Below are 71,375 nucleotides of genomic sequence, written 5' to 3' on the forward strand. Positions count from 1 at the left end.
GATGGCCCGACTGGGTGTCTACAGAGCTGAATCAGAGGAGGGACCTGATGTCTTGCGATGGCTGGACAGGCAGCTAATCAGACTTGTGAGTTGATTAGTTGTAAGCCTTGACTTTTGAGAATATAAACTTTTATGTTTTCTGACCCTAGGTTATTTGAAATAACTTTTGAACAATCCATTTTGTAGCCATGAGCCAACTCTGAAACGTTCAGCTGGGTTGAACACAACTGTAAACTGTAATGTCAAGTTACAAGAACAAGCCTAAACAAACCTTGGACTTTTGTGTCCCCCTCTTCTAGTATGGGCACAAGGGGAAGATCAGAAGCTTTCACTTTTAAAATGGCCAGAGTTTCCTGTAATGTCCAAATCGGGAAACTTGGGTTAGTTTAGACTACAGTTAATAAATAGACCAGGATCTTAAAACATGGTTTGTTCCTGGCTTGCTTGAACTCAACATAATTTAAACTAACTAATTCTGAAGCAATGCGGAATTCTGTTTAATTTTGAAGTGGAAGCGAATACTTCTTATCTCCTTGTAGTGACACTCGGGGAGTGGGGGAGTCTGTAAACACAGAGCTTGTTCATGTAACACTACTGTAGTATTTTGCCCCCAAAAGCCAATCTAGGTAAGACAATTTAATACTTTGTCAAAGATCTTACTTTCATGATGTACTCATCCCAAGTTGGAATTTTCAAGTGCTTGTGGGAGATAAGCGCACCACACCAGGTTGTCATTACAAAAACTAGACATTTCAAATTTCAAAATGAGAAGTGTCTTGTAAAATATAATAACTAATACCAGAATGAGAGAAGCCACTATATTTATGTCCCTGCGTTTAGGATATTCTTTTAACTGTAAATGTTATTCTTTCTACAATTTACGTATCCTGTGTAATATAGCTCAATTCAGACATAGCACCAAACTTTGATGGTCAGGCTTACAGACTCACATTTTGGGCCTGTTCAGACAACAAGCTAAGCCATGGTTAGGCTGCTAAACCTTTTGCAGCAAATGGTTAGTGAGAGTGTTTAAACCATGGTTCTTAACCACCATCTGAACAGGGTCATTCACTCTTTCCCCTACCATTGCCCGTCTTCCTGGATTTTGCTAATCATAATTGGCTGTTGCTTATTTATTATATTATGTTTATATCCCACTTTCCCAAGAGAACATGCCCAAGATTGCTGACAGTAAAATTAATCCAGAATACACAATCAGTAAACTAATGAAACAGTAAAACAGTGACCAATTAAAACTAGCATGAAACGAGAGATACAGTACCAAATAAAATGAATCAATTGGATAGGACAAAGGCCTGTCAAAAGAAAAAGAAGTTTCACTTGTTAATGGAAGGTCATTAAATTGGTTAGCTCCTGGTCGCCAAATCATAATTTGAAGTCAGTTTGCAGTCCGTAGTTTTGAGGTTACTGCTGACCAGAACTTCCCAGTTCAGAAAATAACTGGGAAGGGGACCTCTTTGTGAAAGTGATTGCAAACCATGGTTTAATGTTTCAGACAATTCAATGGCTCACTTTGGATGATCATATCTAGGTTTATCAATCTGAAATATGAGCATGCATTTTGTCTGCACGTGCACATTTTTGGGTGGGTGGTGGGTGGGACATCTTTGACCATAGTTTCCTGTTGTTTCCAAATTAGAAAACTATGGTTTAATATCCTGGCTTGTTCCAAATCTGGTAATCATAGTTTCAGATAAAACAGGAAACTTTCCTGGCTTAATTGTGGATCATGTGAAGGGAGAAGCGAAGGTGCTGAATACATAGGCAAAATGCCTGTTTGTATTTTGGCTTGTTTTGTATTTTGGCCATTAACTTAAAGCTGTCAGATGTATACATTGAACCTATAACCCTGTTTGCATGACACATTGCAATTCCTGTATTGTTTAACCCAGGGGTTGCCAGGGGCAAGTGAAATGACAAGCACACTACCACCTATATGCTTGTCATTTTAGCTTTTAGTTAACCTGTACCTGGGTTGTTTTGTGATTTATGTACCCAGAAACTCTGGGTTGTTTATGGTTTAAACAACCCAGAATTAACTCAACATCATAACATGTGCAATTGTTGGGTTAATTCTGGATTCTATAACCCATAAACATCACAAAACAACCTAAGAACAGGGTGTTCCTGGGTTGCTAATTGAAAGCGGAAATGACAAATGCTTGGGAGGCGGTGCACTTGTCACTTTGCTCATTCCTAGCAGTTTCTGGGTTAAACAACCCAAAGGTTTGCAGCATGATGTGTGAACTGGATTTATGTGTTCAGTTGTCATAGAATGCCTGACAGTTTTGCAGCCTTGTACAAATAAACATGAGGCATAATGTAATGCAATTTATATGATAAACACTTGATCTTGGAAGTGATTTCCTCCATAGTAATTTTGAAACTAAACTTTTTTTTATTAAATGTGCACATTTATGTTTCATGTTTCTGGCGTGGGCTGGTCCATGAAGTCACGAAGAGTCAGAAGCGACTGAACAAATAAACAACAAACATGTTTCATATATATTTGATTTCCCCCCGTTCATCTATTTATCTTCATTCCTTGTTAAAAAGTATTATTTGTAATGTTATTTAAAGTATTTAAGGGATTATTGAGATTTATATATTACCCCAACAGTGCCAGAAGTTTGGACAATACAGCAAGGATGACCCAAATTCTTTTAGATTGTCAGATTCATTCTCTCTGTATCCCCAGGTAAGATTATTTTCTCAAAATTTTTAAAATGTAGAACAATTGATAGGAGATAATCAAAGAAGTGGAGCTGCATTGCTAACAGACAAACATGAAATTTTTGTTTCATGCCTATCAGTCTTTTGAATCAAATTAGTGAAATGCGACACAAGTGAAGAGAGAGGCAATGATTTTGATTGGAATTATAATGACCTTTCTGCTGTTTTGTGACCCATGTAGTTCATGTTCCATTTGCGACGATCTCCATTCCTTCAAGTGTTCAATAACAGTCCAGATGAATCTTCCTATTACCGCCATCACTTTGCCAGACAGGACCTGACCCAGTCCCTCATCATGATCCAGCCTATACTCTATTCGTATTCATTCTATGGTCCACCTGAGGTGATGCCCGTTCTTTCAGAGCTAAATCTTAGTAAATGTTTCAGTAGTTCATTCTGTAATCTTTTTGGTAAATTGGTAGGCTGGGGGTAAATACCCCAGAATTGGAATAACAGAAATCTTCTATTAGATCTTTACTGACTACCCCAGTTGCATTTAATGAGTCACCCCAAATTCTACATTTAAGTGAAATCTTCCCAAACAATACTTAGAAGAAAATCTCCCAGAGTCAGTTGGTGAAGGAGAAAACCCCTTGACAGGAAATTTCATAGAATATTTTGAAGGAGGAAAGAAAGTATATGGTGTGTGTGTGTGTGTGTGTGTCACTCCTCTCAAATTCTGAGGGTCACGATTTTTGCTATCTACTGTTAATAAATGTGCCAATTATATCTTTCTTGCTTAAGTGGAAGGCACCAACACATTATTAAGAAGCAGCTATTAATTCATGATAGCAGTAGAGATTGTATTTTTAAAAACACATCTTAGACCATGATTTCCCCTTATATAGAGCATTGCTTGGGAATGGAAAGTTTATTTTTCATATGCGTACCAGCCTTATATTTAGTTTTGTAGTTGTTTAAAAAAATGAGATTTGATGAAAGTTGCTGGGTAAGGCAAAACTCGTGATTAACTTTCCCCACTTTTTGCTTCTTCTAGCCTGTACTTTTGGATAGCAGCAGCATTCTTGCTGACAGGATACTGCTGATGGATACCTTTTTCCAGATTGTTATCTATCTTGGTGAGGTAATGTGCAAATAACCTTGTCTCCAGGCTGAGTTCTGCCTGAGTTGTATGAATGACCAGGAGTTCCTTGAGAAGTCTTATCTATTTCATGATTCTTTACTTAAGCCTTATTCTTACTTCCAGAACCTATGACCCGCTTCACATGTAATGGTGGCAAATCGTGGGTTAATTATTTAACCCATGATTTGCCAGATGGTGTGCTTGGCGTGTGCCATTGCCACTTTGCATAATCAACCGGATCAGAGTTTGTTTTGTGACGTGCAAACCTGGACACTGTGCATTATTCATGGCTTAAACAACTCAGTTAATCTATGATTATCCTCCTCTTCTCACAGAAGAGCTTCTGCCCATCCACTGCCGCCACCATAACAAACAAACATAAAGGTGTGACTGAGGGGAAATTCTCCCACCTCTGCAGCTCATTGGAGCAACCTGGTGAATGTGACAAAGCATGTCAAGTTTTACCATGTTTTTGAAGACTGTCTGCGAGGGGATCGAGGTGGTGGTGGAACGGACCGTTATCCAATAATGACAGTAGAGAGTTGGCAGGGACAGGGCTGGAAAGGGCTGGCTTCCCTTCCCAAAGGCCTTGCTTCCCCTTTGTGCTCAATCGCCTCTAAAGAATGCTTGATTTAAAATAAAAGCATCTGTTACTTAATAAAGAGGTAACATTTAAATGCTATTTAACATTTTGAAATTTGTGCTTTGAGACAAGTTTTTTTGTTTAATTTTAAAATAGTTAGATGGCATTACTCACTTGGCTCCATTGATTTTTCTCAGATTGTGGACTGAATCATTGATAAGGATTTTGCACTTCACTACAAATTAGAAAATAAATTAGGCAGTAAAAACAACACATTTGTCTGCCATTGCCTAATAATAAAAGTGGCCTAGTCTAGTAATAGAAGGAAGGTGAGAGTTATACAATGTGAAGTCCTAATGTGAACACCTTGATTATTTTTCCTCTTTCTCATTTCTTTTCCAAAAAGACCATTGCCCAGTGGCGTAAAGCTGGCTATCAAGATATGCCTGAATATGAAAACTTCAAGCATTTACTGCAGGCTCCCTTGGATGATGCTCAAGAAATCCTTCAGACAAGATTTCCAATGCCACGTTACATTAACACAGAGCATGGGAGCAGTCAGGTAAGGCACAGTTTTACAAAGGAAGGTGTGTGGTATAATAGAATCATAGAATCATAGAATCATAGAATAGCAGAGTTGGAAGGGGCCTACAAGGCCATCGAGTCCAACCCCCTGCTCAATGCAGGAATCCACCCTAAAGCATCCCTGACAGATGGTTGTCCAGCTGCCTCTTGAATGCCTCTAGTGTGGGAGAGCCCACAACCTCCCTAGGTAGCTGATTCCATTGTCGCACTGCTCTAACAGTCAGGAAGTTTTTCCTGATGTCCAGCCGGAATCTGGCTTCCTTTAACTTGAGCCCGTTATTCCGTGTCCTGCACTCTGGGAGGATCGAGAAGAGATCCTGGCCCTCCTCTGTGTGACAACCTTTTAAGTATTTGAAGAGGGCTATCATGTCTCCCCTCAATCTTCTCTTCTCCAGGCTAAACATGCCCAGTTCTTTCAGTCTCTCTTCATAGGGCTTTGTTTCTAGACCTCTGATCATCCTGGTTGCCCTCTTCTGAACACGCTCCAGCTTGTCTGCATCCTTCTTGAATTGTGGAGCCCAGAACTGGACACAATACTCTAGATGAGGCCTAACCAGGGCCGAATAGAGAGGAACCAGTACCTCACGTGATTTGGAAGCTATACTTCTATTAATGCAGCCCAAAAGAGCATTTGCCTTTCTTGCAGCCATATCGCACTGTTGGCTCATATTCAGCTTGTGATCTACAACAATTCCAAGATCTTTCTCATTTGTAGTATTGCTGAGCCAAGTGTCCCCCATCTTGTAACTGTGCAATTGGTTTCTATTCCCTAAATGTAGAACTTGGCATTTATCCCTATTAAATTTCATTCTGTTGTTTTCAGCCCAGCACTCCAGCCTATCAAGATCACTTTGAAGTTTGTTTCTGTCTTCCAGGGTATTAGCTATCCCACCCAATTTGGTGTCATCTGCAAATTTGATCAGCGTTCCCTGCACCTCCTCGTCCAAATCATTAATAAAAATGTTGAAGAGCACTGGTCCCAGGACTGAGCCCTGCGGCACCCCACTCGTTGCCTCTCCCCAGTTTGAGAAGGTTCCATTGATAAGTACTCTTTGAGTCCGATTCTGTAGCCAACTGTGGATCCACCTAATAGTTGTTCCATCTAGCCCACTTTTAGCTAGTTTGTTAATCAGAATGTCATGTGGTACTTTGTCAAAAGCTTTGCTGAAGTCAAGATATATGACGTCCACAGCATTCCCACAGTCCACAAGGGAGGTTATCCTATCAAAAAATGAGATCAAATTAGTCTGACAGGATTTGTTCCTGACAAATCCATGTTGGCTTCTAGTAATCACTGCATTGGTTTCAAGGTGTTTACAGATTGACTTCTTTATAATCTGCTCCAGAATTTTCCCAGGGATGGATGTCAGACTGACTGGTCTGTAGTTCCCAGGTTCCTCCTTTTTGCCCTTTTTGAAGATAGGGACAACGTTAGCCCTCCTGCAGTCATCCGGCACCTCACCCGTCTTCCATGATTTTGCAAAGATAATAGACAAAGGTTCTGAGAGTTCTTCCGCTAGCTCCTTCATTACTCTTGGATGCAGTTCATCAGGCCCTGGAGATTTGAACTCATTCAAGGAAATTAGGTGTATTGTGCATTTCTTACTTACATTGAAGAATATTCCACTGGCCATTGCTTAGAATGCCATCTCGATGCCATTCATATCTCATCATTCCTCCAGTGACTTTTCAACAGTGAATTTGCATAACTTTGTGAGTGAAGATCAATCTGAGAGGTGTAAACTTTGAGCTAACTGGGGAAGCCCAGGAGTGCATTCTACCAGCTAAGATCAGAAAGACAGGTCCTTCTCATTTGCCCACCTGTAAGAGCAATTAGGTGAGTGGTCACATGTGAGAGTGCCTTCTCTGCAGTGCCCCCACACCTTTGGAACAAGCTCCCATTGGAGGTCCGCCATGCTCCGTCATTGCAGGCTTTCAAGAAGGCCTTGAAAACATATTATTTTACTATGGCCTTTGCATGATATGTGTACTGTTATTGCTGCTATTGTCATTATTGCTGCTAGTTTTTATTGGTGGATTTTATTGTTTTTAATTGCTATTTCATTGTGTTTATATTTTTAATGCTTTTAATATTTCAATTGTTTTTAGGTATTTTATTGTAAGCCGTGTGAGGGCTTCTCCCCTGAAAAGCAGCCAAGAAATGTTTTAAATAAATAATAATTTAATACCAGACTTTTATAATTGAGGCTTACGGCAGGAATTCTCTTAGGTTGTTATTCTGTCAGCTTTTAAAAATTTCATTGAGATGTGTTTTGTTTTAAGATTTCAATCCTGCCAAACATGGCTCTACAGAGCCCTTTGGGTGGCAAACAATATAATATTAAAAATACAACCAGTGATATCAATATAAAATTTCATATGACAGCAACAGCCAATCAAATAACAAACCAACTGATCAGCAGAACAACATAAAAATTCTGTCTGGCTGATACAAAACTACAAGCCAACTCATCTATAAGATGTTACCTCCCCCTCTCAAGTCCTCTGGAAATAGTAATGTTGTCTAAAAATAAACAGGGGCTGGGGTGGTGTGCTGCTTTGGGAAGAGAGTTCTACAATAAAAGTGGGACCACGGAAATTGTCTTGTTCCTTGTCATCAGTCTAGCTTCAACAATGATGGGACTCTAATCAGAGCCCCCTCAGATGATCTTGATGTCTGAGGGGTCTCATACAGGACAGGAGGAAGTGTTCCCTAAGAAAAGGTGGACCGTGGTCATTTAGGGTTTAAAAAGCTAATACCAGTATTTTCAATTGTGCTTGGAAACAAATTTGGACCCAGTGCAGGTCTGTCAGGACAGGTGTTACATACTGCCATTTTCTTGCATCCTCAGTAATCGGACTGTTTTGAACTAATTGGAAATTCCTAAAGAAGTTGAGGGCCTTAGTCAAGCCTGGAGTTTACCAAGGCATGCGCTGCTTCAACTCTGATTTCACCAGTACGAGATGTCTCCCCCCCCCTTCTTCGATAGACATCTTCCCCGTGACTTAAGTGAAATATGCTAGTAACCATTTGAAATATTAAATGCTAAGTGTTGATTCTGGGAGAGACAGAGACCATCCTATTCTTTCAGAATGTATTTTCTTTCCAAGATGATTTCCCTTCTACTGCAAGTATTCCGTTAATTTGCCCTTAACGGTGTTTGGGGAGGTATACTGATCACTTGGCAGTTTCATGGTGGGTATTTAGGGTGTAGTAATAAGCTTGACATTTCCTTTTGTATTACATCTAAGCTGTGTTCTCATTTTGGCTTTTACAGGCACGGTTTCTCTTGTCTAAAGTGAATCCTTCTCAGACTCATAATAATCTGTATGCATGGGGACAAGTAAGTAATATAGTACATACCTCTGACGTTTGTGTTCCTTCCCTGTACATGCACTCATATCAAAGATTACATCAAACTGCTTAGGGACCAGGGATGTAAGTATGTCAATTGCTTTGGGGCACTCAGGAGTCTTGGGGCCTTCCTAGACGAGGGTTTAGCCCGGGCTCCCTGCTGTGCGTACAGATGACGCACAGGGGATCACAGGGTCAGGCCGGGCTAAAGCCTCCCTTGACCCGGGATAACCGGATCCGCTTGTGGCCCAGCTTTTCCGCAGCCCCAGGCTGATCCCGGTGCTGCGGAAGGTCTAGTTAGTTCCGTGGCTTTTCCCAGCTGCTCGCTTACTCGCGAGTAGCCAGGAGAAGCCACGCACTGGGCACAGCGCGGACGGGGGGGATCACGGGCTGAGGGGGCATCAGACATGGTGAGTGGGCGAGCAAGCCGGGGGGTGGACATGGTGAGCGGGGTGTGGTGGTCATGGCGAGCGGGGTGTGTGTGGACATGTGGCGAGCGGGGGGGGGGGTGGACATGGCGAGCGGGGGGGGTGGACATGGCGAGCAGGGGGTGGACAGGCGAGCGGGTGGACGGGCGGACAAGGGGGCTAGCGGGGGGCATCATACATTGTGTGGGGGGAAGTCGGGGGGAGCGGGGAACCCTTTTTTTTTTTAAAAAAAAAAAAAGACTGACCTTATCGTTGGTGCACTCCTGCGCACATGGCCCCTTTAATTTTTTTTAAAAAATGGAGGATGCGACGGGGCTTTCCCTTTCCCGTCGCCTCTTACGTGTAGAAAAGGGCGACGGCCTGCACTAGCTGCAGTGCGGCCTCGCTCCTTCTCCTCTCCGCATTAACTGGTAGGTCTAGCAAGGCTCTTGGTTTTCATCATCTGAGAAATTCCTCCAAGCTTCCAATGGCTGCAAGATAGCCAGTTTGTTGTAAGGAGTGTGAATCAAAACTGCACATCCTAGAACTAGGACATTCTGCAGGGTTGTAGAAAAAAATCTTAATTCAATTTGACATTTAAATTTGTTACAACATAAGGCCTGGAAATGGTTGGGTAAGAAATAAAAATTATAATGTAGGTCAAGAGCAGAATTAGTGTTGTTAGCTTCATCTGTCACATTTTCCTACCAGATATGTCAGCTCAGGTTATAGTGTTTAAACTGCAACTTCTTATTCCAGGAATCTGGTGCCCCAATCCTAACAGATGACGTTAGTCTGCAGGTATTCATGGACCATCTGAAGAAGTTGGCTGTGTCAAGTGCATCATAATTTTGTTCTTATAAGGAAGTCTAAAAAAAAATCAAAGAAATAACCAAATCATGCTGCTGATTAATCACAATTTGCCAAGAAACCAATAACATTCCTTCCCCTCTTTTAAATCAGATTTTTAATGATTCCATGTAACAAACATGTAAGGGGAGTTTTTTGTATTTTAGATTTAAGTTATTGATATTCATTTTGTCTACATTCTACCAGTTCTTTTTTCATTCATGTAACTATTCCAAGACAATGACTGATAACACCTATACTATTCTGTGTAATTCATTTTTCTGCACTTGTAATTAAAATAAAAACTGAGGGTGTTAATACTTAGTGCACTATCCAGTTTGCCTGTGTGTATGTAATAAAAAGAGTATGTGCAAGGGTGTGTGTGTGAGAGAGAGAAAGAATGAAATCTACATTGATGTTACCAAAATTAATTGTCTTGATTAGGTAGATGCAGTGAAACTATTAGCATGAGTATGTTAAAACATAACTGAATAGAAGATATAAATAGTTTTAGGGAAGAAATCCCACCTTCAGATAGTTAGACGTTCTGCTTTTATGAAGTGTTTAATGTAGTTGTAAACTTCAAATCTGTGTGCACAGAGTCTGGATACTTGAAAACATCAGGTGAAAACTCTGATTTCTTGCTTTTCCTTTGAAAATGTCTCTTGTCCGTAACACTAAATATAACAAGGTGCAAAGAATAGGAGGCTATAAGGGGAGAGGGGCTATCTGGATTCTAACTTCATTGATATAAATGAGCTGCTTTATATTGGGTAAGATCACAGTACTGTCTGACCAAAGCTCTCAAGGTTTCAGGCAGATGTCTGAAAAATGCTAGGTATTGAACATAGGATGCCTGCATGTGTGCTACCCATGAGCTATGTCCCCATTGCAAAGAGGGTTCTGTATATTTCTGGACAGTCTTTACCTTTTCTAGGTGGGCTATGTTGGCTACAGTGCTACAGAGCCCTGGTTGGTGAAGCTGATGGTGTGAATCTGTTCAGCTGTTGGCTGGCAAAACGGAAGAGAAGATGAGTTGTTTTGTTGTGAGTATCAATCTTCAACCTTCCTAAAATCGGATAGTTGTATTTGAAAGTAATAGTTTTTACTTAGACGTGCAGAGCATTTAGTTACAACATATCTCTGAAACAGCTATTCCTTATTATAGAGTTCTCCATGGGAAGGATGAAAAGAGAAAGGAAAGTGGGTGGATATTGAGCGGCAAAAATAGCTGTACATTTACAGGCAACTATTGATGTACTGTTGGGAGACCTTTCTAAATTCTGGCTAGATATTCAGAATACAACCTCAAGTATGTTTTCACAGAAGGGATGAAAAACGCCTCCCTTGTTTTCTTTTGGGTCAAGTGTGTTAATGCAAGACAGGACAGTCAACAAGTTGAATGTACATTCTTGCTAATGTAGGTTTGTGATCTAAGGGCAGCACGCCCATTCATTGTAACCCCAGAAATGAGTTGCAATGCTCGTTTCCAGATTGCCCTTCTATGAGCTCCGCCCACCTCCCCCAGTCTGGAAACTAGCATTTCTGCTCATTTTGAGTTTTTTTTAGAACCACTAACTCCCCATTGCACAAGTAATCAGTCCCACTGGCACAAAGCCACAATAGGATACTGTGTGCAGTTACTGATTCCCTTTTAAAATGGAAGCATCATCTGTGTTTCAGGTTCTCCCATTTTGAAATGGTGCTTTACTTTAATCTAGGCTCTCATCTACAACAGCAACACCAGGAAAGCCAATAGTGTTCTGTAAATCAATGTTCTATGTATAATATGAAGGGCTCTTTCCTCTTTTCCAGAGGGCACTAAATTCTAAGAAATACTCAGTTTCCCTGATGAGTAATTTGGGAATAGCAGAGAAAGTGCTGATGGGTGTTTTGTCTGCCATTATAAATCTCCCCCGGCCATACACAAATAGGGTCTGTGTGTTTGGGTATGTTTTCAGTTTATAGGGGACAACAGGTCCTGGAGATCTGACTGGCATCCCACCCAAACTGGATGTGTACATAGAATGTGCCCCAGATTCCTTTGCAATATGCAAGAGCTAACTGGAGAAATTGATGTGAAAAGGATTCCCCTAAAATAGGTGTAGGTGTAAAAGCTGGAACAGGCCGGAACGACCCCTTTATATTAAAATATATCCAAAAACAGTGCCATTTGTTAGCAACACTTGGGAACAATATTTTAGGACTAAAGCCATTGCAATATTATATCACTATTAACCCCAGAACTCCCAAAACAACATCCGGAACAGAATGGGATGGCCGGAAGGGCCACTTCTGAACAAGTGATATCAACCAAACTCACCAGTCACACATAACTCCACGGCATGGATGTAATAAGCCACAAAATGCCCAAAGAAACTGCGTTCCGATAACCATTCTGTGCATATTCCATATTGCGTAAAACGGGCCGGAACAGCAGCTTCCAAGTAAGGTAAGTCAACCAAACTCACCAGACACATATTACTAGGTGAGCCTGATATAATAAGCTCCAAAAACTCCACCAAAACCATGTTCCGGTACCTGTTCCAGGCCATAGTATACATTGCGCAAAACGGGCCGCAACGGCAGCTTCCAAGTGAGGTAAGTCAACCAAACTCACCAGATGCACATGTCTGGTGAGTTTGGTTGACTTACCTCACTTGAAAGCTGCTCTTCCGGCCCATTTTGCCCAATACGGACTTTGGCCCAGAACAGGCATCAGAACATGGTTTCTGTGCAGTGTTCGGAGTCCCACCTAGTAATATGTGTCTGGTGAGTTTGGTTGACCTACCTCACTTGGAAGCTGCTGTTCCGGCCCGTTTTACGCAATATGGAATATGCACGGAGCGGTTATCGGAATGCAGTTTCTTTGGATATTTTGTGGCTTATTGCATCCCTGCCGTGGAGTTATGTGTGACTGGTGAGTTTGGTTGATATCGCTCGTTCAGAAGTGGCCATTCCGGCCATCCCTTTCTGTTCCGGATGTTGTTTTGAGAGTTCTGGGGTTAATAGTGATATAATATTGCAATGGCTTTAGTCTTAAAATATTGTTGCCAAGTGTTGCTAACACATGACACTGTTTTTAGTATGTTTTTTTTTTTTAATATAAAGGGGTCGTTCCGGCTTGTTGTGCTCCATTCTGGCTTTTACACAGACCCATTAAATACTCTCCTATTCCTCTCTCCTATTTCTCCCATCTCAGCGCCGCCCCTACAATCAACTTCCAACTTGTACGGATGCATTTCCTTTAAATGCTTCACTTACTACATTGCAGGGTTGTTGACTACTACTCCTCTTTCAGTCTCAGCTACTTTACCCTTCTAGGTTGCAACATAATTTAACACTGGGTTGTATGGCAGTGGTTCCCAATTGGGGGTCCGCGTAACCCACCCAGGGGGTCCATGGCACCATTCACATATTCACCATTCATTTCTGGAATCCACTGACAACGAATTCCTACCAGAAGTAAAATATAACATCACTGAGCACCTGCGTGATTTAGCGACTAGCTTCAGAGATTACTTCCCTGCACCTAATCCTGAAAACTCATGAATAAGGAATCCTTTTGATTGTGGTGATGTACAGGTAACAACTCTATCTGCGGAAGAGCAAGATGCACTTGTTGACGTGACTTGTGATGGTTCATTGAAATCATTTTTCAAAGAATATAGACGACCAATTCTGGGTGACGGTTTTTCCTGATTATAAGAAGTTAGGTGAAAAAGCTTTGAAACATCTAGTTCCCTTTTGTTCCACATATCTTTGTGAACAAACGTTTTCAGCATTTAGTTATATGAAGAACAAACATAGAAATCATCTCAATGTTGATCCAGATTTGAGATTAAAAGTAGGAAATATTGAACTGGATGTGAAAGGGATTGTTCGGGACAAAAAGAGGCATGGTTTCTCCCATCACGTTTAGGTTTAGTAGCTGCTAGACATGTCATAATTTGTTCAATTGTAAACTAGACATTAGTAATAATAAATTCGTCTTTATATTCCTAACTAAATCATTGTTATTTTTGCGTGGTTATATCACAAATTTTACAGTCTGTTTTTTAGTATCCCTAAAATCCTTTGCTTATTAGGGGCTACCTCTTATTTTCTCCAAAAAACTGCTTCGCTCAGGTAACTACCATACAGATAACATATTTTTCAAAAATAGGGGGTCCCTGGCTTGGCATTAGAAAAACAAGGGGTCCACAGTGCTTAGCTAATTGGGAACCACTGCTGTAGGGCCTTATGAGCCACTCAACCGTAGGGCCCTTACTTGGGCATAATTATGCGCTGTGTGTTTTAAAAACTGCCCTGCCAGCACCGCCCCTTATTTTATTTTTTTACATGAAATAAGACCAGTAGGAACTCCTGTGTTTTGCCTCTAACTTGAACTGCGGGTAGGTGGGTCTGCTGCTGCCTTATAACAGCTACTTTAAATTCCTAGATCTCATTTTGGGCAGATACTACTTTCGCTTCGGGGAGATTTAAGAAGGGCGTTAAAAATAACCCAAATCTCATCGTTTTGACTACAGAATAATACAGCCTTCCCCAACCTGGGGCGCTCCAGATGTGTTGGACTGCATCTCCCAGAATGCCCCAGCATAGAACCCTGGCTGGGGCATTCTGGGAGATGCAGTCCAACACATCTGGAGCGCCCCAGGTTGGGGAAGGCTGGTCTATGCCAAAAGCACCCACAAGGCGCCGCTATTGGCTTCCGGGTTGGCTGGCGGAAGCTGACGCTGCTCGGCGCGCGAGGGACGAAGAGGTTAGCCAATAGAGAAGCCGCAAAGAGTCTGAGGCGCGCCTGCGCGTGCGACGTCCCTTCCCCCCCCCCCCCGCTCTTGTACTGGAGCCTCAAGATCAAGGCCGCGCGTCGTCGGTGGCGGCGAAGCGCCAAATGCGTCAGGATGAGCTCGGTGAAGGTTTGGTTCCGCAGGAGCGCTTTGATGTACGCGGCCGGGACGTGGACTGTTTTGGGAGTTTTCGCCGCTCACGCCTTGTTTCACCGGGGGAAGAAGGAGGAGGAGGAGGAGGAGCAGCAGCAGACGCCGCCGCCTCATTTGCCTAGTAGGTCTACTACTACGCTGTGTGACCCTTAAGGGGTCACACGGGGTGGGTGGGGCTGGGGGTGGGGGGGGTTCGGCTATTGGGCGATATAAAAATGTAATAAATAAATGAATAAAATAAATTCTAAAATCTGGTGCTTCCCCCCCCCCCCCCGCATGTCTCTGAGCGTATAAAGAATTTATTTAAAACATTTATATCCCGCCTTGTATCATTACTAGGGTGACCCTATGAAAAGGAGGATGGAGCTCCTGTATCTTTAACAGTTGTATTGAAAAGGAAATTTCAGTAGGTGTCATTTGTATATATGGGGAACCTGGTGAAATTTCCTCTTCATAACAACAGTGAAAGCTGCAGGAGCCCTGCCCTCTTTTAAATCTGGTCTCTCTAGTATAGCTCCTGCAGCCTTAACTGTTGTGATGAAGAAGGGATTTCATCAGGTTCTCCATATATACAAATGCCACCTGCTGAAATTCCCTTTTCTATGCAACTGTTAAAGATACAGGAGCCCTGTCCTCCTTTTCATATGATCACCCTATCATTACGATCTCAGAGCGGCGTACAGATAAAAAAAAACACAGTACAAAACAACAAATACACGCACTTAATAACAGATTAAACCATGATCCAAGTTAAAAAAAGATATAATTTAAAAGCAGGAAAAGCAGTTAAAACAATGTGCCAGTGAGTTTAGCCGTTGAAGGCTTTGTTAAAAAAAAGCCGTGTTTTTACTTGGCGTCAAAACGAAATCCGTGTTGGCGCCAGTCAGGCCGCCAAGGGGAGGGCATTCCATAGTCGGGGTGCCACCACAGAGAAAGCCCTCTGATCCTGTTCCAGTGATACGCTAAGCCAGGGGTCCCCGGGCCACGGACCAGTCCCGGTCCGTGTCCTGTTTGGAACCGGGCTGCGCAGGGGAGCTGCTTTCACCCACACCTACCCCAGCACCATCTCGCCTGCCCAGCCGAAGCAAAGCCAGGACGCTGGGGTTGGGTGGGGCGGCTTCAGAACAGCGCACTCGGCTGGAAGCCACTCTGGGAGAGCAACATCCATGAATATCTGTCATAATGAGCATCCCACCCAGTTAAAGCGAAGCCAGGACACTGAAGTGGGGGGGGGGGCGGACTTCCCAAAACCATCCCCTCAAACACCCCACCCACCCACCCACCCCGTCTGTGGAAAAATTGTCTTCCACGAAACCGGTCCCTGGTGCCAAAAAGGTTGGGGACCGCTGCGCTAAGCCACTGTGGTTAAGTGTTTGAGCTTAACTTTGTAGCTTAGCATGTTATGTGAACTATGGCTCGTATGAACCATTCCTAACCATGGTGGCTACATAACCATGGTTTAAACGTGCTTGCTAACCTTTGCTGCAAAAGGGTTAGCAGCTCAACCATGGCTTAGCGTGTTGTCTGAACAGGCCCAGTATTTCTCTTTCTCTCACCCACCTCAGAATGCAAAAAGAGGGGGGCTTCTTTTCATCCATTTGGAGAATTCTTCCTATGTGAAAGGAAATTTGTTTTATGTATCATTGTAGGTGCTATAGATATAAAAGTATCTTATTTATTTATTTTACTTTCAGTAAGATCCAATAAAGTGGAACACGCTGCACAGGTTCAGTTTCTTTAAAAACTGCTTCCTGCCAGAGGGGGGATGTCTCCCTTCACGTGATGATTAGTGTCTACTGTCATCTTACAGAAAGTGAAGAAATAACAGCAAATATTAATCACGAACCACACTTTGCATTCCTCAGTTCTGGCAACTAGTCAAGAGGTAGAAATTGTGGCTAGTTTGATAAAATTCTTGCTGAAGTTTTGGGGGCTTTCAGATTGTCTTGATTCTACATGGTGTGCTTTGACTTGTATTAGCTGTTACTCTTGTGAAAAGCCTCAATCCTTTCTTCTATTACAGAAGAGCTTATTTCTATGTAACTGGATTGATACAAAAACAAACAAACAGATATAGATCTTAATCCCAGAAGACATATATAAAGCATTTGCAAAAATGAAGATCCAATGATCGGAAATCCTTAACTGCTGAGTTTTGTCCATCACTCAACTTTGCCCAATAACCCATATTTTATTGGCTTCCAGCAGCTGATACTGTACAACTTTGCAAGTTTTCATGTTGCACAGAACTTCTGCACTAACAGAAGCTTTTCCATGTGTTGAATAATTTATTTTTAAATCATTTATTGAAGCTAATATGATGACTTTTGTGCTGTAGAAATTAGGACTTTGGAAGCATATCTGTCTTGATTGTCATACATGTGAGCTGAGGTTAAAGTGGTTCACAGCTGTTTAATCTTAGAACTGTAGTATTAGAACTTAAATGTTTATTTTAACTAACCTATGGATATTTCAAAGATGTTGTTCTATCCTGCACTACGTTTAGGAAGAATAGTGAAAAATGCAGTTGTAATAATTTCCTGAACATTTTATCAGGAATTCTTATGAACTGGGGCTCTTATCTTCCTTTTTGCATTTAGGTAAAGAAGAGAGATTTTCCACAACCATTTCAGAAGATGCGCTTGTGGAGACTACTACATATACATCACCAAGGAAACACTTTTATGTCTCAACAGTGTCAACTTATAAACCAAATTTTATACCATACACAACTCGATTACAAAATTTTTTGCAATCCTTTTTTGATGATAATGCTAAGAAAGAAAAGTAAATTACTCTTGGAATAGGAACTCCAAATGTTTAAAAGCCATTGTCAAGATGTCTTCTACTAAAGAATAGATTTTCCTATATCTTAATGCACAAGGTCGGAGTCTGAAATTACAGGAATTGGAAAGTTCTATGAACTGTCAGTAATTGCTCTTAAAAATAAGTGGGTTTCTTGGTCTGCTTTGCAGACAATTGTCATGGATTTGAATCTATTGTGAGACCTATTAAACTTTGAATTTGTTTGGAATACATTTCCCTGTACACTTCAAACATTCAGCCCTTCCCAACCTGGTGCCATCCAGATGATTTTGATTACAACTCACAGCACTCCTGTCTATTGGCCATACTGATGGAAGTTGAAATCTAAAACATCTGGAGTGCACTAGTTGGAGAAGGTTGTTATATCTAGCGTCTAGCGTCTCTAATATGGATTACATATACTTAGCTTCATGCTATAACTATCTGGTTTTGTGAATCACATTGGATTGGGCCATTGGTGGAGAAGGTGTAATGAGATTCTTCAGTTCATACCTCATTTTTTCGTAAGTAAATATGACATAAGTAGTTTCTATGGCTTGGTCACAGCGATTGAAGTCTGTGATCTTTAACTTCAGTATTAAATTGAAGCCTTAGTCTGTAGAGTCAAGAAGTTGGCAAGTGATTTTAGGAATGGATGACGAAGCGGTGAAAATTATTTTTTGACACACACTTGTCACACATACCACAATTTGTCATGCACAAAAATGGATGGAGATACTCTTTTATCTGGCTGATGTTCACCTTTATTAATGATTGTGTAGTTTCAAGGGACCTAATGCAGTCTAGTCCAAACCCTTGCTCTGAAACTGGGGGTGCTGTCTCTAAAACAGTCCTGGTTAACAGATAGTCTTGCAAGCAAGATACACCCCATTATCTTGAATTTTCAATGCAGTAAGTGGCCGTTCTCTCTGTTGCATTCAGAAATGTGAAGCAGCCCACCAAGCTTCAGTATAAAGCAGCTGCAGTGCTTAAAGCAAGAGTGGTGCTCCAAGGTTCTTTTCAGCTGGCATGTTGCAACTATTTCTTCTGTGACTTTGTCCTACAGCCAAGGATAGAATTTATTTGTTTGAAACATTCCTATGTCTCCCTCCCATCTGCTCCAATCAACAGACCTAAAATTTGTTAAAATAGAAAAACAACAAAAATAAACCAGTTCTCCAGGTAGGCCATGAAACCCTGGAGAGCTGCTGTTAACAATGCTGGGCTAGATGCACCCATCATCTGATTCAGTATAAGTCAGCTCCTGATATTCTGCTTTAATGGTACCTTTTCTGTTGATCCTAATGGAGTGGGGAGAGATGTTTTTTGAGTTATGCAGGTCCCAGACCAACATCTTGGATTGATGCCAGAAGCTGGCATTCAGTGTAACTACTACATTGGTTGGAGATGTTCTCACTCCCATTTAGGTGGCAGCATTCTGCATCATATGAAGCTGCTGAGCCGTCTTCATTGTTAACCCTATGTAAAGCACATTACAATTACCAGTCTAGAGATTCCAAAAGTATGAATTATGCTAGTTAAATCCCTGCCCTGTAATAGAGGATGCTGCTGACATCATTAATAGAAAATACTGGCCGTACTGACCACCTGCTTTTTCCTGGGGCAATGCTGGGTGTAGGAGCACCTGATCCAACAAAATCCTGGAAGTAAGTATGGATTTATGTTCATCCAAAGCTATTTAAAAAAAACAAAGGAAAGAAGAAAACTACAGTGTGCCCACATATGTGTCCTAATAATATTTGCCATAGGCCAGGGTACGGAACAGTGTGAGTTCAGTGGTTGGCTCTGTCCCCTACTATGTCATTCACTTTTGACATACCAAAGCTAAATGTGGCATTTTTCAGGGTGTAGACAGGGTCATGAAATAAAAAAGGGTTGCTTATCAGTTGTATGTCTGTATTATTATCCACTTTGTAATCTGTGTGCCCATCAGAGTTTCCTGCTTGTGGAGGGTGCCTTTGAATTAGAGCTACAGTACTTTCATATTCTTGTCACGTTAATCTCAAACACAACATTATTTTGGAATTAATCAAAATGTACAGAAAGGAACTGTATAAATAAACCCTTTAAGCCCCTATGTGAACCAAGGTAAAGACAGAAAGTATGTTTTCTAACAATTGGCACGCCCACAAATATGCGTCTTCAAAAGATTAGAGGCTGTTTATGATTTCCTATTCCAAAACCTTTCCATTGCATCTAGACTTCTTATTTACCACAGCGAAATCTTTCACATCATACTAATTCAGTGGCAATTCAGTTGCCTCTTTGCCAGAGGTGTGCAGCTGAGGGAGAATCTGCAGGAACAGCCGGAGATCTTTTGCCACTTGAGGGAAAGAACAAGATGATCCCCATGTAAAAAAGCCAGTGCTGGCAAATGAAGGAACTGAGAATACATCTGAAGACAGCAAGCTAATTTAGCCGGTGTTGACCAGACCACATGGCACACATGGCTCTTCTCCAGCAACTGCTTCACTCTGCGGAATGGTAGGGTCAGCTCAACAGTATGCTTCTGCCCTTACCTCCCATTCTCCATCATATATCCCATTGCACTGCTACTTTAGGTACATGACCCAGTTTTTAAAAACCCGAGAGCAAATTGAATAGCTTTGTATTGCTACGGAACTGCTGGGGTAGTTGTGTGTGAATGCCCACTACAGTTTTGCTTTTAAAGGTACATCTGTGTGTATGTTGTGATATGCTGGAAACAGGAGTCCTATCTTTGAGCATGAAGGCCACTGTATGAACGCATCAAGAAACATCAGAGAATTAGAAGGTGGGGCAAAGCCATCTGTAGACATTGACAGGAAGGTTGTAGAACTGGCACTCATCTACCTGCTCAGCTATAGCCCAACTTTCTGGCTGTAAACAGTTCCCACTGTTTGCAGGTGAGCAGCTGCTAGTTTGACTAAAGCTGGAAATGACTGGAAAGCACAATCTTTGATTTGAAGTTCTTGCATATTGATCTGGAAATTAGGAGATCAATCTTGCATATTGATCTGGGAATTGGGCAGGAGTCTGGTAATGCATTTGCTTTCTCTTCCTCTAGGCAACAGTTGTTATACTGTTTTTATATTTTTGATGGTTTAAAATTTTTGTATACTTTTTAACGCTTACTGTTTTTAACTGTTGTAAACTGCCCAGAGAGCTTCGGCTATGGGGCAGTATATAAATGTAATAAATAAATAAAACATGAAATTCTGATATTAGGAAGTGGTAACATGGTTATTCCAAGTGGGAAAAATATGGCTGGGAGAGTCCTGTTTATGGGTTTCCTGAGAGCAGCTGGTTGTCCACTGTGTGAACAGAATGCTGGATTAGATTGGCCGTTGGTCTGATCCACAAATCCAAACCATGGGAGAGGAACCTAATAAGAGCTCCTCTCCATCAGGTTTGACGCATTTCACTACTGGTGTTCCTTCTGATTGCGACATGACGACGGGGCCAAGAAATTGTACAACCCACCCACCCCCGTCATTGTTTCTCCATGGAGAAAAGGAGCATCTGTTGCATGTGTCTCTAAGTATCAAAGAGCCATGAAAGGCATAGACGGTCTGTGGTGGGACAAGAGTAGCACTTATTTCCCGTCGCTGGCGGATTCTCAGCCTCTGCAGATTGACAATGGAATCAGTTACCTAGGGAGGTTGTGGGCTCTCCCACACTAGAGGCCTTCAAGAGGCAGCTAGACAATCATCTGTCAGGGATGCTTTAGGGTGGATTCCTGCACTGAGCAGGGGGTTGGACTCGATGGCCTTGTAGGCCCCTTCCAACTCTGCTATTCTATGATTGCTGCAATTTCCCGTATGGCTCTACAGAGGGCGCCAATTCCCACATTATTCTAGCCTGGCACACAGGAAAAAAAACTTCCTAGACATTTTGAAGTATAGAGGTACGAAGAACATAGCAACTCGCTCATTGGTCTAGCGATGGAGTTTCCGAGATTTGAGGCCTGCCTACAGAAAACAATAAGTCCTACATTTTAGGTTGCCGGTGATTCGGCGGCAGCAGAAGGAAGGATTTGGACCCTTTCTTAGGGTGACCCTATGAAAAGGAGGACAGGGCTCCTGTATCTTTAACAGTTGTATTGAAAAGGGAATTTCTGCAGGTGTCGTTTGTATATATGGAGAACCTGGTGAACTTTCTTCTTCATCACACCCGTTAAAGCTGCTCTCTTTTAAATCTGGTCACTCTAGTATAGCTCCTGCAGCTTTAATGGGTGTGATGAAGAGGGAATTTCACCAGGTTCTCCATATATACAAATGACACCTGCTGAACTTCCCTTTTCTATGCAACTGCTAAAGATCCAGGAGCCCGGTCTTCCTTTTCATAGGGTCACCCTACCCTTTCTAACCCTACTATTATTTTGTGAGGAAAATCCTAGTTTCCCCCTCCCATGTTTCTATGGGCAGTTTTCACATTCACAGGAAAAAAAGGGGGCAAAAAAGTGCTGAAGGACCCGGAAGTTTGGAAGCTGGTCTGAATCTAATTTTTATGAGTGCATAGCTCGGGGTGGGCGGGGTCGTCCTTTCACTTCCTGTCGGTGCCGGAAGTTTGAGCGCCTCTTCGGAGTCTTGCTGGACCGGCGCCGGTCGCCTCTGCGGGCATCATGAAGGCCATCATCCAGCGCGTCACTCGGGCCAGCGTGACAGGTGGGCGGGTGCCGCTTCCCCTCCCCCACCCCAACTCCCCCTCCTCAACTTCGGCTGTTGGCCCCTCAGGGAGGCGCGTCCGCCCAAAGGCGAGGCTTCAAACGCCTTAGAAGTCGGTTCACGGGGTCTCCTGCCGCCGCCCTTTGAAAACACGCCTTGGGGTTGCACCGTACCGTTGGTAATGTGCACACCTGTGGTGGTTTTTTGTTTTTTAAGTATTCTTCTAAAACGTTATGTGGGGATTAGTCACAGAGCTGTTTGAAAACACGTCCATCATGCAAGGTGAACAGAGACGAGGGCAAAATGGCCCCTAGCTGACGCTTCCCTTGGACCCTGTCTAGCTAAGGTAGGGTGGCACTATGAAAAGGAGGACTGCATCTTTAACAGTTGCATAGAAAAGGGAATTTCAGCAGGTGTCATTTGTATATATGGAGAATCTGGTGAAATTCCCTCTTCATCACAGTAGCTAAAGCTTCAGGAGCCCTGCCCTCTTTTGTATCTGTTCATGCTAAACAGGGCTCCTGCAGCTTTAACTGAGAGCCGCTTACCTAGGGTGACCCTATGAAAAGGAGGGCAGGGCTCCTGTATCTTTAACAGTTGCATAGAAAAGGGAATTTCAGCAGGTATCCTTTGTATATATAGAGAACCTGGTGAAATTCTCTCTTCATCACTATAGTTAAAGGTGCAGGAGCTATTTTAAAGTGACCAGATTTAAAAGAGGGCAGGGTACCTGCAGCTTTAACGGGTGTGATGAAGAGGGAATTTCACCAGGTTTTCCATATATACAAACGACACCTGCTGAACTTCCCTTTTCAATACAGCTGTTAAAGATATAGAAGCCCTGTCCTCCTTTTCATAGGGTCACCCTAAGCTAAGGGCCATTTCACACGTAAGGCCGCAACAACCCCTCCTTTCAGACAGGGCCGGTGCCAGGCTATTTTGCGCCCTAGGCAAGGCGAGCTACTTCCACTCCCACAAAAAAAGTTGTCAACTTCGATTCATCTGTTCAAGAAGAGTTTCTGAACAATTATATTTTCCTTTTATTATGTTTTTTTTTCTTAAAACAGTTAATTTGTGAGTGGTAAGCAGCAGTTACTGCAGCTGAAAATCTCCCCACGGCCTGAGTTCGATCTCAGCGGAAGCTGGTTCTCAGGCAGCCGGCTCAGTTCGACTCAGCTTTCCAAGGTCGGCAAAATGAGTACCCAGCTAGCTGGGGGGAAAGGAACTGCGACTGGAGAAGGCAATGGCAAACCACCCCGCTGCAAAGTCTGCCAAGAAAATGTCAGCAAAAGCAGGCGTCCCTCTAGGAGTCTGCCATGACTCAAGTGCTTGCACGAGAGGTTCCTTTCCTTCTTTCCTATGACCCTTAAAGGGCAGTACTGCACCCCTCTGGGGCCTGCACCCTAGGTGGCCTAATGGTAGCACCGGCCCTGCTTTCAGAATCCATGTCAGGGAAATACCTTTATTAGGTCTACAAAAGATCACAAAAATTATACAAGCTTTTGAGATCTCCAGGTCTCTTCATTGGCAAGATGTCACAATAAACAGGATTTGGGGACGGGGACAGGAGAAAACCTGCATTGAGTAGGGGGTTGGACTCGATGGCCTTATAGGTCCCTTCCAACTCTACTATTCTATGATTCTGACAATGGAGAAATCAGAGTCTCAAAATTCTCAGATGAACCCTGGTTTGTCACTGGTTGCATCTTGTGCTGTGAGTGGGAAGGTAATCCCATCCCCTGTGTGACCCTCATGTTACAAACACATGTTTGTTTAGTCCTTCCTTTGAAGCATTTAAAATGTACATTTAAGGGTTTTGGTTTTTTTAGGTGTGCAAGTTGTAGGTGTGCAAATGTAGTGTGTTGAAGAGGCCCCAAATAGCTTCGTGCGCTGCTTTCAAGAGTGGCACAGATTTGTAAGGATGAGGAACCTGTTTTACATCTTCATGCTTGCTTACAAGTTTTACCTGATGACCTTGGATACCCTACCTGGATAACCCCAGATGGGTAGTAGTTTGATTCATCAGGCATGTAAATAATCTAGTCTTCAAATACACTTTGCATGTTTCTCCAAAGTTTAGCTCCTAACACTGAAAACAGATTAAAGGATTAAGCAAAAGCTGTGCAGTGTTACAAACTCTATCCACTTTTAGTTCTGATTCAACCCAGTTGACTTTTGCTCTGGATCAGTAGCCCTTCGTATGAAAAGGGTTCCCCATCCTTGATGTTGAAAGAGAGCTTTGGCAGGCATCTTCTCCCCCCTCCCCTTACCATTATAGCCCTGTGAGAATTTCATCTGCGAACTGTCTCCCGTCTATCCAGCTATTGGATGCAGAAGTGTTCTGTAATGAATTGGAACCCACTTTAGTGTGTCACATGAAGGAATAAATATTTTGAGTCCCTGTTGCATTTGTCTGCTGGTTCTTTTGGTTTGGGGGAGGGATCTTCTCATAATATTTCAAGATTTATCTAAGATTATTAGAAAAATCTCCTTTAGAAATGGAATTGGTACCTAAGGGGCAATGAGTTCTGGGCAGTAAGCTAGCTTAATTCAAGAACAAGAAACCTTTGCAGTTCCATTGTCACTGTAACCTGCTAGAATATATATTGGCATATGACATAAAAGATAAAGTCTAAGTTTTAATGGTTTTTTTTAATTGCTCTATAGTGGGTGGAGAACAAATAAGTTCTATTGGACAAGGCATTTGTGTGCTGCTGGGTTTATCTGTGGAAGACACTCAAAAAGAGCTCGAGCACATGTAAGTCAGTACAAATTATCACACTTTTTCACAATTATACACCCTTACTTATTTGGATATCTTATACAAATGTTAATTTTTCCTGTTTAATGGCTGAACTATCAAAATATGAATATGTTATATCATATTCCTCATTTTCTAGCTGTACTTTTTTTCTTTTCAAGTATATGCAGAATTGTAGGAGTCTTTTTAATCCCAGAGAACAACCATTCATGCCTTCTGCTTTTCTACTTAGGGTTCGAAAGATTTTAAACCTGCGTGTGTTTGAAGATGAAAGTGGGAAACACTGGTCTAAAAGCGTAATGGACAAACAGTACGAAGTGTTGTGTGTCAGCCAGTTTACTCTTCAGTGTATCCTGAAAGGAAACAAGCCAGACTATCATATGGCAATGCCTACAGAACAAGCAGAGTGTTTCTATAACAGCTTCCTAGAACACCTGCGCAAAACGTACAAGCCAGAGCTCATTAAAGGTAAGACAAAATGTAGATTGATAGATTAATGGGAAAAGTTTTTCAGTGAGGAATCCAGATGTGCAGTTCCCCTTGGGAATTGCTATTTTTATGTTGTTTCTTATCAGTTAGTTTAAGGGATCTTTGTGCCGTTAAATATGTAGGTAAGAGAACACAAGCAAGTAGCCATTTTGGTTCATTAAAACAACATTCATAGGGACACTAAAATGTCTTTTTTGCAGGTGTGCCTGTATACAGATGCACTGGATTTAAAAATGGGTAAAGAGACAGGGCAGGAGGGAGTCCGTACAGATTGGAAGATGGGGCTGGTCATAAAGTTGTGCAGGAAATGACACCTCTGCTTCTCCACTCTTCCAGGGCCAAGGGCTGTCCATGCGTGCTGCCCTTTTGCTGCCTTGGAACACTAGCAGCTAAGAGTGACAGATAGGTACGAGCTCTCAGCTGGCAGGCAGAGTGGAGGGAAGTAGGCTTCATTCCTTTCAGCCTAGAGTCTATGTAACCTGAGCCTAATTCCCATCTCCCCCACTTCTCCAGATACCGATAGGGGATTTCCCCCTTTCAGCTTATGTGGAAAGCATTGGCCCAGAATATGTGCTTCATCTGAGGGAATTCCTTCCTTGGACTGTGGCTTTCTCCCCACTCCCATCTTAAATAGAACCAATCAGCATTTGCAATGCCAGATGTTTTTGTTTTGTAAAATTAAAATATGATAAACATGCTTCTGAATCTAGCCTGCAGTTTATTTCACACTTAAAATGGTAATAGAGAGCATTAGTTTAGAAGTGTGCCCTGTGTTAAGATCTCACATTACACAGAGGCATGCTGGGGCAAAGAAGCAAAGGGAGGAAATTGCTTTAGAAATACTAAAAAGAAGTTATGTTTAAATAGTTAGTAACTTTTTGAGAACTTATGGAGTTATCCAGTTGTATTCCTGTTGCCTGCCAGTCCACTGCTCAACTCTGGAGCCAACCATGGTTGATTTGCTTTTGCTTTTCTTTCTTTTTTAAATCAGAAGTCAGGAGAAAGAATCATAAAACTATATGAAAAATGCAGTTTGGCCCCAACTAGAGATTTAGTTTTGTGTATTTCCTAAGCTTGCTACCCTACAAAAAGAGTTGGTTTGTTAAAAAAGCATCACTTCAGTGCTTAACAGTGCTCTTCAACTTCCTTTGGAACTGATGTATCCCAAACATACAACAATATATACTTAATATAATCTGTTTAAATATACTGTCCTGTTTAATCTAAACCATTCTATATCCTGCTTGAATGGAAAGAAATAAACAGTAGATAGGGAAAGTTTAAGGTTCCTAATCCTGATTGGCAGTGCAAAGATATGATCAGTTACCTTGTGTTCTTTTGAAAGAGGCAGTGCCTAGTAACGTTTAAATCCATTTCTAAATGTCACCTTCAACTGTTTTGTATTCAGTGAGGTCTAGTTTGTAGTTGTTGTTATTGACAGAATGATTAACAGAACATGTCGGATGAACGTTTTTGACATAAACATGTTAAAAACAAAAGTTTATTGTAAACTATCAAATGATACTATAAAGATGATGTTGGAAAGCTATAGTACAGAACTGAATCCTTTTATTGGGCCGGTTCACCCGATCCCTTTGGGTTAAAGAAGTGGTGGCTTGTTTAAGCAGCAGAATGTGCTAGTGTGTACCAGGTGTGATTTGCTTAATTACCTGCCTGGACGCGGGAATCTGGGTTCTGGGAAAATGAAAGACTTTGTTAATTTGCTATCATGCTTGCAAAGTCACACACATCTTAGATTACACAGAGGCATGCTAGAAGAAAGAAGAAAAGGAAGGAAATTGCTTTAGAAATACCAAAACAGAGGTTATCCTCATGTTTAAATAGCTAATAACTTTATGGAGTTGTCTGGGAACTTACAGACTTATCCAGATCTTTTCAGTAAAAGGTATATTATTCTTTGCAACTAACGTACTGTGAGTGGAATACTGGCCTGGTTCACGTGGTCCCTGCGGGTTAAACAAACAACAGCCCATATTTGAGTATAGTTTAACCCTCCAATAAGCCATGCTGCCTGTGTTTGGATGATATAATAAGCCACACCTTAATGCTGATTATTCAAATCATGCCTGGCACAGGCTGCAGCTAAAACAAACCATGGTGGTCTGTTGAAGCTGCAGTGATCATGTGAGCCAGGTAATTTTCTCCAGGTTGTATTACGATTAAGAACCATTTTTCAAAATCTAGTATCTAAGTTCTGGAGGGAAAAAAAATCTTTGTTAATTTTCTATGATGCTTGCAAACTCAGATACATCTTCACTTTTATTACTATTAAAATGTTTGTAGCTGTCACAGTCATGAAGAAAGCATATAAAGCAAACTATAGGCCAAAAATACAGGGTAGCTTGCTTTAGCTTTGAACTGAATGAAGTAGAATTGTGATTTTAACGAAACAAAAATTATGTTTTCAGATGGTAAATTTGGTGAATACATGCAGGTACATATCCAGAACGATGGGCCTGTGACCATAGAACTGGAGTCCCCTGTAGCCCCCATTGACTCTAAACAGGTACGTTTTCATTGGAACAAGAAATAATTCCAGTTCTTTTAGGGGCTCTCCCGTGGACGGTGAAAGAAGTAGTACAAAGTAATTTTCAAGATAAAATAATCGTAAAACATATATGAACTACTTCGTTTAAATATAAGAGGAGAATGAGCCCAACGTTTTCACTTTTAATTTCAGTTGTTACATATAAAATGTTTGTTAATATAGGAGAGAATTTTCATCAGTGGGAAATCCATGATTACTGTATCTTACAAGATTTGGTAAATGATATAGAGGTTATCTCGAGAGATATGTTGTCTGGAAATAGGGTTGGATGGACACTTCCATGGTATGAATTTTTTCAAATCAGGATTTTCATTTTATACGATTTAAAAATAATACATTTGATACAGAAGTCTTATTTGAGAACACTACTGCAGGTGTAGGAAAGAAAAAAAATGCTATCACATCTATATCAGCTGTTAGCACTTTTAAGAAATTTGATGTCTCATTTAAAAAGAGATGGATGAGAGACCTTGGAGGATCTATAGAAGATAAGATGTGATTAGAAATCATCAAAGTAAGTAAATATTTTCTAGTTAGTACTTCCTTGAAAGAAGCTAAGAATAAAAAATTATATAGGTGGTGTGTGACCTCCACAATGAACAGAATATATAGGACTAACAGATTTGGTTGTTGTGGGTGTGGGAGGGTGGATGCAGGTTTGATACATGTACCATGGAGTTGTCCAGAGATCGAAGAATATTGGGGGTCACCGGTTCAATATATATGGGAATTAATATAAGATTTGATATGTTCTCTACATTACTAAACTGTTTATCAGAAGTTACTGAAGAAAAGAATAAGGATTTGATTATAAATCTATTAATAGCTGCTAGAATTATATTTGCTAGACACTGAGAAAATGTTAGAACTCTCACATCTAGACATGGTTATTTAAGGCTTTGCAAATTTCCTTAATGGATAAATTAACAGATAAGGTGCATAATAGAAATAATTGTATTCTTCCCTCTAATTTTTCTCAAAAATGGCAACCATTTCTTGTTTTCTGGAACAATTATTTTGAACGTAGAAAGTTGGATAATTATGTATTTAATTTTTGAAATAATAAGAACTGCATTCTCAAAAGAAACCAGTCTCTCAGAATTGTAAATTGAGAGAGAATGTAGGGGTAAAGACTCTCAACGAAGCCTCCCAGAGTTCAAGTTTTGTAGCCGTGGTTTAGAGATAGCCCCAAATGATAATTTGGTATTTCATGAATGACCAGTCAGGAACCTTTGGGCCCCCTCCTTTCACCCCACCTCCTCCTCCTTCCTACCACATTCAGCAATTCCTTACATGCCTCCTATCCTACCCTATTTCTTCAATTCTAAGACACACTTTTTTCCCCATATAAACATCTCTAAAAATGGGGTGCGTCTTAGAATCGCGGGTGTGTCTTAGGGGTTTTTTTTTCTGTTAATGGTACTGAAATTAGTGTGTGTCTTACAGTCAGTGGTGTCTTACAATTGAAGACATACGGTAGTTTGAGGCATACCATGGTTTGTCTTTTTTCTGGACTGGGAAACTCTGTTTTCTTCAACCCAGGATAGGAGGCAGAAAAACACTGCTTGCAAGGCTGAGGAGGGGAGTGTGTCTATCCAAGGTTCACAGCTAGTCTGAACAGCCTGTTACAGAGCCACAGACTAGCAGTTACAAGAACAATGGTGCTATTCTATGCATCTCATAGAATCATAGAATAGCAGAGTTGGAAGGGGCCTACAAGGCCATCGAGTCCAACCCCCTGCTCAATGCAGGAATCCACCCTAAAGCATCCCTGACAGATGGTTGTCCAGCTGCCTCTTGAAGGCCTCTAGTGTGGGAGAGCCCACAACTTCCCTAGGTAACTGGTTCCATTGTCATACTGCTCTAACAGTCAGGACGTTTTTCCTGATGTCCAGCTGGAATCTGGCTTCCTGTAACTTGAGCCCGTTATTCTGAGTCCTGCACTCTGGGAGGATCAAGAAGAGATCCTGGCCCTCCTCTGTGTGACAACCTTTTAAGTATTTGAAGAGGGATAATAGTATCACTTCCTAGAAATCGTGTTTCCATTTTGTGTGTAAATGGTTCATGTGGCATAGCATTCATTAACAGAAACTACTCTCAGATCTGTTTTTCTGTGACAGCCATGTTTGCTGACTCTTTGAGGCTGGATTTGCTGGAGTTCTCATTTTTCAGTTAAGCCATCCTTAGTCATGTATATCAAGATTAATACGATTCCTCAGAGTTCTAATCAGGGCCACCACACAGGATGAGGTACAGACTGCATTGGTGGCTTGAGGCACTATCTGGGCTTATTTGGCAAGCGCCAGCTGCTGCAGAATGCCTTGGTTGGATTATTTTCCTATGTTCTAGCCTTCTCTTTAAAATTGGCATTGGTCCAGTACAGATGTGACACTGCCTGATCTCATTAGACATGCTGTGTTTTGGGCAGAGATGTTGAAGGGAGGGAGAGATGGCACCCATATTAGTCAGGCAGATATAGTAGGCGCCTCTCCCATTTTTCATACATCCCCTCCCCTAGTCTCAGGAGAGAGTCTGCAGGTCATTCCCATGACTAAAATCCAAATATTGCCGGGTGCGGTCCTCAGCCCTTGTTAGCTCCTGCCTATTGAAGCCATTGAATTAGTACCAGCATTTCAGCAGAAATAAATGAATCCAAAATCATCCAGTGTGGAAGGCTGACTGTGCTTACAAACCCTGTCATTGCTCCTTTCATAAATGCCCTCCAAACTTTCAAGGTGAAATTTGTTCTCATTAAACGGAACAGTTCGAAAGCATTCTGCTAGGATTATGGCTATCAAATTAGTGCCTGAGTCTTAGCAACAACTGCAGACATTCAGTGAATGTTCAGGTATTCATCTCTGAGAACCTCTCTGCCCCCTCCAAGGGAGAAATAGCTGACCATTGAGTTTAGAAATTAGCCTTTTCCATGTTATAGCTACATTCAAGTTCATTCAAGGATAGACTGCTAGATCACAGTCATTATTCAGGAAGTAATTCATGCTCTCATTTATGACGTCTTGCAAGAGTCTAATAACACTTTGCAGTTGTAATCCTTACAATATTCACATTATTCTCACCATTCTTTTGAAACTCTGTGGAGCAGCAACCATTAGGAAATATCCCTGTCATTGGGTGCAGTAGTGAATTCACTAAGGAGTACCTGGGTTACTGGAAAGTACTTTTTCAGGGCAAAAAGTCTACCTTAGCAATTCTGCTTTTGATTTAAGCATTATAGTGCAGTCTGAAGTATTTCTCTTGGAAAAGCTAAAGGCTGAGGCAGGCAACCTGCTACACAAAGGCCACATTTGGCCTTCAACCTTATGTCAGGCAGGTGAGGGGTGTCCAGAGGGAAAAGGTGGGTGAGAGAATCAAAACAGGTGGAGTGATAGCAGGGGAAAGTTCTCTTCAAGCAACATTTCAGACCTCTGACAAGTAGGAGGGAAATAGGGAGAGGGAGCCGAAAGGGACAGAGTGATGGAAGGAAGCAGGAAGCCCTTTTCAAGTGATCTGGTAGGAGCCATCTGACCCTCTTGCCGCAGCCTGCTGGGAAGGGTGTGCAGGAGAGAGAAAAGGAGGTGGCAGGAAGTTATATTAAATAAATATGTATTTAAAAAAAGAACATTAATTTTTAAGTCTTTATATGTGTGTCTGTGCATATGCACATGTGTGGCCCCCGGGGGCCCCAGCCAACACCAAATGTAGGCCTTGGTGCTGAAAAGCTTGTGTGCCCCTGCATTAATTAAATGCTGCTCAAGTCTTTTGATATATCAGGGTGCCAATGAAAAGATATATCCTGCAATGGCCTAGCTGGGTTGTCCTCTGTCCTTCTGGTTGAGATGTTTGAAGAAAATGCCTGGAGGGCTGGTCCCATTGTGATTTGCTCAGGCAGTAGATGACCAGAGTGATGGAGGGAGCAGCAGCTTGTTCCACTTACTTACTCCACTTTGCTGTTTTAAAAGAGCCTGCCAGTGCAGAGCACTAAGCAGGGAGCCTGGCCACTGCCATGGCTGCATGGTAGGGTGAGGGAGCAGCAATGCAGCGCACCTTTGTTGGGTGGAGGCTGTTCACAGTGTGCATTCAGTAAACAAGGCAACTAGCATGCAACTGCACACCCTGTTTGTACAGTATGCGTGCTCATCTACGCTAGCTCAGGGTTCTTTCTGGCTAAGCCATTTGTATAAGCAGAGGTGTTCCCTTACCTGTCCACCCAACATGCCAGCCAGCCACCACCCATTGCAGCAGCAGAGTAAAGCAACACACCAGCTCTCCAGTAAGTAATTATGTTTAGGATGGTGGCCTAAGTATCCCTATCTGTTGAGTTGTTTCTGTGCCTTTAGCAGCAGCCTAAAAGAAGGATGGAGAGGCAGATTTAATAGAAAAGGTTATTGACTTTATGCAGAAGAAATTTAAAAGACTACATAAACTCAGTATGTACAGCCTTGTAACATCACAGTTGCATCAGCTCAATTAAAGGGAATAATTAGAATCAGGTGTTTAAGTAATTAGGTAGATCTTTAGGGGTCATTTTGGGAGGCCCCACCCTAAAAAAAAAGGATCAGAAATTTTTTGAGATTGGTTTTCACCACACATCATGCCACAATCAAAAGACATCTCTCAGGACCTCATAGAAGCAGTTATTGCTGGTCATCAGTGTAGAAAGGGTTACAAAACAATTTCTAAGGATTTGAAGACAGTCTACAAATGGAGTAAGTTCAAGACCGTAGTCACTCTACCCAGAAGGGGTCATCCTACCAAAGAACAAAATGGTGCATCATTGATGAAGTCAAAAAGAACCCCAGAGTAACATCCAAGGATCTGCAGGCCACTCTCACCTTTTCTAATGTGAGTGTTCACGATTCAGTGGAAAAAGGCTGAGCAAGAATGGTTTTCATGAGAGGATCGCCAGGAGAAAACCACTGCTCTTTGAAAAGAACATTGCTGCTCATTTGAGGTTTGCTAAAGATCACATCGATGATCCCCAAGTCTTCTGGAACAATGTTCTCTAGACAGATGAGTCAAAGGTAGAACTTTTTGGCTTCAATGAGAAACATTACATTTGCTGAAAAACAAGCACTGACTTAAAAGAACTTCATCCCAGTTGTCAAGCATGGTGATGGGAATGTGATGGTTTGGGGTCTGCCTTGCTGCCTCGGGACTTGGATGGCTTTGCCAACATGGGCACAAGAAGAATCTCAGGCCATCTGTCTGTGAGCTGAAGCTGAACTGAAAGTGAGTCATGCAACAATACAGTGATCCTAAACATGCAAGCAGATCTGCAAAAAATGGCTGCGGAAGGAGAAATTCTGTGTTTTAGAATGGCCTCGTCAAAGTCCAGACTTAAACCCCATTGAAATATTGTGGCAGGACCTGAAGTGAACTCGTCATGCAAGGAAGCCCACAAATGTCACTGAGCTGAAGTAGTTCCATAAGGAGGAATGAGCCAAAATTCCTCAAAACTTATGTGTGAGACTGACCAACAGTTATAGGAAAAGCTTACTCAAACTCACTGCTGTTCAAGGGGATGCCACAAGATACTGAATCTAAAGGTTCACATACTTTTTCACTCATGGATATTGAAAGTTGAATCAACTGTGGATAAATAAATGTTGGAATAGTATCACATATTTCATTTGTTGTTCCTTATCTAGGATTATGTGGTTAGATTAAGATCTAATAACATTTTAGGTTGGAAATATGTGACAACCCTTAGAGGTTCACAAACTCTTTTCACCAGTGTAACTATGGTTGTTAGCTCAGAGGTCCTGCCAAGCCACAGTTAGTATACATCATGGGTTGCAAATCTGATTCTGTTTTGATGGTTGATTACATACTATGGTTTAACAATTCAGATATGGTATCAACTCAAAATTATGTTTCCTTTCCTGCCCAGTTCGGACACCAAAACTCAGGATTTTTTTAAACCATGGTTTGTTGTGATCAAGCAGGAGTGAACGAGCATGCTGGCTCCTGCTGCCCAATCATTGTTTAGCGTTGTATGTGAACTGGGAACACTGGGTTGCTAGGGGAGAGACAACCAAGAGTCAGAACACGTGGTTAAACCCTACGAGCAATCAGTCAATGGGAGCCAGCATGCTCACTCGCTCCTGCTTATTCACAACAACCCATGGTTGTTGAAATGTGCGAACTGGGTCCATGTGATACCTGGAGTGGTCCAAAGTGCTCCCCTCACTTTACAACCAATCATGATGCCACTGAGCATGCAACTGATTCTATAGGTAATGTCAGCTCTGCCCAGGCCTTGCAATGACTACTAGAGAGGGTGAAATTGTGGGCTGTGAATATCATCTGGTTAGCATTTTTTTAAAATTTAACTATTTGTTCATTTCATCTCATTTCTATACTGCCCAATAGCCGAAGTGCTCTGGATGGTTTATAACAATTAGCTTTCATAGCTAAAAATATTTTTTAAACTAAGCTTGCAATCCTATTCATATTTGGGAGCAAGGCTCATTTCATTCAGTTGCGAATAAAATTGCCTAGGATTTGGCTGTTTTTTCTTTCTGAATAGTAAGAAAATACTCATCTAGTGTTGACAACAACAACAACGAAATAGATGCAGTAGGATGCGGAGGGGGGGAAAAAGCTAATCTGTTTTTAAAAGAGATCCATCATGAATGAGCATTTTGATCTCATTGAAGCTTATTGTGATTTACATTCCCTGTGACTTGAGCTCTACCTTGGTAACTGTTACTATGGGAACCATGTACATAAACAAGTGTGCCATTCTCCATGACATCATTACAGTTTTTTGGAGCCTCCTTTGCATTTTACAGTTCAAAACTCCCCACGCTGTCTTAGTCAAAGGTGGCTCATTTAATCAGTTCTACCACCCTGAAATAAAGATTTGAAAGAAAACTCTTCAGGTTCCTGCTGAAGGGTAAACTGAAGCCACCTCGAATTGCTATGAAGAGTAAATTTAAAAGATTTAACATTGGCGGCAAATGGAAAGGGGAGAACTTCAGGAGGACTACACGCATTAGAAACGTCCGATACTTTTTAAATAGTCTTGCTGGAAAAAGAATATTAATTTTAATTTTTAATGGCGTACTGTAATAGAAGTGTTGTATGGATCCCATTTGTTCTTATTGTCCATAAGGAAATTGGTTCTGGGCTATTTTAAACCCGTATTCTGGAGGTGAGCGCTTTGATAAGAGGCAGCAAGGGGAATCACTGGGCTGTCAAGGAATCTCTTGTTTTGTACACACTGTTACACAGTGAAATCCGGAGTACAAACAATCATAACGTGCATAGCAGCTCTTTGTGTTTTGAATTGGAGATTTACATTATTGATCACAGGAGGATCTTCATTAGAGTAAACCACTAAGTGAGCATCAATCCCTTTTAGTTTCTTGACATGGCAAGAGTTGTTCAATAGTGTGAACTGCCTGTCAGATTAATTGAAATCTTTTTTTATGTGAGGATGTCTTCAGACATCCAAGGACGAGGTTGTTAAGGATGAGACTTCGTTTAGCTAGCTGTCTATAGTGCAATCCTTTGGAAGCATTTAGCTCGTTGTTTACCACCTAATAGCAGATTAAATACATCTAAAAGTGTACACTTAGGATTGTTTCGTGGGTTGCAATCCGGGTTTTGTACTAACAAACATGTTCCACTGGAGCGTGTTCAGAGGAGGGCAACCAGGATGATCAGGGGTCTGGAAACAAAGCCCTATGAAGAGAGACTGAAAGAACTGGGCATGTTTAGCCTAGAGAAGAGATGATTGAGGGGAGACATGATAGCACTCTTCAAATACTTAAAAGGTTGTCACACAGAGGAGGGCCAGGATCTCTTCTCGATCCTCCCAGAGTGCAAGACACGGAATAACGGGCTCAAGTTAAAGGAAGCCAGATTCCGGCTGGACATCAGGAAAAACGTCCTGACTGTTAGAGCAGTACGACAATGGAACCAGTTACCTAGGGAGGTTGTGGGCTCTCCCACACTAGAGGCCTTCAAGAGGCAGCTGGACAGGCATCTGTCAGTGATGCTTTAGCGTGGATTCCTTCATTGAGCAGGGGGTTGGACTCTATGGCATTGTAGGCCCCTTCCAACTCTGCTATTCTACGATTCTATGATTCTAAGAATAAATACAGGAAAATCTTTCTGGAAATATGCTTTGTTTTTATTACAAATACACCATGTAACAATATAACTTGCACATAATAACATAAAAACATTTCTGTTATTGTTGCTAAAGATCTTTAGATCTTAATAGCTTAACAAGATATAGCATTTCTTAACCATTTGTTGTTCTTTGACGCATCTAGTCCTAATACCTTAAAAATGAAAGATCTTATTCTAAGTACCAAGCTTCCTATTCAATACTGAATAGGCTATTCAACAGGTACACAGGCATGATGGTGAGCTTCTAAGAAGAAGCGCCCACCTTCTAAAATCAGCATGTATTTATACCTTTTTTGTGTAGAAACTACTTCATAAATTCTCTTATCAACTGTCTCATAAATTAGGGCTCACAGTCTTAATTATTTCATTCTTATTATACATTCTAAAAATTGGAACATACATAAAAGCTTACACACTCACCTTTCAGGCTAGATAAGGTCAATATTAAATTATACCTTGAGAAGTTAACTCTACTCAAAAATTGCTAATTGAACTTAAGTCTATTTTTGTCTAGACATCTATATATCAAGCTTTTTGATGTGTATACATTACACAATATTTTGTGCTCATTAATTGATATGAAAAAAGTTTAAGTATCCTTTTGACGTGGAATATATAGTCTCACGCTTGTTCATTACTAAAATAAACTTTTGGCCTAAGTGATAGGGCTTTAAATCAGCATTTTCTCTTTGGATAACATCCAGGTCAACTTGATCATTATTTTTATTCTGGTTACCCAGAATTCGTTGTAAACTTGCTTGTGTCTTCTCTGTTGTTTAGACTTTCTTTAGCATACTTAGAAAGTGTAGTGTCTAAAATCACTTGGAGCCTTTTACACAACATCATTTTTGCTTTGCTTCCATTGGAGCTCTTCGTAGTGACTGACACCTGGTAGAGTGTACCATGTTTTGTAATTGTTGAGAGAAGGGATGTTCCTGCTGGCTATATTTGTTCTCAGTGGCCTGGTCTGCAACCTTCAATCTGTTCTGTGACATTTGGTGGTAAAAGCAAGCAATATATGTGCAAAATTAAGAGGAGACACCACTTAAAATTAAAAAAGAAGTGAATATAAAGTGAGTTATATTTAATTCAGTTAAAATCTATGCCATTAATTGGTGGTGATAGTTAAAAATTAAGGCATGCTGTTAAACCATCTATTTTGTTTAAGGACTTGTGAGCCTAAAATATGTTGTTATCTAATGCTTTATGGCTGGCAGGGGGAACCTCTGGCCTGTGGGAGGTCCCCCTGGGGCCCTGCCCCATCAGAGATTGAAGGCAAGGGATTTCCACATTTTCCTCTCCCAGTGCAAGTGAGGCTTTTAAAATGCCTCCATTGGTAGCAATACGTTACAGTAATACCCTAATTACAGTATTGTGGTGGAGGCATTTGGGAGTGCTGTTCGGGAGGGAAGGGGTAACTCTCCCTTCCCCAACCCTGTGACTCCTCCCCCTGAAAGATCACCCCTCCCTGGCTGTATTTAGGCTTTAAAAGAGCCTTCTTTGGTGCCAGTAGAGGCTTTAAAAAGTCCCACTGCAGTGTTGGGAGGGGATTTAGGTGGGTGTTGCTGCTGGGAGGCAATGGCTAACTCAACCCTCCCCAATGCTGTGACACCCCCCCCCCCCCGCAATCAGGCTTTTTAAAAAAAGAAAAAGAAAAAACACCTCCATTACTAACACTGGAGGATTTTTAAAAGCCTGGTTGCAGTGGGTGAGGGTATATATATATATAAGAGAGAATGGGGGCTGGACAATCATGTTGAGACTGCATGCTGGCAGTGGGGTGGACCTACCCACTTTAGGATGCTGCTCTCCCCACTGCTGGCATGTGGGCCTCTGCATCCTTGCCTAGAACCAGTTTGCCCCGCCGGCCAAAATATGTTCAGATGCACATATTTTTTTTACTATTTTACGTTGCAGTTCAGGCACAAGCCATCAAAACTTGAGTCCTCTTCCAGTCCCACTGATTAAGCATAGGCTTAAACTCAGCCTTCCATCCTCCCGAGGTCGGTAAAATGAGTACCCAGCTAGCTGGGGGAAAGATAATAACGGCCAGGGAAGGCAAAGGCAAACCATCCCACTACAAGGCCTGCCAAGAAAACATCAGCGAAAGCTGGCGTCCCTCCAAGAGTCAGTAATGACTCAGTGCTTGCAGGAGAGGTTCCTTTCCTTTCCTTTCCTAAATTGCTTCCATTAAAACAAATAGGTCTCAGAACTGCTTCATCTCAGCTAGACTTCTTATCATATTACTGTTACTGGTATCATGCCTAGTATTGCAGGCAATCTTAAAATGTTGTCCTTAAGATGAATGCAAATGTTAGTAAAGAAGGTTAATCCATCTGTATTTTACTGCAAAGATGTGATTTTGGTAAAATTCCAAACGTGGTTGTACCTGATTCTCATCAGAAAATTAGACTTGGAACCTAACCTTCCTAAGAAATGTGGAAGTTGCCAGAATGATAAGTGAAGATATTTTATGTTGTGCCCTGTTTGGAATATTGTACGTGCTGGTCTGCTTCTTCCATCTTTAGTTTGTGTTTATGAAACCACCTTCTTCTTCTTCTTCTTCTTCTTCTTCTTCTTCTTCTTCTTCTTCTTCTTCTTCTTCTTCTTCTTCTTCTTCTTCTTCCCAGTTGGCAAAACTTGAGAAACAACAACAGAGGAAAGAGAAGACCAGAATGAAGGTGCCCTCTGAATCAAGCCGAGAAAGGAATGTTCCTAGAAGTAAAAATGATCCCAGTGCAAGCAGCGGGGCTGAGGGGGACGTGTCTTCGGAAAGAGAACCTTAGCTTCTCAAAAGCAGGTTCAGGTACAAGCTCTTGCTTCCCAGTTCATTGCTTAAACCCAAGTCTTTGCATGCTTCAGTACAGGCTGATAATACAATTCACAGATGTGTTTTGTAGCCCATTCTTTGCTTTACCTGATTCACTCCATGCTTTTGCCATGTTTCTTTTTATGCCTGGCATAATAATTAAGCCATCCCCCCTAAACCACTGTGGACTCACCTCCATGGCCACTTGACTCTCATGTACTCCTAAAAGTTCTGAAGGCTGATTCAGACCTAGCACATGACCAGCTCCATGTGTATTACAATGGTCATGTGGCATAGCTATCATCTAATTGTGCTACTGGATCACTGGATTCATTTCTTTTTAACTTTGGGAAGAATTAACGTCCTTGTGGACAGAATATTGATTTGGCCGCATGATGGAGCGATTTGACAGCCGCTTCATAGTGAATTTGCTTCATGGCCTGAGACTATTTTTGGTTGTGTCGGGGGTGAAGCTGCCCTCTTAAAATGACTCACTGAACATTCTGCACAATTTTCCTGACTGAGTTCAATGATGGTTTCATAAAATTCTGTAGGGGAGCCATTCAATCAAGCAGCTTTCCATGCTTTCATTTTGAAAATTGCGTTGGCTTCCTCACCTCCCGCCAGGGAGGCATTTAAAACTAACACGCTGGGCAGTGGTAATCTAATGTCTCCAGAGAATTCATTTTAGTCATCCAGTGCAATAAAGGAAGGGAAAGAAGAAAAGAAGGTGCTCATTTAGCAGTGGAGGAAAGAAAAGAGGGTTGTTGAAAACATTCAGAGAAAAGTACTCAAGTATCTGAATAAAGAATACCTGCTGGGATGTATACATGCACTGTTTTGGAAGGGCAGTTGATAAAAATGTTTTTACAAGGAACAGTACAGGTGAGTTTGATTATAAGCACCTCTGTACAAATTTAGTTTCTATACTCACAACAATGGGTTCAAAGTGATGTAAATGAGACAGACGGATTGGTGGAATGCTGGTTTAGTACTCTTTTTGGCATATGATTCAAGACAGACAAAAGAAAGTACTTCATACAAATCATAATAGGTTTCTGGATTGAGTTGCCACAAGATGTAGTGATGGCCGCTGGCTTAGACCGCTTTAAAAGGTGATTAGGCAGATTAATGAAGGATAAGACTATTAGCTGCTGTTAGCTATGATAGCTAAATGTTCTGAATGCTTGTTGCTGAGGGCCAAACAGTTGGTGGTGCTGCGGCTACTGCCTTCTGGCCTGGCTTTTTTTTTAGTATGATAATGATGTTTTCATTTTTGTATCTTTTACTGTTTTAGTTCTTATGTTCACCACTCCAGAATCTGTTTCAGATATGGAGTGGTAAACAAATTTAAATAAATAAATCGATGTCCATCTACCTGAAGCACTGATTTGCACCTGACTTAAGATCCTAGTGAAAAACAAAGTAGATTCTGCAAGATTAAAGTCTGCCCACCTCTGTAGTATAGCACTGCATGCTCTTTTCCACTAGCATAAGCATTTGAGGAATATCACTACTGGCTAATTTCTTTCAGCCCATAGTTTTTTGGATACCACCACTGCTTTGGTGTTTATCAAGCAGAAAGCTTGATAACATTCAAAGACTTGGTACTTTCCCTTTTGCAAAAACAGAAGCAGAGCCATGCTGGCTGGATCAGACCAAGGGCCCACCAAGCAGAGCACTGTGTTTCCATATAGAGGTCAGCCAGAAACCCATGACCGCCTATGAAGGCAGTAGCCCTCTCCTCCTGAATGCATCCATACACATTCAGAGGAATACCTCTAACCCCCAAATGGACCTTTCATATAAAATTGTTTTAATATATGGAAGTTCGGGTCAATCTGGACCGCTTTACCAGCTAAGTTAGGTGGGGGAATTAGGATTGGGCCTGCCAGCCCTGGCCACCAGGAACATCTGTCCTTCTCCAGGGCCTGCCAGGTGTACACATGTGGTTTTCACATTTAAATAGCATCTCCATGAGAACAAAAAAACTGGTACATAGGCCCACATCTCAGAATCAGTATCCAGCATGAAATTTGGCCTATGTGTTCTGGATTTTTCATGTAGGTGTTGTCATGTCTAGCCCTGGTTTGGAAGAACGTGTTTCAGGTTATTCAATCAGAATCAGACTCTGAAGTAGAAGAGTCAGCGCTGAACACGGGCCAGCCTGTACCAGTGGGGGAGAAAGTTCTCATGGGCTCTTCACCAGCTGGTGATGAACCCTCTCCAGAGCTTATCTCCTCAAGGGCAAATAGTACACAGTCAGTGGGAAACCAACATTCTTCTGAGGGGGAGAGTACAGAGAGGTTAGCCGGTCCTAGAGTACACCACAGACTACAATTGGCGGAGCAAAAGGAAGGCGAGAGAAAGTCAGCTCGGCTCGCATCACGTCAGAAGCCGCCTCACAACTAGTTTCTTGGAAGTTAACGTGTCTTGGGAAAGGGCTTTCCATTCTCCTTGAAAGGACAATGGTCTCGCTTAATTTGCATAGTTTTGCCTAGAGGAAAGTTCCTAGAGATTAGATTCTCTTCAGGTGGGAAAAGATGTTTATTGCTTAAATAAAGCTTTGTGGATTACTTAGCAGGCCTCGTTATTGTCTCCCAAGAAGGCAGGAGGTTTTTGAGAAACACGACAGGTGTTCTCCAAACATAATACCCACAATGAGCCTGGGAGTGGGACAGGTACTCCCAGTGGGAAGGAGTAGTGAGTGCAATGCTGTTCCTTCAACATCGGTAGTAAGTAAAGTTGTCTTACAGCAGGTTTTTGGAATCTTACAGCAAACAAACTATTAAATGGGAATTAATGAAAAGTGAAGAATTCAGCTGCCACCGGTGTGGCTGTAGTTTACTCAGGTCTGCTGCTTTGGGGTGCATTAATGCAGTGCTGCAGTTGTTTTGGGTGGGCGCCCTAATAAAGCAAATGTGCCAATAGAAAAAGCCATGATGAAATTAAATTCTTGACAATGGTTCTTGGCAATGGAGTTGCTGTTTTTACATGAGTAATCCCATATTAATCATAATATTACAAAAACCATAAAGAATGGCTGATGGAATTATTGGCAGGGAGGCAGTTTTGTACCACTATTTGGCCCCCTCACCTTATTTTCATGGTTTGGAGGCTGTTGCTGCACAGCTTTTTCCCATGCTGGGAAGGTAATATATACCTGAATCTCCTGGCTGGCTCCTTTCCATGGCAGTGTCATCCCTCTTGGAAATGGAAACATCACTGCGTTACAGTGTGAACTCCTTCCATATGACCTAGGAGTGTGGGAAGAAGCCATGCTGCCAGAGGTCGTATGGGAAGGGAACTTCTATTACTCCTTAGGGTGTTCCCCAATTTACATAGGAGTAACAGGTGTATGTCAGCCCCAAATGAACCAGGCTGCCTTGAACTAGGAAGGCTGCGGGGAGGGGGTGTTATCAGGGTGGGTGTTGCATGAGAGGTTTCTTCTGGTGGAGGCTGAAATGATAAGTAGTCAGTACCACCATCAAGGACCATGCTAGGAGAATGATGTGATTCTGCAGACAGGTCATACTGCAAACAGCTTTAGCTCAGAAAGATCCTAACAACACCATTTAGGTTGCAGTTATCCCATTCAATCTCTAGATGGGGATGGTCAACCAAGGCCACAAGCACGTTTTTAGTGTCATGCCCAGGATGGAAGCCAGATGGGCAGGAGTCCACGAAGCTGATAGAATCCAGGTGTGCCTGAAGTAGTAGGGCTGCTCCTCATTCAGCAACCTTCCCCAAAAAGGAAAGTTCAAACAAAGGTAGTAGCTGTTTGGAGAATCTGCATCCAGGGTTGTGTTCGTTTTCTTAGAGCAGGAACCGAGCGACCACAGGTTTGAGGCATAGACATGTAGCCAGTAAATAATCCTGCTTCTCCTGGCTCATTTTTCTAAGCTTGGGGTGGGCATAGGTCCAGTTTTTAAGTGAATGCTAAGGGAAAAACTTTGGAGATCAAGCAGATAGAGAGTTGCAACAATTATTTGAAAGATGTGGAAAGATAACATTTCAGTGGCATACTATAAAATGCAGGGCTCCCACTCAGTTCTTTTGTGTATTACAGGCTTCTAATATTGCCATAATTAGAAGAGAATTGCCATAATTTCTCTTAACGCCTTCCCATATCCCTCCTCCACTTCCCTTATATTCTTATCCTCCCCCCGCACCCTATATCTCAGTAAGATGGACACTCTACTGACTTCCTCTAACCACTTCACATGCCCCTTGACTATGTTTGCTTCTGGTGACCATCTCCCCTGCTTTTATCTCATGTTCATCACTATGTCATGGATCTGTCCTACTCTGGCTTCTTCCCTACTGAATTCAAACATGCCACTGTCTTCACTGTAAAAAACAAACCCAACAGACTCCTTAATGCATCCTCTCCCACTAGCTTTCTTCCAGTCTCGTGTCTTTCCATTGCTTCCAGACTCCTGGAGTATGCTACTCACTCCCAACATCTTTTTTCTTCTCCAAATCTATTCTTGACCCACTGCAATCTGGTTTCTACAGTTCACTGAAATTACCCTTCCTATAGTAGCAGATTTACTGTCTCATTGTCAAATCCAAAGGTTGCTTGCTACTCTGATGTCCATCTTGACCTTAATCATCCTCTCCCCAGTTCTAGAGATGACATGTCAGGGATGCTTTAGGGTGGATTCCTGCACTGAGCAGGGAATTGGACTCGATGGCCTTCTATTCTATGATTCTATGTCTCTCCTAAGGCTTAGCTAACTGGCAGTAAGAACTTTAAGCTATAATATGCTGGCATTAGTTTGTATTTTTAGCCCCACCCCTTTTGCCTTCAGCTCCACCCACCACTAGAATGTGGCCCTCAAAAGCTTCTCTGAAATGAAATTCAGTTCTCAGTTTTAAAGAAGTTCATGCGTTCAGATCTCCATGACAGTCAGATCTTTCATTTCTTTCTACTGGAGGGCATTTCTCCTTAGCCCTTTCCTTCTCTTTTGGATCCCTCAGGGTTCTGTTCTTGGTCTCCTGCTATTCTTTCTCTATACTTTTTGACCTCATAAAAGCTTCTATATGTTGATGACTCCCAACTATATCCCAGATCTCTTCTCCTCTATCAGGTCCTCCATCTCTGCCTGCCTGTTTGATATATCCACTTGAACGTCTCATTTCCATCTCACTCATCACATCGAAGACTATACTACTTGTCGTCCCTCTCAGCTTTCCTCCCCTTATAGAACAACAGCATAACTATTTGCCCTGTTAACCGGGCCTACTGTCTTTGTTTTATATTTTGTTTCTTCTTCTTTTTGCTCCACATTCAATTTGTTGTCAAATCATGCTGCTACTCCCTGTACGACCTTGTAAAAGCCATCACATTCCTCTCTGTCCTCCTGACTTGACTACTGCTGCCTTCTTCTCCCTGGCCTTCACTTGCCAGGTATCCGTCTTACCCCTAGCCAAAACTCTTCTGCCAAAATCAGTCACCTTGTCTTTCTCCCACAAGTGAACTTCGTCTTCAGATCCTTTCACTGGTTACCCATCACTTCTGTGGCATGCTCACATTTTTTGTTCTTATCTTTCCTTGGGCACGCTCCACCATATGTTTTGGACTTACTTTCTCATACCTCTTAACTCCCCCCCCTTTTGCTATTACATTTCTGTACCGCCCAATAGCCAAAGCTCTCTGGGTGATTCACAACTATTAAAACCATAAAATGCAGTATAATAAAATATAATATAAAAAGTTAAAACTATAGTATAAAATCAAAATGAAAAACAAAATAAAACCTATCAGTAATGCAAAGGTTTAAATTACAGTAACGTATTTAAAAACAGAACTTGAAAGACTAAAATGCCTTAACAGCAACTTCTGCTCCTTCAGTATTACCACTCTCAACTGCCCTAAGGTATCTTGCTCTGTATCACAACTCTGCCTTTTCTTTTTTGCTTCTGCCAATGCCTGGTATCATATTTTTCAGATATATACCTGCTGCCACTTCTTACTCTTCAAATCCCTTCTCAAATCCAACTTTTTTTGCAAGGGCTTTGGCTTATTCCCTTAATCATAATTTCCAATTATAATAAAGGTTTAATTCTTGCTGCCCCTCCGTCTCTCTCCTCCCCCCATACCAGTTGTCTTCCCCATTGCTTTTTTAGATTGTATGCTTCTTGGAGGCAGGGACCTAGGTTTTGTTTATGAACCTTTGTATCATCCTATGTACACTAATGGCACTTAAAAGTAACAAATAACACTAACAGCACAATCCAACGCATATGTCCTCGGAAGTAAGCCCCATTATATTCAGTAAAGCTTACTCTTTAGTAAGTGTGTACGGGATTGATGGGTGATTTCTTGATTATGAAGAGTATAGTAATAATATACTTCAGGAAGGCTCTGGAAAAGGCTCTCCATTGCTGCCTTCTAACTAAGCTTGACATCCTTGAGAGAAAACTCTAAAAATGGTACCTAGTATTGTACAGTACCTACAAGATGTAGTGATGACCACCAATTTGGATGGCTTTAAAAGGGGGTTGGATAAATTCCTGGAGGAGAAGGCTATCAATGGCCAGTAGTTCTAATGGCTATGTGCTATTATCTGAGGCAGTAAGCCTATATATACCAGTTGCTGGGGAACATGAGTGGAAGGGTGCTTTTACACCATGTCCTGCTTGTGGTTCCGTGGTTGACAGCTGGCCGGCCAGTGTGTGAACAGAGTTCTGGACTAGGTGGACCCTTGATCTGATCCAGCAGGGCACTTCTTATGTTCATACTAGACACCATTAAAAGTAATAAATAGTTTTGGTGGTTGCAAACTGAATGTAAGTAGGTCAATATTATATTGGAAGGGTGGCTGAGTGCTATTAATGCTTTTGCTGAAGGAACAGGTGTTGCACTGCTAGAAGGGGCTGCCCATGCTCTAAGGCAAAATGGTGGGCCAGAGCACATTAGTTTGCCTTGAGAGATGCTGGAATATTCCTTGAAAAGTTAAGCCACCATCTTGGAAACATCCATGGCTCTAAGCCCTTTGGGTTTGAGACTCTGTGGCACATGGATTCCCTTTCCCTCCAGCAATGTATAGGCTTTGGAATCATCCTTGGGGAAGGGAATTAGAATGCACCAAAAGGATCTGTCTGCAGCCCAGGCAAATGAGAGAATCCAGAAAGTATCACCATTGCCAGTTCCCTCTCTGAGCCCTGACTGGCTAAGGCAGCCTTCCTCAACCTGGGGCGCTCCAGATGTGTTGGACTGCACCTCCCAGAATGCCCCAGCCAGCTGGCTGGGGCATTCTGGGAGTTGTAGTCCAACACATCTGGAGCGCCCCAGGTTGAGGAAGGCTGGGCTAAGGGGAAGGCAGGACGCAGGTGTGGAGCTGGGGGAGAATGTTAACAGCTATCACACAGATTCAAGGAGGCTGTTCTTCTGTTATTCTGGGAAATCTTTGATAAAACATGCCTGTGTCTTTTTGAATGGAAGAGGGGAGGATTATTTCAAAAGAGTAGCAGAGTTTTAAATTGGCATTCAAAATTAAGCTGTCCCCTTAATTTTTAAGAAGTAGATTAAGATGATAATTAAAAATCAATGGCAATTGAAAATCATTTTTGTGTTTGCGGAATGTAAACTTTTTTCTTATATCAGTTGATGATTTTCCCGTTCCCCACCTTGTTTTGACAGAAACGTTCAATAAGAAGCTGCTGGTGACCTTCTGTACTCATTAGCAGATGACACTCAATTCTTATACACACAAAAAAATCAGTCAGAAAGAGAATTTGGAACAAAGAAGTAAGAAGTTAAGGATCTGCATCATGCTTTATTCAAAAACAACCAAAGGAATGTTACCTGTGTTCATTGCTAATATGCTTAAAAGTGGAGTTGGTAGATTACATTTTTCTGTTTCTTTGGGTAATTTCTTCTGTTATTGTTGAAAGTGTGGCTGCCACATATTATGTTTGAGTCCCATGAAAATACCACATCATTTGCCCAGTCCCACATGTAGACCTCTGGCACTTGGCAGAGGTCTAAAAATGCTCTCACCATTTCAAATGTCCCTTTCTCCCCTCCAGCAAGCATGATGAGCATACTTTCAGCTGGGGAGGGAGGCTGAAGGAACAGGATAGAGGTGCCCTCAGGACCTTGGAAGCACAGTGCAATGCAGGGATGAATACCCAGTTCCCCCCACCCCATCTCAGTTCTTGGAGAGAGGCTGGGGCACATCTGTGTTACACAACGTGACTCCAAACTGGGCAAGAGCTTTCCCCTAATCTTGTGCTCTGCTTCAGAAGCACTTGGGTTGATGCCAAAGCCCAGCATGATAATAGAAAGAAGACCTGCTCGTTTCCCTCATGGAGGTCCTGGCAACCACACAGTTTTCCAGCCAAAATTTGCGGAGCCCCTAGCTTCCAGGTGTGGACGTTACCGGTGTGATAGAGGACAACCATGCCATTACCGTTACCTAGGAATCTGTCTGGTTTTATACAGACACCCTTCGGACATTGTGGAGAGGAGCTGCAGCATAAGCTACTCCTAGGTGGCACAAGTTTTTTTGTATTACTGTGGTTGGTGGTCCTAGAAGGAACTGTGCTGCAGTGGTGTCATACTGCCAGCATAATGTAAGAAGTGGGGCGACAGTTACTGAATGAAGATGCTTGTTCATTCAGGTTGTATGAACAAGCAGGTTGTAGTCAGCGCTATTGTAACAGACCCTATGATCCATTTTGATAATATCTGCAAGATTTCCTTACACTTTCACTTGAACTCTAAAGAGCAAGCTTATATTTTGATTCCATTGATGTGATGCCATCTACTGTCTCTTTTCATAACTCTGTACAAAATGTGTGCACATTTGACTGTGTTGTGTGTGTGTGTGTGTGTGTGTGTACAATGTGTGGAAAATACTGAATTTTAACAAGACTGACTTGCCAGTTATTTATCCTGTGAACAGTGTTTGTATGTGTGTCTTTTAAACTTTTTCAAAAAGGGGGGGAAACTTTATTAATAAAGTGTGCCACCTGAATATCTTTGTGTTGAATGCTAGTTGCTCTTTTTTGGAAAATAAAGGGTTTTATCAATGCAAGCAGCTTGCCATGTCAAAATTACCTACTAGGAAAGTACCTGATAAGTACATCACATCCTGCCTTACCAAAAAGGCTTGCAGAGATACTTCTTGGCACATTTCTTTCATGAGGTGTATTCAGTCTGTCATGTGTTACACTAGCCACTGATGACCAAATTGCACACTGCATGCAAGTATGTGCAAGTGTCACTGAAAGCCTCCTTCCTTTTTTTGCATTTGACAGGATAAAGTTGAACACACACTTTCCACCTGCCTTTTCTCTGCAACAGTTATCCTTGTTTGTTTTTAATGTGTTATTTGGCCTTGAGCTAGTGACTCTCCTCTTGTATGGCGTGTCTGATGACATTTCTGCCAGAGCCAGCAAAGGCAGTCTGGCCTTACCAATCAGGCATTGTGTAAAGAGAGAGCAGAGGCAGCAGATTGCAAACAACTGTGGTTGTTTTGGAAAGCCAGGGAACTGCTGTCTAGTCTGGTATCTGCTGTTGGAGTATATAATTTAGTATAATTCAAAGTGCAAGTCCATCCTATGTTTTCATATTATTATATATGGCTCATGACTGCCTGGTATCAAGGAAAGAACAGCCATTTAAAATCCTATTGTAGTCAGCTAGGTTGTCCTACATGCTAATTGGACAGAAAAGTATGTGGTATTGGGAGTTGGTTTCTAAGGTGGTTGTGTGTGTTTTAATTCAGTGTTGCAAATTATATATATTCCAATTTATGTATTGTTACCTGCCTTGAGCTTTCAGAGTTAGGTTAGGTTACAAATCTGAATAAATCACATTCTGAAGACTTGAATGCCCTTGGAACTTGAACTTAACTCAAGATTGTTAATAAGTGATATTTCAAATACTATGTTTTTTAGATGTACAGCTAAAAAGTTGAATGGGATATACATGTTTGGAAAATATGTATCATCTAGGTACACTCATCAAGGCACCAAGTTGGTTGAAGTTTGTTGTTGAGTGTACACCTGGTTTCCTGCCAGGTAATGCGTGCAACAGTCCAAAGTTCACAGAAGTTACAAACTCCCGAAGTTTTATTTCTTAAGTGACCCAAGGAAGCCATATCCATATTCCAACTGTAAGGTAGACTTGCACTCTTTCAATATCGTTGGATCAACCAACTGTACTAGAGTTTCTGGAGAACACCAGCAAAGCTATCCTCTGCCATTTTGCAACCCTTTTACTTTGATGTGCTTTGATGTCATTTTATGGTTGATGAAAACGTACAAAGCAACCACCCACCCAGTGGGTGGTTGCTGTAAAAAACAGGTAATTCCATCTTGGCAATCATTACGAAAGGAATCAAAAATAAAACTGCCCCTATCATAATGTCTATATAAATCTATAGTGTGACCACAGAGCTATTCAGTTCTGGACACCACACCTCAAAAAGGGTATTGTCAAGATAGAAAAGGGGCAACTAAAGTGATCGAGGGACTAGAGCAACTCCCCATGAGGAAAGTTTACAATATTTGGGCTTTTTAACTTAGAAGAATGGTGGGTGTAGGAGGATGTGTCAGGAATTGACTTCATAGAGATTAAGCAGCAACACAGCAGCTTCCGTGTTTGATTCTTCTGCTTGGTTTCTGAGCGCCGTCCCTCAGAAAGAAATATACTCACAACACGTAAAGCTTTCTTCAGCAAAGATTTTACTGAGGTGTATAACGTTTTCTGTACAAAATACATCCAGCATACACAACATCACTGACCAGCATTCACCCACACCACTATTACATCTGTACAACTTTATATACATTTCATACATAGTATTGTGCACAGTTTCATCAGCCAATTATTCAATTAACATGAGTCAGAAGGCCACCTGCCTTATCCTTGACATTTTACAGTCCAGTACTGATGTGTAACACCTGTAGAAAATCAGGGATCCACAGACTGTGCCAAAGTGCAATTTTTCTTCTTCCAGGGCTTACCCCTCTGAGGGTAAATTTTCCAACCCTGACATGTATGAAATTGTGCGTGGTATGGAAAAAATGGATAGTCTCTCATAATTCAAGGTCATCCAATAAATCTGGTTGGAGTTTCAAGACAGATAAAAGGAAGTACTGACATAGGACATAGTTTGAACTATGAAATTTGCTATCACAAGACCAGTGATGGCCACCAACTTGAACAGCTTTAATGGGATTCATAAGGGACAAAAGCTATCAATGGCTATTAGTCACTGGAATTATACTGACTACATATAGACTGGGCCATCCACCCTTAGTGCAGTCTCCCGCTGTGGAAGGGGAACATGCCTCTGTCTACCTTGCTTGTTCGTTTTTCATGGGCAAAGACCAATATGGTCTTTCCCCCCTCATCCTCGATCAGCAAAGCTACCCCCACCAATCCATTACACACACTGGAAAAAAGTCCATTCCATAAAATTTATAAAAGTAGTTGAGTCATGAGACTTGTTTTTCAGAATTGTGCCCTCCCCCACCCAGTACTGCATGGTAAGCTGCTTTTGAAACTCCTTTCTTAAATAGGCTCTCTGACTTGCAGGCATTCTGTTTACATTACTGTCAGCACTTTCAAGTGTATTATTTAGACATGGCAGCAAATCCCAAAGTACAGAGGTCCGCCCATCTATAGCTTCATGGGGTAGTAGAGGCAACAGCTGATTCACTGAAAGCTAACAAAGCTGGGGGGAAAGGAGGCTACGGGGCGACATGATTTTTTTTATTTTTTTTTTACAAATTAAAACATCTTACAAAAAGAAACAACACACTACATACATTTTGAATAAATGTTGAATACATATATATTGAGTAAATATTATCTATAACCTATCCTATCATACAATATAATCATTCTTAACATATAAGTGCACCCCCCCACCTCGGGATCTATTCCTGCTTCCAAAATCTCATACTTTCTTCCGCTGGCGGTTTCCCACTTCCCTTAGAAAACACAAATATTAGGAACTGTTTCCAAATTCCTTCAAACTCATTTATTTTAATTATACCTTTCCTCCACTTAATATTACAAGTCAATTTATCATTAATAGCTATATCCCAAACTTCTCTATACCATTCTTCAATAGAATATTCCCCCTGAATCTTCCAGTTCCTAGCTACCATCAATCGTGCTGCAGTCAGCAAACTCGATATCAATTCTTTAATTTCTTTTCCACATTCTAAGTCTTCAAATAGTGACAGTAATGCAATTTTTGGTGTTTGTTCTATTTTCATTCCCACTATTTCTTCAATTTCAAGAAACACCATCTTCCATAATCTTTGTACATACAGTTGGAATATGGATATGCATTCCCACCACATATGTAAATACGTTCCTTTTTCCCCACAACCTCTCCAACAATTTGCTGATGGGGCGACATGATAGAGGTGTACAAAATTATGCCTGGTGTGCAGAATGTGGATAGGGAGACATTTTTCTCCCTCTCTCAAAATACTAGAACCTGGGGTCATCCCATGAAGCTGATTGGCGGGAGATCCAGGACAAATAAAAGGAAGTACTTCTTCATACAGCACATAGTTAAATTATGGAATTCACTACCACAAGTTGTAGTGATGGCCGCCAATTTGGATGGCTTTAAAAGGAGGTTGGATAAATTCCTGGAGGAGAAGGCTATCAATGGCTAGTAGTCCTAATGGCTATGTGCTACCTCCAGTATCTGAGGCAGTAAGCCTATATACACCAGTTGCTGGGGAACATGGGTGGGAGGGTGCAGTTACACCATGTCCTGCTTTGTTGGTCCCTGGTCGACAGCTGGTTGGCCATTGTGTAAACAGAGTTCTGGACTAAATGGACCCTCAGTCTGATCTAGCATGGCACTTCATATGTTCTTAAAGCAGCCATCAGTAAGTGTATAAATCAGGTGGGCAATGTGTGGTCTTCCAGATAACTTGGCTTACAACTCCCATCAGCCCTAACCAGTGATGAAGGATGATGGAAGTTGCAGGCCGAAACATTAGGAGGGACACAAGTTGCCCACCCCAACAGAAAACATGACATACATTTTTAAATACAAGAAACCTTAAAATACCATTGTAGAGTATATTCACCAATCATATCACATCATGCAAATTAATTAAAACTCAATGCTGACTGGCTGTCACATCTGATTTCACAATGTGACTACCCAACAATGATTCCCACTTCATTTTATTAATATAAATTGTGCTTAAGAAACAAAAACACTAAGCCAGACATTCAAGGAGGTATGGTAACACACATATCTATTGCATCCACAGTGAGATAAATCTGGAATGTACAATCATTCTCTGCTGTCTGGATAACAATTCATAATTCTCCAAAGACCGACAAATGAAGATGTGGAAGGAAAAACAGAAAACATGTCTTCAGACAAAAATCAACACATCTGAGGAGGTTGCTGCCTCAGATTTGTACATGACTCTCATGTCATCTTCTAAAAGTCCTTCAGCAAAAGCTACTGAGCTTCAGAGTGACCTGATATTTCAAGAAATTGGCTGCCGTGTCAAAGAGGTTGGTAGTCAGCTTGTAAAAAAGGTGAATGCCATCTTTCAGTGGGACATCATGAATGGAGGGAAGACGGTGGCACAATGGACTCTAGATCTGAAGACTGGCTCTGGTGAAGTCTACCGTGGAGCTTCTCGCAAGTCAGCCAACACTGTGTTCATTCTCTCTGACCATGATTTCATGGAGCTTGTTCTGGGCAAGATAAAACCACAGAAGGCTTTCCTGGTTGGGAAGGTGAAGGTGAAGGGCAACATTCTGCTTGGTCATAAACTGGAGTTGATTCTGAAAGAGTACACCAAGTTCTGAGTTGCACATCAGCAAGAAACTTGATCAAATCACTTATTCTCTTTAGTCAAGAGGTTGGCCATAGAGGAGAATGAAATTAAAATGCAGAGTATTTTAATGGGGAATGTTACCGTTCAAATTTGCATTTACTTCAAGGCTACTATGAATGCTTATTATGATAAACAGTTACTAATCAGTCAAGCCTACTGTGTCTTTCTTACAAGTTCACTTTTTCATCATACATCTGTCATCTCTTCAGCAGCACAGAATGTAAAGTACATCTGAAATATATGTGGGTGGTCATGCCGTGCTGAAGAGAAAATCCCAGTGATCTCCAAACTAGGACTGGGGCCCGGGGGCGGGGGGAATGCATGGATATGAATGTGTACACCTGCATACTCGCAGCAACTGTTGGGAAATGCATGAAGGAATGACAGTGGAGAAATATCTAACCGAGAAAACACTCATTTGAAAGCCCAGTCATAGAGCAATGCTATGTAATGGCAAAGCAAGACGCCCTGAATATATCAGGATTTAGAACATCACTCTATCTTCAGTAAGGAGAACAATCTCCAGCTGAGTATTTTTCAAGACTAAGGGGAAATGAGTTTGATTTTGTCAAAAATAATTTGAAGCGTGATGATGATGATACAGATACGGCTTTAGTCCTCATCATGAAGTGAGGCAATGTCAATGTATATATCCTTCTCCTTTACAAACAATAGAAATATGTTGCTTATATAAACTTTTCCTCTGCAGATGGGCTTCTCCTACAACATAACCCACTACAAAACGTGCACACATAACAGGTTTGATCCAAAACTTAAGTAGAGTCACACAACATCAGATCAAAGGGCTATCGAGTCCAGCATTCTGTTCATACAGGAACCAACCAGTTACCCGCAGCAAACCGACAAGCAGGACATGACTGCAACAGTACACTTCTGCCCATGTTCCCTAGGAACATTGCCTCTGATACTGGAGGCAGGATATAGTCATAAGGACTAGTAGCCCTGAATAGCTTTTCCTTGAATTTATCCAGATTTATCTTTGATCCACTGCACTGGCAAAAGTGAACTTCCCCATCCCCGCTTTCTCAGGGCAGCCCCTCCAGCTCCTTGAAAATGCTCCACAGAGAGTCAGGAGCCCCTGCTGAATGGTGTTGGGGAAGGAGGGCTGTTCCACAAGCAGAGCCCTTCCTCTTATCGCAGACAGGTCTTCAGTCCAACCCCCCATCTATTGCGAAGGACATCCCTGCATATTATTCAACAGCTGTTCGTTTAAAACACATAGAAGCCGTGGTGCTTTCCCGTAGACAGTTTCTGTGTGCTTTAAAGGGAAAAGCAGGAAATACAAATGGAATTCTTTCCCAACAGGCATGCCACATAAGTATTTTGTAACCAAGTGTATGTATCCCAAAAACAAAATATTGTGCAAGAAGCCTAAATTTCCAAAATGCTTCAAGGAATTTGGCTATGTTATTTTTATCCTGGAGTACTATTCAGAACAAAAACACAATTCCGGCCTGACCAGGGTCCAATCTCCATGGACGATTTAGTACGGAGCCACAGCACATCATGGTCATTTGTGACACCTGACGTGTGGCCACTCTGCAGCAACCACTCTCAGAAAAAAGCATATTTTTGCAAAGTGGTTTTACTGCATCCATTTCCCTTAAAAGCGGCTCCACTACAGTGTGCCCTGTCCCCCCTCCCCGAATCAAATTCTGCTTTCTGGGCATGCCTAGGGGTGTGTTTGTGACCTGGTCAAGGGGTGTTTCTCTGTTGAGTCATTGTCGTGTATGGCCCATTCCTCCCATTCTCTCCTCACCCCTTGCAGTTGTGCACTTTGTACACAGACTTCCATTCCAGCTTCACTTAGCACTATTTTGCAGTTGTGCAGTTTTACAAATGTGCAATTGTGCATTTTCAATATAGGGCACTTGGGCTTTCTTAATCCAGTTTCTATTTTTACTTTGCACTATTTTGCAGTTGCGTTGTTTTGGTTACAGGGGCTGTGTCAGAGGTTTTCTTATTTACTTTCTTTAGTCCGCTGCTACTTCATAGTTCTTCTTCGTGGTCTCTATGCATCACACATATGGGCTTTGCGCCTGCTATAGCTGAGTGGAACGTTTTTGGCGGGAACCCCTCCCCCCACGCTACCGCGCATGTCCATGGGGTTCCCGCCCTTACCTCAGTTCTTCGTCGTCCGCCATTGTGCATAGACCATAGAACCAACCTCTTAGCGTTTGTGTCTTTAAAATATCTTCTTTACTCTAATTCTTTCTCTTCTTTCTCGTCTTTTCTCGCTTCGGCGTTCCTTTCTCCTTTGTCTATCCTATATATATAAAAAATAGTTTTTGTTAGTTTAGATTTTCCTCAGCGACTTTGTCGCTTGGGGCCTGTATGGCGCTAAAAGCACCGTTTAGAAAGTGCGTAAAGTGCGGGGCTAAGCTCCCTCCATCGGACGGACACTCCCTTTGCATATTGTGCTTAGGTGAAGGGCACGTTGTCGAGACTTGCCACCATTGTATGGCCTTTACAAAGCAAACGAGAAAACATCGAGCTGACCGACTCCGCTCGGTTCTTTGGGAAAAGGCTCTTAAGGCCGCTGAGGCCCCGGCAATGGAGAAGACTGCAGCTCATAAGTCCGTAACTCATAAAACGGCACTTACTAAGACCGCACCGGTCAAATCATCAGACCAAAGCACTGAAGTGCAGACCAGAGCTCATAGGGCTGAGATACCCCTCACGCCTGGTCGGTCTTTCTCGAGTTCAAAGGCTAAAAAGGACTCTAAAAAAGCCAGAACTCCGATTCCTTCTTCTGAGACTGAGAAGAAGAAGAAAAAGAAGAGAAAGAGGGACGCGGAGAGAACCTCCTTAGCGTCGCGTCGCCCAGTAGAGCCGGTCAGGAGTCAATCCACTCCACCCGCTGCTCCCACTGCCTCGGTATCGAGACCACCCTCGGTATCTGCCGCTTCGATGTCGAGACCACCCTCGGTATCGAGGCCACATTCGTTACCAGCGGTACCGACTCGTCTGCCTAGCCTTTCAGAGGGCGAACTGAGGGATTCGATGTCGGCAGCGTCTTCTCACCAGCCCCCTCAACCGCGAGAACTTCCATTGTTGCCATCTCCAAGGCTAACACCACGCCGTGATTGGGAGGCAGCCTCTCGCTACTCTGAACCTCAGGCGAGGGATGACGAATACCAATGGGAGGGATACCGCCCCCAAAGGTACTTTCAGGAACAGCAGTATCCGCGGGAGGATTACTATGCTCTTCCCCCGCCTACAACTAGGGTGTGCCGCTTCCCTTTGCCTCCATCACCAGCGCCTCAAAGACCAACGGTATCGACGCCTCATCGACAACCGTCGGCGTCGACTGTGGCGATTCCTGCGGTATCGACGGATGATTTACATTTAGTCACCGTATTGTCACCCGAGGAACATTATCCTTCGGACTCGGATTCGGGTGTGTCGGCCGCTCCTTCATTTCCGTCACCGGAGGATGAGGTCCATGATAGAGACCCTTCCTCCCCCTCAGACGACATGGTTAGGTTCTCAGACCATATCCTGCGAATGTCCAGAGCATTGGGGATAGAGACCCAGGAAGCTAATGAGGCGGTGGTAGATCGTATCTACGATGTGTTCCAGACTACCACGAACCAGAGGATAGCGATCCCTCTCCCGCACGCGCTAAAGCAGGCAGCGCAATTAACTTGGAAGACGCCGACGTCGACGCAGGCAACATCAAAACGCCTGGAAACCCTGTATAAAGTCCAAGAAGACGGTGCACAATTTTTAGTTCAGCACCCTAAGCCGAACTCAATAGTAGTTGAGTCAGCACAGGGCCAGTCCCAGAAGGCACATTCTGCTCTGGTTGACAGAGAAGGCAGAAAGCTGGACATTACTGGTAGAAGAGTCTACTCTTCATCCTCGTTAGGTATCAGAGCATCAGCATATGAGGCGACTATGGCCCGTTATCAACTTTTCCTTTGGGAGAAGATAGGTAACTTGTGTGATCACCTCCCAGAGGATAAGAGAGGGGTAGCAAGAGTTCTTCAGAATGAAGCTACTGGCATCGCTCGACAACAATTGTCCACTGCTCGACACCAGGTAGACTGTCATTCAAAATCAATGATGGGGGCCATATCGTTAAGAAGACACGCCTGGCTCAGATCTTCAAATTTAACTAACGAGACTAAGTCCAGGATAGAAAATATGCCATTTGATGGGGAAGGTCTATTTAACAGTAAGACTGATGAGACGCTGGACTCCATCTACAAGGCTAGAACAACAGCCAAGAAGATGGGGTTTACTCTTCCCTCTCAGCCTCAATACCGTTCGAGAAAATGGAGACCTCCAATGCAACAGCAACAGCATCGGCCACAATACCAGCCTCAACCTCGGCAGCAACAACAACAGCTGCAGAGGAAGAGGACTAATCAGGGCAAATTCCAGCAGGACAAGCGGCAACCTGACTTCAGCAAGAAGCAGCGTGTTTGACTCTTCGGCCCCAGATCCACTCCCTTTTGTGAACCGCCTAGCACCCCATTACCATCAATGGGAGTCAATAACAACAGACTCCTGGGTGCTCACTATCATCAATTCGGGCTATGCCATCGAGCTCGATGCCCTTCCTCCTTTTTCCAGCGTGAAAGTAACAACTCCATCCCCTCCTCTGCTGCTCGAGGTACAGACCTTGCTGTTGAAGGGAGCCATTTCTCCCGTACCCGCAGAGGAAATCAACCAGGGATTTTTCTCCCGTTACTTCACGGTCCCGAAGAAAGATGGAGGTCTTCGACCGATCATGGACTTAAGACAACTGAACAAGTTCATCAACCCGAGGAAGTTCCGTATGACAACGGTTACTTCAATTTTGCAGCTTCTACAGAAAGGAGTTTGGTTCGCAGTGGTGGATCTGAAGGATGCATACTTCCATATCTCCATCAGGAAGTCGCATCAAGCTTACCTTCGGTTTTCGATCGGTACATCCCAGTACCAGTTCACCATTCTTCCGTTCTGGTTGGCCACGGCACCGAGAGTCTTCACGAAGGTCATGGCAGTGGTATGCGCCCACCTAAGGCAGAAAGGCATTTACGTTTATCCATACCTGGACGATTGGCTCCTCGTAGCGGACAGCAGCGGGGCGCTTCAGTCAGACATACTAACCACCCTCAACCTGTTGGACTCGTTGGGCCTGTGGGTCAACCACAAAAAGTCCATTTTGACTCCACAGCAGAGATTGGACTTCATAGGGGTAACCCTATCCTCTCGAGACGGGAGGGCATACTTACCGTCAACCAGGGCGAACACCTTACAGCAGTTAGCCATCGATGCCGAGAGCCGCCGAAAGGTTTCGGCATGGACAGTTCAGAGACTGTTAGGTCTGATGGCAGCTACTACGGCAGTCATCAGATTTGCAAGACTCAGAATGAGGGTATTGCAGGCCTGGTTTTTGAGGACTTTCGATCTCAGGCACAATGCTCGACGAACTCACCTTTCGATACTGAAGCAAGTGACGGCGTCTCTGAAATGGTGGTTCTTGATGTTGACTCTTCTCGAAGGCGTTCCATTCCAACAACAGGCGCCCTCGGTAACGATCACAACGGATGCATCCTTAGAAGGATGGGGAGCCCATTGCAACTCCTTCACCTCTCAAGGTCGTTGGCCTCTATCCCACAGAGAACATCACATCAATCACCTCGAACTCCTGGCAGTAGAAAATGCAATAAAAGCATTTGCACAGATGATCGAGGGCCAGAATGTCTTGATCGCAACGGACAATACTACCGTAGTGGCATACATCAACAGGCAGGGTGGAACAAGATCACACCCCCTGAACCGTTCTGCACTCAGGATATGGAACTGGTGCATAAAAAGAAGGACTTACCTCACTGCAATCCATGTAGCCGGCAAGGAGAACATCATTGCGGACTCTCTCAGCAGGTCCTTCCATGTCGACCACGAGTGGGAGCTCGATGTCGAAGTCCGAGAAAGTCTTTTTCGGTACTGGGGCCGCCCTGCTGTCGATGTCTTCGCTACCGAGGACAACGCAGTCTGTACCAAGTTTTGCAGCAGGGCAGGAAAAGGAAAGCGCTTTCTAGGAGACGCTTTCACCAGGACTTGGAGAGGAAATCTCTTGTACATGTTTCCTCCCTTTCCACTGTTGACAAGAGTGATAGCCAAGATCCAGATGGACAGCTCCAATTGCATCCTGATCACACCGTGGTGGCCTCGACAGACGTGGTTCTCTCACGCCCTTCGGTTATCGAGAGGGGATTACATCAGGCTCCCGTCGATACCGAAGCTCCTGTCTCGACACCAGGGCAGGGTTCGACATGCAGATCTGTCAACCCTCAAGATGACTGCATGGAGGATAACAACCACTCCTCCTCTGGAACCAAAGTTTTGACTGTGGATCATATTATACTAGCAGCACTAAAGCCTTCCACAAGGAAATCTTATGCAGCAAAGTGGCAAAGATTTCAGAACTTTGCATCAAAAGATGGTAATCAAATACCAGAATCTTGCCACTTAGCCTTTATCCTCAATTATTTATTGACGCTTTTCCAGCAAGGACTTAAACTTACATCCATCAGAGTTCACCTAGCTGCGATTACGTCATTCCATCGAGGTATAGATGGTTTTACACCTTTCACCCATCCAACAACCAAGAAATTTTTAAAAGGTCTGAAGAACACAATACCATCTGTGAAAAGTATCGTGCCGCCATGGAGCCTGTCAGTTGTGCTGCAAGCACTGACACGTAAACCCTTCGAGCCCATGGCTTCGACAGACCTTAGGCTTCTTACTTTAAAGACTGTCTTTTTAGTAGCCATCACATCGGCAAGACGTGTAAGTGAGCTTAAAGCTCTTAGGATAGATGTTCCATACACTATCTTCCATAAGGATAAGGTTGTGCTACGCACAGACCCAGCCTTCCTACCTAAGGTAGTGTCAACTTTTCATCTGTCCCAGCATATTACTTTGCCTGCTTTCTTTCCTAATCCAACTACACCTCTTGAGTCTTCCTTGCATACTCTCGATGTAAGAAGGGCTCTTGCTTTTTACAAAGACAGGACAGAGACTTTTAGAAAAACAAAACAATTGTTTATTTGTTATGGGGTGCCTTCTAAGGGACTCCCTGTCTCCTGCCAACGACTGTCACGTTGGATAGTGGAGACAATTGAATTGGCCTACTCTATTTCTAAATTAGAGTTAGTGAAACCTGTGACAGCTCATTCCACCAGAGCTGTTTCAACTTCGGTGGCCTTCACCAGAGGTGTTCCACTGACTGAAGTCTGTAGAGCCGCAACGTGGTCTACTCCATCCACGTTTGTCAAGCACTACAGTTTGGACACCCGTGCGAGGCAGGACTGCTCGTTTGGGAGGACAGTGCTCTCGGAGATCTTCAGATGATGCACCAACCCACCTCCAGAGGTATGTCAGCTTGCTACTCGCCCATATGTGTGATGCATAGAGACCACGAAGAAGAAATGCAGGCTGCTTACCTGTAACTGTAGTTCTTCGAGTGGTCATCTATGCATTCACACAACCCACCCACCATCCCCACTTGGTGGTGTGAGACTTATAAATGACACAGTTATATTGTGGAATGTACTTTATTATTTATACTCATGTTTATGGGGGCACAATGTCGGACTCCTGTAAACTGAGGTAAGGGCTGGAACCCCATGGACATGCGCGGTAGCGTGGGGGGAGGGGTTCCCGCCAAAAACGTTCCACTCAGCTATAGTAGGTTCCGGTCTGGTCTCTGTGCAGGCGCAAAGCCCATATGTGTGAATGCATAGATGACCACTCGAAGAACTACAGTTACAGGTAAGCAACCTGCATTTGCATACCTTCATTTTAAGGGCATTAAGAGCTTTTCCTGCCACACCTTTGCGGCTACCTCCCTGCTACTTACAATGGCCATAGCAGAGTGGGGGATCATGGAAACATGTTGAAATCATCCATCTCCTCAACATTTTTTGTGAACCGCCCAGACAGCTTCAGCTATTGGATGGTGTAGAAATGAAACAAAATGAAAGAATAAACTAAGGGTGTGTCTAGATGTATGAGGTGTAGAGGGAGGGAGGGGGTAGGATCTCACGATATGGTGATCGCGAGATCCTCCCCTCTGTCTACATGCATGACATCCAGGGAGGAAGAGGACGTTGCGCCCACCATTTTTTTATCGGAAAAGAGCGCACGAGCGCTCCTGTGCAAAGGTAGCTGTTTTTTAAAATAAAAAATTCTCCCTGCTCCCCCCACCCCACCCCCAATGGGCAAGGAGCTCCTGACGAGCTCCACAGACAGTGCCCAGTTCCCCACAATGGCCAGCCACACATCCCGTGGTCCCAGGACGAACCCGAGACCGTGGGAAAAAACACGATTAAAGGGCCTGCTGATATCCCGAGGAAAGGGAGGGATCTAGACATCCGTAATGAACAGGTACTGGATAGTAACGCATTCTCCACCATTACAGTGACCAAGGCGGAGAGGAGCAGAGCATTCAATAATATAATAACACACCTCTGGTGCTGTGGCTGTGTGTGGCTTCCTATCAATGTAACCATTCTAGAAGTGGAGTACATTTCACTTCTGAAGACAAATGGCGAATATGCAGGGAGAGTTGTGAGATCAACTACAGGGATGTCCTTCCTCTCTTTCAATAGACTTCCCTGAGCAGGGGAGCATGGAGAGGGACAAGGAACAAACCTTGCTCATTCACTGAGCAACACCTATAGTGACGTTTGGTTCTACTTGCAGGATTCCACCCACTCAACACCAAAGTATGGCACTTTCAAGTGCTGTGTGACCTATGAAAGTGGGGTTTTGGATAATGTATACTCCATTTTTCTTGTTTCCTGTGCCACTGACAGACCAAACCGATTTCATGAAAATCTGTATCTAACGAAAAAATGCTTCAGAATCTGACTCCGTTTTAATGGGGCCAAAGAAAATCTCAACAGCCTTGTGTCTTTAACTGCAGCCAGATGTGTTTAAATCAACAGGTGATGCTTTTGAAAGAATGAATATGATCACCTGCTAATATCAGCGCATCAAGCAGCTCTTAAAGGCGGAAGTAAACTCTCTGCAATGGTTGATTTAAAAGCTGTAACTCAGTCACACCTTTTCCAATACAATGATCACCAAATTAAATGGGAGCACACGTACTGAATGCGAAAGCTGCAATCCAATGTAAGAGCTGGATTTCACTGAGTTTAAACATCCTTAGACCTGCAGCTAGACAATTCTCCTTTTTAAGCAGCTGCCTGTTTATATTTTATCTTGATGCTTTTAGAGAGTAGAAAAATTGTGCAGCTTGTTTAAAACACACACACACACACACACACACACACACACACACACACACACATTATTGCACGCTCGTGACTGGGCACTCACAGAGTTTGCTCAGGTCCTTCACATGACGTCGTCTGCCTCCCGCGCCCCTTCTGGCCTTTCTTGCGCAACAAAAAAACCAAACTAGTTAAGTCCAATGTTTTTTTTAAACTCGGAATTGCTGCTCTCTCCTGCTGTGTGCCGGAGAAGCAGTGCCACAGTGGACTGAATGGGCTTCGTGCTCGTTGTGTACTTCCTCTTTTGAAAGAGGAAGTAACTAAGGAATGAAAACACGGGCGGAGAAGTGATGGTAGGAAGCGTGTTAACCTCCGGTGTGATGGAGCTCTATATATAATTGCATTGACATTTGCCTTTTCAGTAGCTCCAGTCTCGGTATGGATTAGGATCATAAGACATTGGCAAAAATGTCACGTGAGCCTATGATGCTGACTTATACAGATCACTGGTTTATTTTATACAGTATTATTTTTATTTATTTATTTATTTATTTATTTATTTATTGCATTTTTATACCGCCCAATAGCCGAAGCTCTCTGGGCGGTTCACAAAAATTATATCTACTCTGGCTGTAAGGAGGTGTCATGCCAAAGTATTTCCCAGCCCTCTGGGTGATCTAATGAGAGATGGTGGGGACTGGACCTGGAACCTTCTGCACTCAAAGGCAAGTGACGAATGGCAGGTCCTGTGTGGATTGTGGCCCTCTTTCCAGCCTCTGCAGACTTTTGCCCTTCTTACAGTCAGACTGACTGGAGCACCACTGTGCTAAAGACAAATAGTTGGAGGAACAAATACATAAATATCAGTCGCAAGGTTCTTTCCTTCCCCATGCGTTTACACTGAAAGGTCACTGGAGAGAAAGAGGCTGCTGCGACAAACTGCAGGCAAGACAAGAAGGAGGGAGTTTGATGCAATAAGAGGAGCTGGCAGTTCAAAGCTGAGTGCATCAAACTAATCCAGCATTATTGTTCATGGTTATGGGCCCCACAAAGGTAAGTCATGAATTGTAAATGTATTAATATTCAGCTGACCAAAAAACCTTTCAGATTAACATGTGTTAAGGGCTTTCTGGAGAACTCAAGCTCCAAATTTCTGGTAAATTCCAGCTGTTAGGGCCCATCCCATGCCTTTAACAGACATATTACAGAGGCAATATGGATCTGGTATGGTATCCTGTGCACCATTTCCTTGGAGCTGGAGAGCTGTTATTGGCAGAGTGGTGGAACTAAATCCCAGATTGGTCTTTTTAGAGGAGCACATACATGGCATCTAAGCAACTCAAGCTATATTGCCTAAATAATGTGTCTGTCTGTTAGGCTACAGCCCTTAACAGCTATAATGTCCCAGCATCTTGGAGCTTGAGTGAACATGGAAAGTCCTTAACATGTTCAACTAAAAGTGTTTTGTTAATTGCGTTGGGAAGGCTTTGCCTAGGACTCTCTGGTCAGGCAAACATGACATTAAAAATGAAACACTCAATCGAAAAAGAAAAGAAGAGAAATATAATAAGTAATTGCACACTATTTAGATGGGTAAGAATTCACACAGAGGTGCTTTAAAACAGGGCAGGAGGGGTGATGGAGATAATTTCATCTAGTTCATCAGGGGTGGGTAAGAACAGGCAACAGGGTGGCCATGAGATCCTGAAGGTCCAGCCTCTCCTCTCCTCTCCCCCTCCCTTCCCAGCCCACCAGAACACCACTATGGTAACCTTAGAGAGTGGTTGCCATGGTTTTAATTGTGCCTAGTGGGTGTCGTGTTGTGAACAGGGTCAGGGCAATCATGTTATACATTTCATTTCATTTATTACAGTTGGCCAGATCTACACCAAGCAGGATACAACACTTTGAAAACAGTTTGAAAACTGTAGCTGGAGTGTGTCCTGGGCCTAAACAGTTGTCGCTACTGTTATAAACCATATAAAGCACTAGTGTAGATATACACAATACCACCCAATAGCCAACGCTCTCTGGGCAGTTTACAAAGATTAAACACCTTAAAAATACAATATTCCACATAATCATTTACATTAAAATTGTTTAGGTATATGTGTATACCTACAAATAGACAACAACACACACATATACCTAAATCATTTTAATGATCAACAATAAGAAATCCCAGGACCTGATTAAAACCCTTATCATATGCTGCCAAAGGCCTAAGAGTAGAGGGTGGTTTTAACGTGGCACCCACCATCAGGAGGCCACCAACGGGAAGGCCTTGTGGCCACCCTTCGATCCTCCCTCAGCCAAGACGCCTGGAGGAGGGCCTTAGATGATGAGTATAATATACAGGTAGGTTCATGCCATCAGGAATTGCACTCCCAAGGTCTGTAAGGCTTTATAGGTCAAAACCATTAACCTTAGATTTTTTAATTTCAGATAGCCATGGCACATTCTCTTCACTCTCACTCCCCACTGCTTTTTCTTTTCTTTTTTAAGCTGGGCCTACCACTTTCCTTTCAAAGCAGCTTTGCCTACCACTTCTGTGCCAGGAAATGCTTCACCTGCTACTATTACAGGCAGAGAAAGGCTTTGCAGTCCATACAGAATGGTCACTGCACACAAACAACAAATCAGCTCAATCAAATGGTCAGAAAACACAACCCCCTACACGCACACAGCATGATCCTAACCACAATAAATTGGAAATAAAGTTTTGTCAGAGCTACTTGTGTCTTTGGAATTACAGAAGTTGAGTTGAGTTAATCTGCTGAAGGAAAAACAAAAAAGAGTCTCTTGGCAGCTTAAAGATGAATAGATTTCTTATGGCATCAGCATTTGTGGACTTCAATGGACTTTGTGGACTTGAGCAGATCTATGAAGTGTTCTGCTTGTCTGCACGCATACATATGCACACAGATTTATATGCATGGTCTTTTGGCCTTTATATGTACATTTTTCTTGGTACCCAAACACACTTGTGTGCTCTTGCACCAACACCATGCTCACTCAATACACACACACATACATAGGATCTATCAACTGAGTGTGATACTTCATGCTCCAGACAAAATTGGAACTAATCTACAGAAGCTTCTGCCACAACAAGCTGTCAGTAAAGAATGCTTGACAAGTGTGGATATGCAAGGGTCATCTGCAAGCTTTGAAGCCAAGGTCAAAGTAACTGTAGCTCCCAACTCTTGGGAAACAAGGAATTTAAAGCAATGCAAAATAGCATTTTGCATACTGTCTGCATTATTATTTTCCGACTTTGTCACTTTTTCAAAGGCACCAGATGGTGTCCTTGGCTTCTGATTCTCTGTGAGATTCAAAGCTAATAATATTTCATAGAAAAGGCAAACACCAATGGTTTAAGTGTTCCTGGGTTTATTATTGCATGCAGCATTTCAAATGTTCAGGCGCACGCTCGAAAGGTTTGTTTCACTAAATGCAGAATTTGAACATATGGTACATCAAAACCAGAAGGCTTATTAATTTGAGACAGGCAGAGAACAGTTTGCAGGTTTTGGGGTGGTTTATTTTTTATTTTTTCAATCACAGACAAACAAAAATGGTGAATGAAGGGAAACAAGACCTCATGCAGCATGAAACGGATTTGTCCCACAGCTTCCACATGAATGGTTTCTCATTGGTGATGTTAGAATTAGAGTTAATTCCTCAACCCCCTACTGGTTCTAATAGGTCTCTCATGCATACCCATATAGGTCCGTAATCCTGTGGTATGGACACAGTAATCCACCACATAAATTGCTGCCTAGGAGGTATGTGTGTATATATGGAGCATAAATTGAAATTAATAATAATAACAACAACAATAACAACAACAGCCACATTCTGGAAAATTATCTGGCCAGAACCAGTATAACACAAAGAAAACACAAACTGGATAAGACAACAAAAAGAAAGATAGAGACAACTACCACTGCAAGCAGAGTATACACAATCAACCTGAAATAACTGAAAGAAACAATACAAAGGACACATAACTGGAAAGCACCCAGCCTGGACCAAATTCAAAAATTTTGGTACAAACACTTTATATCATTACATAAGTACCTTGCCCAACAGATCAATGCAATCATAGTACACCCCCACATATTCTCACCAAAAGCAAAACCTACATTAAACCAAAAACTACAGACCCAGCTAACTATAGACCCATAACATGCCTCCCAAGACTCTACAAAATTATAGCTGCCACACTCACACAGAAAATTGAAGCACATCTCACCCAACACAATATACTCACAAAAGAACAAACAGGTTATAAAAAAAACAGCAGAGGATACAAAGAACAGTTAATAAATAGTGCCATCGTGAAGCAAACAGAAAAACAGCAAAGAAACCTCCACACCTACTATATGAAAAGGAGGACTGGGTTCCTGGCTCTTTAACAGTTGCGTAGAAAAGGTAATTTCAGCAGGTGTCATTTGTATGCATGCAGCACCTGGTGAAATTCCTTCTTCATCACAACAGTGAAAGCTGCAGGAGCCCTGCTCTCCTTTGTATCTGGTCACTCTAATTTAGCTCCTGCAGCTTTCACTGTTGTGATGAAGAGGGAATTTCACCAGGTGTTGCATGCATACAAATGACACCTGCTGAAGTTATCTTTCTATGCAACTGTTAAAGATATAGGAGCCCTGTCCTCCTTTCCATATGGTCACCCTAGACAACACACTAATCAATGGTTGACTTCCATTTTGTTCCTTTTACACACACACACACGTCATTGATTAGCTTGACATCCGAATTCAGCCAGCGTGGTCGTCTAGAAAAATTGCCATGAGCAAAAGAGATGATGATGACTGAATTAAAGGCTCCTGTGAGCATAAAGTATTTATTTACAGAGGAAGCTGCCTAATGCATCTCTGCATGAGTCACTGTCCTGAACGTATTTCTTTCCAATCATTCTTCGTTGGAGGCTGGTGATTCTGCTGCATCAGGTGGTGAGTGGTTCATTCAATCAGCCCTGATGCAGAGGAGCAGCAGAACGATTCCATCTTCAGAGCAGGCTGCTTGTTGCATCTCTACATGAATCGTTGCTCTGGGCATGCCTGCTCCTATTCAGGCTATGGACCCAGAACAAAGACCCTGGGACTCCTTTGAGGTGGCATCGTTCTTGCTCTTATACAATCTAAAACTTTGTGGGTGGGTTGTGTGGTGAGAAATGTCAGTGAAGTGCTTTCAATTTTAATTCAGAAAAAGAAGATAAGTGTGCCTCAATTATCAGAAATCTAAGGAACACTGAGTGAAGTGCTAGTAAATTCTAAAGCCAACTAAACTGAAATGATGAAGTGGATACGAAGTAAGGTAGGTGCATTAGTTTCTTTGGTGTGCATAATATAAGGCCCTTGATCTGCCACTTTTCACATGGGGAAAGGGACATAGCCAGGACCAGCGCTGCCATAGAGGCAGCTCAGGCGGCGGCCTAGAGCACCAAGCAAAGGAGGGCGCCGAATGGCGCCCCCAGAAGCTGCTCTCCTAGAGCGGCTTCCGGGCACGCTGTTCCAAAGCCGCTGCCCCGGCCACCCCCCAACCCCAGCGTCCTGGCTTCGAAGCCAGGACCCTGGGGTTGGGGGGGCGGGGCGGCAGCTTCAGAACGGTGCGCCCGCTCCTGGCTTCAAAGCCAGGATGCTGGGGTTGGGGGGTGGGGCGAGAGCTTCGAAGCCTCCACCCCACCCCACAACCCCAGCGTCCTGGCTTCGAAGCCAGGAGCGGGCGCGGGGGGCGGTTTCAGTATGGTGCACCCAGGCATGCCATTCTGAAGCCATCACCCCGCCCAACCCCAGTGTCCTGGCTTCCAAGCCAGGAGTGGGCGTGGGGGGTGGCTACAGTATGGCGCGCCTGCCTAGGGTGCAAAATAGTCTGGCACCAGCCCAGGGCATAGCTCAGTGGTAGAGCAGATGATCTGCATGCAGAAAATTCTAGGTCTAGTCCCTAGACCGGGAAAGACCCCTGTCAGGAACCCTGGAAAACTGCTGCCTGTTACCATACCCCGAGAGGTGTGTATATGTACCACCTATCCCTGCTATAGGCAATACTGAGCATGACAAAGCAATGGTCTGACTCACTGTAAGGCACCTTCCCTATTTGTATCTAATGTATGAATATACCATTTCAGAACACTGCACCGTTGGAAGGGTTTGCAAGCTGCGGGCAGGACAGGGCTCCTCTCTCTTCAATAGTGTTGTGCCGAAGGGAATTTGGACAGGTGCAGCTTGTCATGTGACTGTGGTGTGCTGTGTGGGATGGAGTGGATATTCTGAGAGCCAAGTTCAGGCACAATCCTACGAATATTTAGGCAGAAAAAAAGTCCTACAACTCCCAGCATTCTCTAGCTAGCGTGGCTGGCTGGGGAATGCGGGGACTTGTAGGATTTATTTTCTGCCTGAACCTGCATAGGGTTGTGACTTTAACGTATTAGTTAGCAGCGTGTTGGATTAAGGTGTGTGGGGAGGGACGCCCCAGTTCAAATGCTCACGAAACTCGCCAGGTAGCTTTAGGCCAGTCATAGCCTACCACACAGGGTTGTTGTGAAGATAAAACGATGCGAAGAAGCATCTGCCCTGCCTTGAGCTCTTTGGAAGAAAGAAGGAATGTGCTTGTGGAAATATATTTTACTATATCGGTAACCTCTATGGAGTAGATGGTTTGGTCCCTTGGGCAGGGCTCTCACTCTGAGAGAGAGGCCTGGAGAAGCAGCAGCAGAGAGCAGGAGAGCCAATTCTGCTGAAAGTTATGTGAATTCTGTATTATTATTATTATTATTATTATTATTATTATTAGGATCCTGCCTTTTGCCCAATGCTGGGCCTCAAGGCGGCCTTACAAAGTTTAAAACATACATTGCGGGGGGGAAACAAAACCATAAACGTTTAAAATACACAACAAAATTATAAGTCATTAACATAGATGGAGGGCCAGATTATTCTCCAAAGGCCTGCTGGAACAAACAAGTTTTAGCCTGCTTCCGAAAGCCCATCAAGGAGGGAGCCAGCCTAGCTTCCCCGGGAAGAGAGTTCCAAAGCTCTGGAGCAGCCACCAAGAAGGCCCTCTCCCACGTTCCCACCAAGCGCGCCTGTGAAGATGGTGGGACCGAAAGAAAGGCTTCTCCAGAAGATCTCAAAGCACGGGCAGGCTCATAAGGGAGAATACGGTCTTTCAAATAACCTGGACCCGAGCCATATAGTTATAGTTATAAGCCCTTATCACCTTGTATAAGGCAAATTCAAATGTTAATTGTGTACAGTAGCATTTCAAGGGGATGGGGAATCATTTTTTGTATTGATAATTGTACTAATTATATTATTGCAGGGCTAATACTCTGAACTGTCTTGTTACTCCTTGGGGATTGCCCTGGGAATTAAAAGTTGAACAAGTCTACAAAAAGGGACTCCCAGAGTACTCAGCGCACCAAGCAGGATTGAGCTGCAAGCAAGAAATCCATATTTGTTGTGGTGGTGGTTGCACAAAGGACAGACTGTGGCATATTTCTGTGTTTGAATGTTTAGTAAAGACATGTTTTGTTAAAGATATTCTTTGCAAGTTTGTTCTTATTAAGCCCCATAGAACCCACAGTAGGAGAAGTTATATATCCATGTTCCTATTGTCCAGATTGTGTTGAGATTTGCTGGAGTCAGATCAGAGAAGCAGCGTTAGAGCAGAACAAGACACATTCTGAACATTGAGTTGCTGGCCCAGACTGTTCCCTGGAACAAAGTGTGTGTGCTTGTGCAGTTAAACGACAAATTTAAGAGGCAGAGCAAAAAGTCCTTTTCTGTGTGTCATGCTCTCTCTCAATAACTACCAGTCCCAGAGTTCCTTGGGCACAGGCAAAGGGGGGTGGGGGTGGAAAGCACAGCTGGTAGAAGGAACTGTAATGCTTCACAGTCCCACAACTGCCTTGTGAAGTGGGTCAGTTGTGCACACAACTATCTGTTGAGTAGGATGCCACCCCACCCACCCCTTTTCCCTCTAACCCAGGGTAGGAAAGGAGACCACCCCCAGAGCTACAAGCTAATTATTTGCCAGGGATGAGGGAACTGAAGCCTCCCATCCATAGACAGTGGCCTGCTTTCATTTTACATCCCAGTAAGTGGCTAGACAGGTGGGCAGAGAAGTGTCCTTTGGGGGATGCCACAAATTCATGTTCAAAGCTTAGGTCCAAATTGAAAGGAGATATTTATTGAAGAAACATTAACAAGAGACAAATAGGAAAAGCAGACTGGGTACCTGAAGGCACATAAAATTAAATATACTCACAATGCCCAGGTCAGCTGGAGAGTTGCAACATGCACAGCATCTTCAGGTGGTCAAAGGAGGAAGGTGACCTGAGACCAATGGGATGGACCAGAGTGCAGTGGTGTAGTGGTTAGAGTGACCATATGGAAAGGAGGACAGGGCTCCTGTATCTTTAACAGTCCATAGTTAAATTATGGAATTCACTACCATGATATAGTGATGACTACCAATTTAGATGGCTTTAAAAGGGGGTTGGACAAATTCCTGGAGAAGGCTATCAATGGCTACTAGCCCTGATGGATGCCATGCTGGATCAAATCGAGGGTCCATCTAGTCCAGCACTCTGTTCATACAGAGGCCAACCGGCTGTTGACCAGGGACCAACAAAGCAGGACATGGTGCAACAGCGCCCTCCCAACCCCATGTTCCCCAGCAACTGGTGCACACAGTCTTATTGCCTCAGATAATGGAGGTAGCACATAACCATCAGGGCTAGTAGCCATTGAGAGCCTACTCTTAACCACTATGCTGGCTCACCTGAAGACACAACCTATGCATACTTATTTAGATGTCAATCAATCAACATAGTTCAGTAGTACTTGCTCCTAATTAAGTGCATACACTCCTGCAGCCTTAGAATTTTGAAGCCCCATCTGCACTTCTCCATACTTGGCATCATGACAGCTGTAATGAGTGGAAGCAGGAAAGAACCTTATGTCACCTCTGTTGCCTTCTGCTGTGGCTATAGGAATAAAATGCAATTTCAGGAAAAGGGGCAGGCAGCAATCAATTCTCTCTTTAACTGTAAGGAATATTCAAGCACCACATTAATGTTCTGCAAGGGCTCCTTCAATATCCAGATCTCGGATATTCCAGGACTTCCTGGCCTGCAAGTCTCGTTGTAGTCACATATACAGAAGGGCATAAATTGTTCCCCTAGTAGCTTGTTAATACAGACTATAAACTTTGTGCTGTGCTTTAGCAAGTTCCCAGCTGTTTGCAAGTGTTAATGAAACATGACTTTAATTACATGGCTGGATTTTAGGTTTATAAATATTGTGCTTCACAGATGCGTACCAAGCCGATATTTTTAGGACTAATTTAAAATTTGCTGTGATTAGCCAAGCCATACGTTTGGGGTGTATGATGGTTTGTTTCAAAATGTGGAAGGAATTCTCAGCAGGTTTTGTCCCCCCC

At 42.8% G+C, this 71,375-nt stretch overlaps 4 protein-coding genes across 4 annotated transcripts in view; all 4 read left to right on the plus strand.

The window, feature by feature from the left end:
* SEC23B (SEC23 homolog B, COPII coat complex component) overlaps nt 1-9,949 on the plus strand; it is a 23,752-nt gene extending 13,803 nt beyond the window's left edge. The window contains exons 14-20 of the mRNA XM_063130171.1: nt 1-85; nt 2,642-2,719; nt 2,936-3,097; nt 3,752-3,838; nt 4,828-4,983; nt 8,285-8,350; nt 9,528-9,949. The exon at nt 1-85 is cut by the window's left edge and continues 69 nt beyond it. Of these exons, the coding sequence (XP_062986241.1) occupies nt 1-85; nt 2,642-2,719; nt 2,936-3,097; nt 3,752-3,838; nt 4,828-4,983; nt 8,285-8,350; nt 9,528-9,617 (724 nt within the window). The 3' untranslated portion in view covers nt 9,618-9,949. The remainder of the gene's footprint in view (nt 86-2,641; nt 2,720-2,935; nt 3,098-3,751; nt 3,839-4,827; nt 4,984-8,284; nt 8,351-9,527) is intronic.
* A 4,499-nt stretch (nt 9,950-14,448) lies between these two features.
* On the plus strand, nt 14,449-17,594 carry SMIM26 (small integral membrane protein 26). The gene is made up of 2 exons (XM_063130165.1): nt 14,449-14,681; nt 17,161-17,594. Exons 1-2 carry the CDS (start codon nt 14,522-14,524, stop codon nt 17,349-17,351), a joined length of 351 nt encoding a protein of 116 aa, XP_062986235.1. The 5' UTR covers nt 14,449-14,521; the 3' UTR covers nt 17,352-17,594.
* Nucleotides 17,595-21,933: 4,339 nt separating this feature from the next.
* DTD1 (D-aminoacyl-tRNA deacylase 1) lies at nt 21,934-47,791 on the plus strand. Its single transcript, XM_063130164.1, has 6 exons — nt 21,934-22,032; nt 24,700-24,790; nt 25,026-25,261; nt 27,712-27,809; nt 38,624-38,799; nt 46,451-47,791. Exons 1-5 carry the CDS (start codon nt 21,990-21,992, stop codon nt 38,777-38,779), a joined length of 624 nt encoding a protein of 207 aa, XP_062986234.1. The 5' UTR covers nt 21,934-21,989; the 3' UTR covers nt 38,780-38,799; nt 46,451-47,791.
* A 4,283-nt stretch (nt 47,792-52,074) lies between these two features.
* On the plus strand, nt 52,075-52,720 carry SCP2D1 (SCP2 sterol binding domain containing 1). Its single transcript, XM_063129709.1, has one exon. It carries the CDS (start codon nt 52,145-52,147, stop codon nt 52,622-52,624), a length of 480 nt encoding a protein of 159 aa, XP_062985779.1. The 5' UTR covers nt 52,075-52,144; the 3' UTR covers nt 52,625-52,720.
* Nucleotides 52,721-71,375: the final 18,655 nt, after the last annotated feature.

Source organism: Elgaria multicarinata, chromosome 7 (genome assembly GCF_023053635.1).
Source record: "Elgaria multicarinata webbii isolate HBS135686 ecotype San Diego chromosome 7, rElgMul1.1.pri, whole genome shotgun sequence".
Lineage (NCBI taxonomy): Eukaryota > Metazoa > Chordata > Lepidosauria > Squamata > Anguidae > Elgaria > Elgaria multicarinata.

Bases quoted from the DNA above. Each gene is read 5' to 3' on its own strand.
- SMIM26 (XM_063130165.1), top strand. From the start codon at position 14,522: ATGAGCTCGGTGAAGGTTTGGTTCCGCAGGAGCGCTTTGATGTACGCG. The intron at 14,682-17,160 runs GTAGGTCTACTA...TTTTGCATTTAG, and splicing joins GCCGCCGCCTCATTTGCCTA to GTAAAGAAGAGAGATTTTCC.
- DTD1 (XM_063130164.1), top strand. From the start codon at position 21,990: ATGAAGGCCATCATCCAGCGCGTCACTCGGGCCAGCGTGACAG. The intron at 24,791-25,025 runs GTAAGTCAGTAC...TTTTCTACTTAG, and splicing joins CAAAAAGAGCTCGAGCACAT to GGTTCGAAAGATTTTAAACC. The intron at 25,262-27,711 runs GTAAGACAAAAT...TTATGTTTTCAG, and splicing joins CAAGCCAGAGCTCATTAAAG to ATGGTAAATTTGGTGAATAC.
- SCP2D1 (XM_063129709.1), top strand. From the start codon at position 52,145: ATGAAGATGTGGAAGGAAAAACAGAAAACATGTCTTCAGACAAAAATC.